At 52.2% G+C, this 70,730-nt stretch overlaps 1 protein-coding gene across 1 annotated transcript; it reads left to right on the plus strand.

The window, feature by feature from the left end:
* Nucleotides 1-6,923: 6,923 nt before the first annotated feature.
* Nucleotides 6,924-34,370, plus strand: LOC123356987 (ras-related protein Rab-17-like). The gene is made up of 6 exons (XM_045000240.1): nucleotides 6,924-7,309; nucleotides 17,086-17,248; nucleotides 20,808-20,959; nucleotides 22,281-22,406; nucleotides 30,686-30,779; nucleotides 34,226-34,370. The coding sequence occupies exons 1-6, from the start codon at nucleotides 7,298-7,300 to the stop codon at nucleotides 34,345-34,347; spliced, it is 669 nt and encodes a 222-aa protein (XP_044856175.1). The 5' UTR covers nucleotides 6,924-7,297; the 3' UTR covers nucleotides 34,348-34,370.
* Nucleotides 34,371-70,730: the final 36,360 nt, after the last annotated feature.

The following is a 70,730-nucleotide window of genomic DNA, read 5'->3' on the forward strand; positions in this document are numbered from 1 at the left end:
CTGGAGCACCCGTGTGGCTGGTGGCGTTACAGCATTGCACTCGCCCGGATAGCTAGAGACCGGGCACATGCTGCTGTGCCGCCGCCGTCTCTGCGGCCACCCATGCAGCAACAAGAAGAGACCCCAGGTCCCAGGGGGCCCCCCCAACAACACCTTGGGGGGGGGGGGGGGGGGGGGGCCCCAGGCTCTGCAGATGCGCTGCCCCAGGAGCTCACAGCCCCACCGCCCAGAGCTATTGCGCCACACGGCCGCGGAGCCGAGCGAGCTGAGGCTGTGCGGGGGAGGGGGATTGGGGGGAAAAAAACAGTAGGGGAAGGGGGCCAGGGTGGCGAGAGGGCCTCTCCGGGCCAGAGGCTGTGGAGTGCAGAACTGGAGAGAATATCCCTACTTCTAATCCCCCCCCCCCCCCCCTACACCATGGGCGGATACAGGCACCCACGCGGTTTTTTGTTTGCAATGTTAATTTGGGACCGAAGCACGGTAGAAGTGTATAGACGATTCAGAAAACACGGGAAAGGATCCGATGCTGAGACAGGAGCTCCGTCCTCGAGTGCACCTTCAAAATGACTGCTTTGAGCCCAACAAAGGTTTAGTCGGGCCTTGGTCCTGCCCAGACAGAGGATGGGAGGGCTTGCACCTGCCATTTCTGCCCCTGCGTCTGTAGGGATCCTGCCGCAGCCGAGGAGGATATGTCCGCTGTTGCTGCGGTTGGGGCTTAAAGGGCTTTCATTGGGTTGCCGGGGTGTGCATACCCAAGGATTTCATTGTAGCCCTGGAATCCTTTAGGCTATGCAGCCTGGAGTCCAAACAGACCCACCCCATTGAAAGGCAGGTCCTGCATAGTTTGTTGAACCTTGGGAGGGAGCCCCGAGGCCTGCAGCCACAAGGACAAGGTGCACGCTGCCGAGTCCACAGCATCCAGTGAGGCCTATAAATTGGTTTGTGCCACTGCCTTGCCCTCCTCAACAATAGCCCCAAACTCCTCTTTGGACTCTGCTGGTATCAGTTCCTTAAAGGTCAGCATCGACTTTCAGGAGTTGAAGTTGTATCTACTCAGGATTGCCTGCTGATTGGCAATCCCGAGTTGCAAGCCCCTTGTGGTGTATACTTTGCAGCTGAATAAAATCCAGGCGCTTGGTGTCCTTGGACTTAGGCACTGGCTTGCTGTTCCCACCTCTCCTTCTCATTCACTACAGCCGCCACCAGGGAACAGGGCTGTGGGTGTGTGAAATAGGTATTTGTACCCATTAGGGGATGATTCTTCTCCACCCCTTTGGCAGTGGAGAGATGAAGGCCGGAGTCTGATAAATGGTCTTTGCATTGGCCTGGATAATTTTCATGAGTGGTAGAGCAACCCCAGATGGTCCCTCCAGTGCCAGGATATCCATCATAGGGCCCTCGACTCTACCACCCTACTCAGCCTGCAGGTTTCATATTTTCTGCCACCTGGTGTAGGAGTTTCCTGGTGGGCCATGGCTGGTCTATAGGGGGAGGCCCAGAGGTGGAGATGCCCACCACAGCCTCATCCGGAGAGGAAGACAAGGAGGCCAGAGGGGGAACTGGGTTTTCCTTCCCCACGGATGATTCCCAATTGTTACGTTTGCTGAGAAATTTCCCCAGCCAGGCTGGGTTCGCCTCCAGCTCCCCTGGTGAGACCAGTCCCCACATGGTCAGCGCTGCTAGTCCAGGCTGCTGCCTGCGGAGTGTGTGACTGGAGGCTGGCTAGGAGTTACAGTTTGGACATGAGGGTAGTTTGTATAACCGACACCTTGAGCCCCTGAGGTGAGGGGAAATCCTGGGACCAACGCAGCCTGACTCCTGCCTGAGGAGGATCCCTGACCGCAGACAGCAGCCTCTCTGCAGTGACTGAGGAGTCCAACGTCATCCTCAACCCTGAAGATCATCCGTGAGTGCACTGTCTTTAGTTAGTTTAGTCAGGGAATTTGTTTTGGGGACCCCCTACTCCCTGAACTGTGTCCTCAAGCCAGGGAGTGAGGGTTTGAGGATTTTATAATCTAACCGCTTATTAACATCTGTGGAGGGATTCACCACCTCCTCCCACTTGTGGGTCCTTTGGGCTGTACTGAACCCAGTCAGCCACACTGCTAAACCTCTGCAGAGAATTGTATAGGTCATCAAGGGCCCCAGCAAAGTACGCGTACCAACAGGACACTAGTTTTACATTTGTTACATCCAGACACGGGTATTTTAAGTGTGGGCACCGGTGACCCTAAAAATAGTGTTTCACCCTGTTATGTTGTATTATGTTGCCTGTTTAATATAATTGTTGTGTTGAATATATTTTTATGTGTTGTGTTATTTCTTGGAAGTCTCCAACTATCTGGCAAGTAAGTGGGGATTCCTCTGTAGTTAGAATTTTCCGCCCAAGCTGCCCTGGTGACCCTGCCAGGAAGGAGCGAGGGGGGTGGAGGCACCGCCAAATAATTTAATAACAAAAAAGAAAAAAAGATTCACCCTACTGAGTGGTGGTGGGATCCAAAAGTACACAGACCTGTCCATTAGAACCTGTAAGCGGATTGCCATTAAAGGAGGTAATCAGGTGGAGAGGGGCGCTACACTGGTAACTCCTCCGCACCCCTTGGGGTGGAACAGCTGGCTGCTGCCTCTGGAGCCTCACCTCGGATGCCACCGAAGGGGAGCCCCTGGACTGGGTGCCCTGGGCCTGGTGGTACGGCCAAGGGGTCCAAAATGGCCACTGGGCTGGCCCCTGCCACTGTGTGGGCCATGGTGTCACACCCATCTGGTCTGGCCCACGCCGGCTTGCATCGGGCCTACTCTAAGACTTTACATCCTGTCTTCAAGCCCAAAGATGTAGACCTAGACCGCGAGGGCCAGGGCAGTGCTGAGCACTGTTGGGTCAGGGAGTGGTGCCATGAGGCTGGGGAACGGTGACACAAGCAGGGTCTGCACGATGATCTGGAACGGTGCCAAGATGGACTGTGCTGGGACTGGGACCTGCTGCGCAACGGCGATCAAGGCTGCAAACGGAAGCATTGGCGGGACTCTGAGCGGTGCCGGGACTCTGAGCAGTATCTTGTTTCTGGTGGTGCCGAGGGGCGGAGCTTTGCAGGCTTTCCGCAGGACAGTGCCGCACGCTGTGGCATCGGGGGCTTGGCGCGAAGGGCCAGGGACCGTGGTGCCATCTTGTCTATCAGGTCTCATTGTGGCCTCAGATGTGTCTGGGGTGGAAGGCAGTTGTACCTCCTCCACCACCTGACATGGTGAGATCCAATTGCATCGGACTCAATGGCCCCCCTTGAGGGACTGAAGTCAACGGCACCGGCTCTGAAGTTTTCGGCACTGGGGGGCTCCTCCCTGGGACGCGCTCCGTTGGCTGATTCCGAGGGGTTGAGTCCTGAAGTCAGGAACCACTCCTCCCTGGTTTCCAGTGCCAGGGAATGGGACCGATGCAGAGTCATCTCCAACTGTTTCCACACCGGAGAATGGCGGTGCTGCGGGTTCTCGTCCAGAGTCCTCCCACGGTGCCATCTCCACTGCTGCCGGGGCACTACGCAGCCATGCTGGGTCCTGCTGCGCCAATGCTGGTTGCGATCTAAGTGCTGCCTCCATGAGGAGCTGTTTCAGTCTAAAGTCCTGCACCTTCTTTGTTCTCAGGCGAAACCCTTTGCAAATCCTGCACTTATCCACCTGATGTGTTTCCCCAGGACACTTTAAGCAAGCATCGTGGCGGGGGGGTCACCTATAGGCTTGTTGCAGGACCTTGCAGGGTTTGAACCCCTGGGACTTAGGCATGCCCTGAGTCCCCAGGGAGAGTGTGGTCGGGTTGGAGGGGAACCCCCCACTCCGACAGCCAACTATTAAAACTACACTAACTATTAACTAAACTAACTAAGGAAAACAAACACTGAAGTAGATAGAAGCTAGGGAAACGTGGAGAGCTTGCTGAGCAAGACACCACAGTTCCAACGACTGGCGGATAAGAAGGAACTTTTACCTGTGGGTGCTCCAGCCCCCGAGCACCCACAGAGTCGGCGCCTATGGTACTAGCCACATTCCTACTTACCCCACTGTGGCTTGAAGGGGCTGTGAGGAAGGGAAGAAACTCCCTAGTCCCTTTGCCAGTGGGCCCATGGGAGAAAAAAAGTCCTTCTTGACCCCCTACAGAGGCAATCAGCTAGACCTGCATCATCTGTCAGGCCAGGTTCCCGGTCCTTGTTTGTGTGAGTAGGATGGCTGCTGGAACGGAGCCGAAAGAGACTCCATATGGCCCCCACTCAGAGTTAAATTCTAGGAGCTGGGGAATGCTGGCCAGTCAGTTCCCCCAGTCGGCCAATGGGTGCCAGAGACCCCCAGGATGAGGCACTACCTATTATGACTTAGTGAGTATCTCCCTCCTTCACCACAGGGACTTCTAGAAGGGTGGAATAATGTTGCTGCTGCAGGGTGTCAAGGCTGCTAAACTGTTACAACCGCTCAGTGCTCCTCTCCTGGTTGCTCCAGTGTGATCAGCACTAGCAGAGAGCACAGCCTGCTAATTCAGCAGACCTTGATGTTACTCCTAGAGAAAGACCACAGGCATGGTTCAGTGACAAAGGCACTCGACCAGGTTTATTGCCCTCAAGGCACAATCCTAATGCCTTGCACAAGTACATTAACAGGAGTGCCTCTTGGCAAGGAGCAGCTCAGTTAGCAGCGGGAATCTCTGCTGTCCCCTCCGTCACACAAAGTGGAGTACCCCAACATTTACAGACCGAGACAAACAACCGGGCTAAACAACTTTCATACCATCTCGCATGTTTCATGACATGTTTGTTACCTCCCCTTGTTCCTGATATCTCAGACAAAACATGTCCTTTCACTGTTCTCTCAAATCACCTTATCTTGCACTATATTGTCTATACATCTGTACTAGCCTTCTGGAATGTACTTACGTAAATGTCTGGTGCCTAGTACTTCTTAGGAGTGCCTGTGTTTTAACAACACCGTCAGCGACTGCCAAGTTCACGTACCAGACAGTGAACTTGTGAGTCTCTGCTTTAATACACGGCCTGACTTTGGTTCACAGCCTCTGGTTCAGGCTTCAGGTCCTGCACCAGGCTCAGTGCTCCAGGCTCCCCCTCTCTTGCTACTAAAGGACTGTTCCCCTTTCACTGCTGGCCCCATCAAGTTCCCTCACCAGCTGATGCGGGGAGGGGGGGGAGTGGAAGAGAGGGGATGTGGCATCTTTAAGTCCTGAAACTGATGGTCGGAACGGAAAGCCCGCGTGCTCTGAAAATGGCACAGTGCACCCACCAAGCGGTTTCCACTTGGAAGTGCAATGCTTTCATTACCTCCAGCCTGCAGTGGCACCTCTTCTATGCAGAGGGGTCAGAGTCAGCTCTCAGGGCCCATCTACAGATCTACAGATTCACACCAAAACAATAATAATTCGAGCCAGTTCAGTTATTTTGGTACTAAACTGTGTGTAGACACACTCGTTTCAGAAAAGAAGAGAAAAAGAAAAAAAGGAAAAAAAGAGGGTTAAATCGCTTTTGCTAAGTTGGTAAAAATTTGACTTTAGTCACTTTGATTCAGAAATAAGAGTGGCCATGGAAGGGTTTGTGCCAAAATAACCCACTCCGTTATAGGAAACAGATTTAGTTATATTGGTGCAAGTTGGTATACAGACCAGCTCTGAATGACATTGGTGTAATTCCTTAGCACCCACAATGGCATTACTCTGCATTTCTTTGGCTATAACAGAGATCCAACGAATCAGGCCCCCAAAATCACAAGATTGGCTTTAAAATGTCGAGATTTTAATTTGTTTTTCTCCTGCTTTTAAGGCTCATGTTTTCAAATTTTTCTCCATACCCACAAGGGCTAGAAACTTGCTTAAAAACAAAACCAATCAGATTATCACGTTATTACATGATTCCGAGAGGTGAGGCTTGAAGGCAAAGACACCGAATGTCATCATGAGACTTGTGCTAAAATTGCAAGTGTTGTCCACACTGACAGATGCTTGTTTACACCAGCTGCAATCCTTGCTGTCTCTTCTCATTCTCTATGCAGGTTTATGCCATTACATTAATGGGCAGTGGTTTCCTCACTATTGCTATATTAGGCTTCCTGAGAGAGACAAGAGCCCTCTTTCTCTATGAACAAGCAGGCTCCAGTTGCCTGCAGTAACTAGTCATTCCTTTAATTAAAAAGGAAGCAAGAAAATCCAAGTCTTAGAGTCTGTCTCCACCTCCGTTCCACCCTCTCTGGTTCTTTGCAAGGAGAGTAGATTTGCTATTCACAACCATGTAGCAAGCAGAAAATACATCCCTGAAAATTGAAATTGCTCTGCGTACTGGCCAAAACATCTCCTGGCGCAAGGGCATGAACAGAGCATCAATGCACAGATGAGAAGTAACACCTAACCTTACCTGGCCCTCCCGGGACAGAGGTGCTGGAACAATTTCTATAGTGGGGGTACTGAGAGCCATTGAACCAAATTGTAAGCCCCGTATATGATGGAAACCACTTCAAGCTGCTCCCCCTGTGTCCCTAGTTCTAGCACCTATACCCGGGGTGGCGAGAATACAGGTGATCTCGGGCTCTGGAGTGAACCTAGGGGGCCTGTTCCATCATTTCTGAAGCTGAGAATGGAACCCTTCCCCCTCCCCCACCTTGCACTGAGCACAGCTCAGCAGGTCCAAGGATCAGGCCTGAAGATTTTTAGGAATATTAACAACTTCCTGAATTCCCAGTGCTGCTGCCTTCAAACTAGTGAGTCACTCTTTTGTATAAGCAGGATGTTACTTGGTCGCGAATCACAATGGAAACAAGAAATCAAGGGGCGGACACAACGCTTGCAGCACCCAGCAGAAAGACAGAAAGGAATAGGATTATGAAACTGTAGAAAGGAAGGGAACCCGGGCCAGCAGAATCACTCTCCTCAGCTTTTCACTGGAGTGCGCAGGGCCCCGCCCTTCGGAACAGAGGCCAGCTCCACTCAAATCACAACTCACCTTGATTACAGGTTTTTATGGCTCTGCAGTCTGAAAGGCAAATCAGCTAGCTGCTGAATCACTGGACCTTAAACTTTACCAAGCGCTGTTGTGTTTGTGTGTTGATCTTTAGGAGCAACCACCGTGCTGGTGAAAGTACCGGGCTCTCAGTGGGGAGTTTCAAGAGGTGTGCTTTTTACTTTCTAGTTTGCCTGGATTGGATTTAACTTGTTTGAGCACCTGCACAGCCCTGCTCTACCGCTGCTTCCCAACCAGCATTGTTTCCAACTTTCAATGGATTGAAGACGTCTCCTCCCACCCCACCTAGAAGCAAAGCAATGTTTAAAAAGGTGAGCTCTTCCCCTGTGAATACCCTGTAAGAGCAGAGGGTGGGGAGATGGGGACACCAAACCTGCAGCAGGCTGAGAAGGTGATGTACTTGCACATATTGAATTTTTAAAGCATTTCAAAGCGCCTTTGGGTATATTAGCAATCTGGGCACAGGGCACTGCAGGCCAAGGTGTGTGTAACCTGACTGAGATGGCAGTGCATCTTTGGTTAATTTCAGGGGAAAACTCTGTTGGATCATTCATTGCCTATCGTGAGTTGAGTGCTGAGCATTGCACAGAGGAGACCCAGGCTCTGTCTCAAGGAACCTAGGGTTGAAAGAGGCAAAGAACTTCACTGAGCACCAAAGCGCTGCTTGACCAGGAGCTGGGTGTACCGTGGAGAAAGGCAGCTTCCTTTCAGCTTCCCAGAGTTGAGGTCAGAGTTTGGGTGTCGGGGGGGGGGGGGAAACGAGGGGGGAGGGGCTTGCCCCTCCCAGCAGGGCTTGAAAGAATGATGGAGAAGGTTTGATCAGAATGCAGGGATCCATCACAGATGAGACTCAGACCTCAGGAGTCCCAAGATAATCCCGCAATAAAGTGAGACTATTTCTATAACTCATTTGGGTTAGACATTTTCTTTCAAGAATAAGGGCCCAGTCCTACTTCCAGCGGCTTTGGTGAGAATGGATCGGGCCTGCATTGGTACAATACCATCCAGAAATGTCCTCTTCCCATTTAGACCCTCATATCCCAAGCTGATCTTTAGGTAAAAGTAAGCTTTAGCAATGACCATTTGTGTATACTCCGCATCAGCTTCAGCACCCTGAAGATGACCCAAACAACCTCAGCTAAAATGTTCAAAAATAGGCACCTAAAATTACCCCCCCCCCACACACACACACACCTGTACTGAGGCATCTAAATCCAGGGGCCTGGATTTTCTACAGTGTGGAGCAACCATGGGATCAGCTGGGTGCTCAGTGCTTTCAAAAATCAGACAGGTGCCTAAAGACAGATTATGGGAGTTTAACTTTAGGCTCCTATTTTCAAAGGCTTGGCCATAGGTACAAACGGGCTTTTAAATGAAATGGCAGCTTAAAGAACCTGTGCCGAGACCGTGTCATCACGAGAGCCCATTTTTACTGGTGTTCTTTAAAAGACAAAAGAGCCAACTCTCCAAGTAGATAAAAATCAAATTCTCTTGTATCATCACCACCTCAGCAGTAAAAAAGTGAGTTCTTACCAGACAGAAAACTATCAAACTAAATTTCTAGGCTCTTCCCTTTCTCTGGAGGTGATAGATCGAATCACCTTCCTAACAGCCCCAGATTGCCTTATTTTAATATGACTAGTTTGGAATGTGAGGACCCGACCATACATTTCCCAGTTTATGGCTGCTAAAGAACCAGGCCTCAGACTGTCACAGTAAGAGAAGGCCACTACACAGACAGTGATTTTTTATTCTTTCTTTTATACCTCTATAACTAGCTAAGTGATAAGAATACACCTAAATTCTTAAAGTATAGGCCTTTGCAGACAGTCCTGAATATCTATATCCTAACAATTATTAACATACAGGATTGTGCAGGAGAGGAGGGGGTCATCAGCTAGCTTTCTTTTCTCCCTAGTCTCGGAGCCTGCTCAGCCTGGCTTCAGTCCGGCCATGGTCTTGGCTTGCTTTCTTATGGGATCCGTCCACGCGTCTCCTCTCAGCAATCACCAGGCAGACCCTTTCCTTCTGTTTGGGGGGCTTGCTGGTTCAGGGACAGTTCCCCCAGCACTGCCATTCTTCCCTCCCCCTCCCCCTAAATTAGGGAGCTAACCAGTTTCAGAGACTTTCTGTAAAGCCTGAGGCAGCTCTGTAGTTTCTCCTGGCATCTAACCCCTCTTTCCTTTTAGGTCTTTGTCTTTATTAGAAAACTTGCTGCATTAGTGCAGCTGGTATAGCGAAAATCATTCTGCAGGGGGCTAAATGGGTTCAAGTGCATCTGAATTTGGGTTTCCTGGGAGGTAACCAGATTGATTTTAGTCAGACCGGTGCAAGCTTTCTGCTGTGGACATGGCCTCAGTGTAGCTTAAGTAATGAGAGGTAGCTGGGGTAGCTTTGTTGAGTGTTTTTCTCTCAGATGCCCTGTCACACTGGCACAAGAGCATTGTCAGAGTTTCCCTGCTCGGCTGTCAGGTGGGCTGGTCTTTGGTTCTCAGGGCTCTTTAGAAGTGCTCCTGGCAGAGTGCGGGGGAGGGGAGGGGAGAGAGAGGGGGAGGGGAATACTTCTGCAATTCATGTACAACAAAGGATGAGAAATACATATAGAAAACCGGGAGGCAGGAGCCGTCTCTCATGCCTTGGATCGTGAACAATGGTATTTACATCCCCCATCTCTCACTTAGAAGGGAGCCTTGACAATATTCAGCACGTTACTTGGTGCTAGTAAGCTTAACCCCTACTATAATTTCCATAAGAAAATGGCCAGATTTTTTAGGGGGTGCATTATTCCCTGATCTTTAGTCAACTCTGAACTAGTGGACAGAACCCAGTGCTGGGACTCAGGACACCTGGGCCAGCTGGGCTGCTGGGTGAACCTAGGCAAATCACTTCCCCCGTGTGCCTCAGTTTCCCCATCTGTAAAGTGGGGATAATGATACTCCTTTGGTAAAGTGCTTGAAGATCTATTGATGAGAGCTCTATGTAAGAGCCAGGTGTTGTTATTAATTCTGCTCCACCCAAGCTTAAACCCCAGTCATTTAGCACAGAAAGAAACAGAATAGCAAGGTAGTGAGAACAAGGGATGATAATACGAGCCTGGTTCCGGCTAGACAAAGCTGTGTGCACAACCCATAGGTTTAATAAGCTCTTCCGTGCCAGTAAGCAAGGAGCCGCCTGCATCCACAATCGCGCTAGGTTCAGTCTGTCCCCTGCCTGACGCTGATCACTAATGGGGAAGTGACAGCCCAGAGACCATGTCCACGCTGGATCCTCCTCTTGGGGATGGGAACAGTGAGGGAATTCAGGAAGTGCAAAGTGCTCGCACTAGCAAAAGACCCAGCTCTGCCCAAATTGGGTGACCATGATTGGAAGAGGCAGAGTGCATAGTGCACCAGATTCATCCCTTCTGTGCTTGTTCCACACAGAGAGACCAGGCCACCAGACTCTGGGTAAATTCATGACTGTCTGGGTTTCCGTTTTGCACCCCCCGTTACCTTCTGGCTACATACCCCCTGCTGGCCACCTCGAACAGTGGCTCTAACTTAAATGATCTCATCTAACACTCCAAGAGATAGTGGGCAGCTCTAGAGAAGGACAGCCCTATAAACTCCTCCTGGGAGGCACTATCATCCTCCCCGCCCCATATGGTACCCAAGCCTGAGTGTAATACTAATAAGCAGGGTTGGAGGGGGGGGAAGGTAAATTTTCAGTGAAAATTTTCAAGAGAAAAAAACCCAGAATTTTCTCAGAAATATTTTTCTTCATTGAATCAGGAAAAAACAAAAACAAAACAAAAACAAACAAACCACTTATTTCCCCACCTGCCTCCATTCCTTTTCTTTTCTACAGACAGGGAATGGAAAGAGGAAAAAAAGGAAAGAAAAAGCCTGGAAGTCAGAAGTTTTTCCATTTAAAATAAATCCACTTTTCCTTTGTTTTGGCAAAACATTTCAAACAATATAGACATTTTCCGCAGCTGTATTGTATTGTTTGAAAAACCACTTTCCTTCCTGAAAGATTTTCCTTCCAGCTCTATTGACAAGTTAGTCCTGCCTCTGAGGTTTAGTGTAATATCTCACTAACAAAGGTTTTGCATTTATTATTTTATAATAAATAGGACAATGAGAAAAATAGCAATGGAGCCAGATTAAAAAACCAGACCCAGATCTGCTTCCGAGGCAGATACTTTTCATGCAGACTCTTGACTTAGTGCTTTAGCTGCAGTGGCACATTTTTCCTAACTGAAAGAAGAGATTTTGGGGTCAAAAATGGGCCCATAAGAATGGCTATCCACCTAGCCCAGTATCCTGTCTCTGACAGTGGCCACTGCCAGATGCATCAGATTGAATGAACAGAACAGGGCAGTTTCGGGTGATCCGTCCTCGTCATCCAGTCCAACAGCTTCTGGCAGTCAGAGGGAGGGACACCCAGAGCATGGGGCTGCATCCCTGACTATTTTGGATGATACCCATTGATGGACCTATCCTCCATCCATGAACTTATCTAATTCATAAACCAGTTATGCTTTTGGCCTTTGCATCATCCGATGGCAACAAGTTCCACAGGTTGATTGTCTGTTGTGAGAGAGTTATGCAAGGCACATTACTGCATAGTTGAACCGTCTGTGCTGCTAGATGTGTTGCTGCTTGAGGTAGGTGTGAGTGGGAGCGGTTTTGATTTCAGTTATACACATTGGGGCGAGATCCCCAGCTGCCAAAAATAATTGTAGCTCCACCGAGGTGACTAGGGCTACGTCAGTTTACACCAGCTGAGGATCTAACACTGGTGTTCTTAACCAGGTAGGCTGGGAGAAGTGGCTTTGATTCGAAGGCATTTAGACAAAAACCCAGATGCTGACACAACTATAACAAACCTATAACTGCAGTTATAATCACTAGCTCTGATCCTGCGAAGACTTAAGAATATGGTTATATGAGAGACGCTGTGCATGTTCTTGCATGATTGTGCACTTGGACGATGCAGGCAGGAGTGATTCTGCATGAAGATAATTTCACACGCAATTACATTTCCCCCTCCCTCCCCAATTGGATTTTGTGTATTTTTAAACACATCTAGGGACTGCTCAGTGCTTTGAAAACAAACCACTAATTAAGTGTTAATCATCAAAAATATATACAAGCATTGCCTCAGTTATTTTGGCTTGCATGATGTACTCCCCCAGTACCTGATTTTGGTTTATCTATCTTCAGGGCCTCTGGTTTTCAGGGTTTATTTTTAGAAATTTGAGGTCTATGTACATGTCCTCAAAGCAGGGTTTTTCCAGGGCATTCTTTGATACTGTCATGGGAAGATTTTTTCCAGGTACTTCCCAAAATTTTTGTCTGAATAGGCAGGGCCGGCGCTTCCATTTAGGCGACCTAGGCAGTCGCCTAGGGCGCCAGGATTTGGGGGGGGCAGCATTTTGCCGGGAGGGCGGCCGGTGGCTCTGGTGGCAGGTCCACCAGAGCCGCGGGACGAGCGGACCCTCCGCAGGGACGCCTGCGGGAGGTCCACCGGAGCCACGGGACCGGCGGCGAAATGGGTAGAGCCGGCCCTGCGCCTAGGGCGCCAAAACCCTGGCGCCGCTCCTGTGAATAGGATCTACAATAGAACCTCAGAATTACAAACACCAGAGTTATGAACTGACCAGTCAACCACACCCCTCCTTTGCAACTGGAAGTATGCAATCAGGCAGCAGCAGAGAAATGAAAAAAGCCAATACACTACAGTACTGTGTTAAACGTAAGCTACTAAAAAAATAAAGAGAAAGCAGCATTTTTCTTCTGCATAATAAAGTTTCAAAGCTGTATTAAATCAATGTTCAGTTGCAAACTTTTGAAAGAACAAACATAATGTTTTGTTCAGACCTACAAACACCTCCGGAATGGAGGTTGTTTGTAACTATGAGGTTCTACTGTACTTTCATTTTTATCATGTGGATAAAAGATGACGTGCATATTAGGTTAACCTTTGTATCCTTGTTATTAAACTCCTGGGTTAGCATTTAGTGTGTTTGTTCCCTAGTGTGCTTTAATGAAGTATGGTTTCAAACAGCACCTATGTTAAAGCACACTAGGGAGCTTTTAGTGTGCACCAGCAGGGTCTACACAGATCAATTAAGGCACGCTTTAGAAATCATACTCCCAGAGCCTGCATTACTGCTCCATGTAGATAAGCCCTTAGATACAGCCAGAAGCAGGGCCATTTTGCCTACATAAACAAACCACACTGGGAAAGGGGTGAAGTCAAGAGAAACGGCGTGTTTTTGTGGTGTTTGTTGGATGAACACCGATTTCATTGGTGTTTGTTGGTTAAAACCTAAAATCAGAAGCCTTGACTTGTAGGGGATAGTGCCTTTTTACCCAGCTGAAGAGCCTTGCACACTCGAGGTGCTAGGGGAGTAAATACATAATTTTTCTGGAGTTACCAAAATACTTAGAGAACTGAAAGCCACGTCCCACCTTGTAGTCTCACTCATTTAATTAAAACATGGCTGTGTGGCTCTTGGTCAAGCTTTCCAAAGGGGCAGGGTGAAAACACAAGAGACCCACATTCATCTTACACAAACCTTTAGGACAATACCAAGCATAGGAAGTGCCAAGCCAGAGGGAATTGGAGAGAGTTCTCAGTGACGGATGATGTGCTTTGAAAAGACACGTTTGCCTTTTCAGCCTACTAAAGAAGTCACTACATGCAAAGTATTTGGTGACAAGGGTTAGAACTAGGGAGAACAGCAGGGATAGCAGGACCATTTGCTTTGCAAAAAGCAGGAGACCTTCTTGGCCTTTCCCTCCCGCCTTGGGGGAGCCCAGTTTCCTTTCCTTGTGTCCCTACCCCTGGCTGAGGGAGTGAAGACTTGCCAGACAGGGGGAAGAATTGCTCCCTGTACCTAGATGGAAAGTTGCTGGGGTTCCTAGCCAGAAGGTGGAGCAGCAGTGTCTCAGCCTGGAGTCTCCTACTGTCTCTCCTCCCCAGGGAAATGGGAAAGAAAACCCCACTCATGTCTGTGGTACCCATTAAGAGTCCGATGATTCCTGAGGGCCTAAGAAATTCCCCCAAGCCTGAGTTTAGAGCCTAAGGTTTAGCAGATCTGGGCTGGCTCCAGGTGAACAACCGGGGTTGCTCAAGATGACCTTGGACAGAGGGGGAATGGAAGAGAATGCTAACGGAGTAGACTGTGTGGTCCAGTTGATCAAGGGCTGGCCTGGGAGTCAGGAGACCTAGGAGGTTCTGTTGCTGGTTGGCTCTGGGCTGCTGCGTGACACAGAACCAGTCACTTCCCCTCCATTGCCCCAGCTGGGTAATAATAATGCCTTTGTAAAGGGATTTGAGGTCTGTGGAGTGAGTGCCGTGTAAGAGCTAAGCATGGCTTTCTGCAAGGTGCTCAGATAACATGGTGACGGGCACCCTTACAAAAACCTAAACAGATGGGGGAGAGGAGGCAGCTTAGATGGAGGAAGGGAGCAATAAATAAATCAGAGGGATAAACACGGAAAGAGTGAGGAAGTGGCCCTATGTGAGTAAAGGAGAAAGAAGAGTGTAGCCAATTAAGGGAAAAGGGATGAAAACAGAAACTGCTCTATGGAAAGTCTGGTGCCAAGGAGACACGAGGAGGTGGGTCTTTGGAGATGTGATCGGGTTAAAATAATTTAGATGGCAAGAAACTCATGGTTTAGTCCATAAACTGGATTAGATTTGGAAGAAACCTCCCCTCTGGGAAAGTTAGGTCCTGGTCACCCTCTTTGGAGCAACTAGCCATGACTACTGTTGGAGACAGGCTGCCATTCTAGAGGGACCAGTGATCCCCTGCTGCGTGGGTATGTTCCTATGGAGATATGCACTGGTGTCCTGTATCAGGTATAGGGGAGGGGATAATGGAGTCTCGTTCTACATGGCATTTTACGTTGTTAATGCAGTGCTGCCCTCTGAGGCGGTTGTGTTTTACATTTATGGCTGATAGAAAGGGGAGCAAATTCATTGGATTTGATGCATGTTTATGGATTTCTTAAGACAACTTACCACTGGTAAGTTCTATTAAACAGCTGCAATTCACAATGTTTTTGGATAAAGTTTCTGTTCAGCGTTGTCTTGCAATTTCCTGCACTATAGGAGAATTTCAGAAACACTCAGAGGAAGATGCTAACAGCTTTCCAATGTCCGGTCTCTTTTTATGCCAAAGACTCTCCCGTCTGGCATAGTCTGAATAATGATGGAGGGAGAGAGAAGGGGGAACCCCAGGAAATGCCCCTACGAAGTGGGGTGTCATGTTGGAGAGTTGCACATGGTCAGAAGATTCTAGCTGGCAAGAATTCTGGGGATGGTGTTTTGTTTCTTACATTTGCTCAACACGATGAAGTTTTGCTTCTTTTTACTCCATGGTGCAGAGTTTGGCTGGCTTGAGATTGTTTTCAGATTCACTTTTCCTCATTTCCCTTCTCTGCGTCCAGTCTCCATCTCCACAGGACGATGCAAGGAAAGCTGCCTCCCCCGCCTGACAGTTCTCTGTCAGCCCAGCACTTCATTTGGTGAACTCCTTTTCTTTTGATCTGCTTTAATCGCTCGGTCTAGGTCTAGGAAGATTAAATCTTTCATTTTGAGAGCCACACAGACTGCTTCTAAATGCATCTAAAACTTGATAATGGCTTATACACCCCGGGGCTCGGTCACTGAGCCCCACAGTAACCCATGGGAGGAGGGGTAGATGGGTGGAAGAGCAGGGCACACAATTCTGATGTTTGTGTGGGCAGGTTGTCAGCTCCAGGTAGAACCTAGCTCTGTGTCTAGGATCAGCCATCTTCAAAGTGAGCTCCTCCCTGTAACAATTACTCAGCTGTGATAAAGAGTCTTTTACCCAAGGATCTCAAATCACTCGACAAAGGCAGAGATAGATGCAGGAGAGAAGATACAGAGATTTGACTATCAAAGTTTACAAAAGGAGCCATTTAAAAAAATAATCACTGTCTCTGATAGGCGTTTGTTTTCATGGGTTGCTTGTCTTTAGGGGTTCATGGATCTGTCTCAGTCATTATTACAGCTGGAGCTGGGGGCCTGTGAAACCCTGGACACAGGTCCCCTTATTTTTTTAAGCTATTGCTAAGGCTGAATATAGCCTTGAAAATGTGGCCCATCTTCATAACACCAAGCACTAGAAACCAACTTCAAGACAAATTTGCTAGGGTTAAAAGTTCAGCCACTGATGGGTTTTTCCCCCCTAGCCTCCCACCATAGCCAGCCTCGCCTGGCCTTTGAGACTCCTGAGAACCACAGGTATAGGGCCAGTGAGGTTTCTTGGTAAGGAAAAAGTCTGACTGATTCATGGCTGTGCATCCGGACTGCCCCTTGTGAGCCTAGCGCTGGAAGCTTTGGGACCACCTGTATCAAGTTTGTTCCAAGAGCCCAAACCAGTGTATTGACAGAAGAGCTTTCTCAGGAGGTCAGGTATTGGGGGGGGGAGGGGGGGAGAAACAGGTTGGAGCGCTATGACCAGTATTTAGGATAGGGACTCTGGAGTTCACAGTGCTGCTACAAGAGGCCACCTGACATTGTGACTGTGGCCACAGCAGCTCAGGCTGTTGATGAGTCTATGGATTAGACTTGGTCTACACCTAAGTTAGGTCAGCACGTTGCCCTGTGATTGCCCACACTCCTGCATGACATTGCCATGGCAACCTAGCCCGCACGGTGGCTGCAGCTGTGTTGACAGAAGAATGCTTCCATCGCTGAAGCGCCTGTCTGTTGGGGAAGTGGTGTCCTACACTAAAGGAAAACCCCCATTTCTGTTGGTGTTGGTTGTATCTATACCACTGCGTTATACTGGCCAATACACCGACGGAGCTATGCCGGTACAGCCCCCCCGTACTGTACATGTACCCGTAGGGTTAGACTCCCATTAGGATTCTTTTAAGCATGTTAAGCTTGAATGATTGGAACAGGGGTGCAGTAAGGGTTAAACTGGAGCCACGTCTCCTGCTACACTGAGTGGGAAATCGAGGCCTGGGGCCTAACTCTTTAGAGTGTATGCAGCTAATCATCCGAGGGCCCTGGAGCGCACTGTCAATGCCTTTTGAACAGGGTTCTCTCTTCTTTGCAGAACATGGCCCCAAGAAGAACGCAGCAGGTGGGGGCGGGGCCGTCCACGGAGCAAGCCTACATCTACAAGGTGGTTCTGCTGGGGAGCACGGCCGTGGGAAAGTCAAGCATAGCCTTCCGCTATGTGAAAAATGACTTCAGGGAATCCGTGCCCACTGTGGGATGTGAGTGAGTGGCAGCAATGAACTAATCCTTTGGTGCAACATAAAGGGCCTGATCTGCGTCTCCCTTGTAGCAGGAGTGTCTCTGCTGAAGTCAGCGGAGCTACACTAGTGTGAAGTTTGGTTTTGCTTAAGCTGTCAGGCCCAGCAGAGAAGCAGCAGGACATCACTCAGCAGGCAGGGTTAGGGGCTCCAGCTGGCAGCCCTGGCGGCTAATGGAATGTGACCCAACAGACCCCCAATGTTACAGCCCGTGAGCGCGGGGTTAGTTTGGTTTCTCAGCTCAGGCACAGGATTGACAACTGCGAGATACAGAAAAGTCTGGTTAAGGTAGCACAAGCTGTGCAAGCTGATGTGCCCATTTTAAAAGCTGGGCCTTGTCTGATGCTGCTCTTCAGAGCTGGATCTTTAGGCACCAACCTAAGAAGCACATCTGAAAAAAGTCAGGCCTCAGCATCTCCTACTCCACCGACACCAGTGGCAAAGTGCCTTTGGAGTTCACTGGCAGGGAGGCTCAGGCCATATGCAGGACACATTTCTCTGCTGGGGTAGATTGGAGACAGGAAATCATGAACAGGGGACCAGCAACACAGCTGTGTTCATTGTGGAGTCAGAGTGACAGCTAGTGGTTCATTGCAGGTAGTGCAGCATTTAAATAGGTCACGTCAGCAGAGAGTTTTGGTCTACAGCTGCAGTTCTGAGTAACCCAAGAGAGCGTTTATCATTTACTATTATATGTTATAGATTTTTCCCTCAGCGTTCTCTCCATGCTCCCCCCCTGCCCTGGCTCTCCCAGCTGCCCTCACAGAACTACTACCAATCGCACTGCATTATCTCTGGATGGGTGCCAGTCCCAATCCCAGCGCTCACTGCGAAATTGCACCACTTTCTTACTCTCGCTGCAGAAACTGACACAGGCGCATCCTGCAATCCCAGGAACTGTGCTTCAGAGTCCGATCTAGTGGGTTTTGGTTGGAGCCACCCCTTGTATAATTCCTGGGTGCCAGACGTAACACTCTGTTCTGCCCTGTTTGTGACAGAGGACGTATGACAACGGAGCCTCCAATGGATGACATTTAAAAGGCTATTGTCCCAGACTCCCAGCAGCTCTGCCCATTAAATCGCTCCAGTCAGTCGTCAAAGCAGCCCATCTAGCCTCTCCAATGTGATCAGCAAACCTGCCTTTGACATTTTCCTGGTGTTTCAACAGAAACCCACTCACACTAGAACTAGGTGAAATTTCAGCTGAAGATTTTTTTCTGAAAAAAGCTGCAGATCCAGGGACACCACCACATTTTAGGAGTTCATGGTAACAGTGTTAATGTAGACAGGTTGGTCCCAGAATATTGACGAGACAAGGTAGGTGTTTTATTGGACCAATTTCTGTTGGTCGAGAGGACTAGGGTGACCAGATGTCCCGATTTTATAGGGACAGTCCCAATATTTGGGGCTTTATCTTATCTAGGTGCCTGTTACCCTCCATCCCCGTCTCAATTTTTCACACTTGCTGTCTGGTCACCCTAGAGGGGACAAGCTTTTGAGCTTTACAGAGCTCTTCAAGGTCTGGGTAGGAAGCGGAGTGTTTAGCTGTAACACTCCGGTTCCTTCCTCAGACCCGAAGAAGAGCTCTGTGTAGCATGAAAGTGTGTCCCTTCCCCCAACAGAGGTTGGTCCGAGATAAGATCTTATCTCACCCACCTTCTGAGTTCATGGTAGTTTCACTAAATTGTTTAAAAAAAGAAAAACAACCTGAAAAAAAATCAGAATGTTTCATTTTTTTGGTTTGAAATGACCTTCAAAAATTCCTTTAGTCTTATTTTTAAAAAATTATTTAGAATGGTCAAAGTTAAAATAAATGTTTCATTTGACCCAGAATAAAATTTCTCTCGATGTAAAGTCAAAATCTTTGAAACATTTCATGTGGTGTTGGACTTGCAGTGAATTTTTTTTTGACTTTTCAGATTGCCACCAACAAAACCAAACCACCATTATTCACCCAGTTCTGCTACACGCTCCCATCATCAGATGCAAAAAGATTCATCTCAGTAGGCAACATTGATGGAAAACATGGCTTTAGTTTTTATAGAAGATGTCAACACAGGGTCAGTTAAGTCTCTTTAGGAAGTTTTGCAAGCTTACAGACCCTGGTATGAACTAGGGAGGCCATTGATGTTCATGGGACTGATCCCCACCTGTTAGATGTTGACTTCAATGGAGGCAAGGCCAATTTACATAAGCAAGGATCTGGCTTGGTGTCTTTACATCAGAAACAGGCAGAAAGACACTTTTTTTCCTGTTTTGAAGAAGGGTCCTGACCTTTGCCAGGAGAGTGGGGATGGAGGGCCCAAGGGGTCTCCCACTCTGCCACACAAACCAGGCAGTCACAGTGCCTATACCAAGGACTGTGGTATCATTCGCCTACGTTACTTGGCACTCAGAGAAGGCTTCTGTCCCTCCCAGGGCTCTCTGGAGAGCTTTGGCTCTGTACTGCCCCCTCTACCTCAAGCCCATGTATTTGTCAGACAATCTGGCCCTTAACAGATGGCGTCTGCCTATCTACTTTGCACAGCCGCACATTTGAGCTGCTATAGCACTTTCAGACCAAGGATCTTCAAACATTTTGCAGACATTTGCTGGCTTTCACAGCACTCCAGGGAGGTGGATTTTAATTAAACCCATTTTCCATCTGGGCAAGCTGAGACAGAAAGGTGAAGGGCTAGGCTGGGACTTTGCTCTCCCATATTCCCCCAGGCAAATGTGTGGGCCAAGGCCTCTCCCCCCACCTTTCCGCCTCTGGGCCAGGTGTGCAGGAGCAAATGTGCACCTCTCACTTCCCTAGAGCAGGGAGGGAGGGCGAGCAGGCATGGCCTTGGTGTCACCCCCGCCCACTGGCCAGCAGAGCCCTGCCAGTTTGGGGGTGTGGCAGGTTTGCTGGCATGGGCTAAGAGCAAGAACAAGCAGTTGTAGCTCAGAAGCATCTGAGCACCTCCCTGGGGCTACTCCTGGGACAGCGCTGCTTATGTATAATCAGGGCTGTGCTTAGGGGCCCACGCAAGCCTTAAGTGACTTGCCCAAGGTCAGACAAATCAGTGTCGGGGAGATTGCAGTATTTCTGTTACAGCAGCACCCAACAGGGGCCAGGCACTGTACAGCTGGATTAGAACTCAAGACTCCTAATTCCCACCCTGCCATCACATTTCCTCCAGCTAGACAGCTGCAAAACCAAAGCTTGCTAATGCCACTAATATTGATGGATTGAGCAAGAACCATTGTTCTCGTTTCTCTTCCCCTCTCCATCTTCCAGCTACACCCTGATGAATTGCATTGGTGTAGTACCGGGCTGTTATTGGGTAATACCAGTTCACCAGCCTGTTTGTTACATTGCTTTTGGTGGTGGTGGGGCGGATGTTTTAATTCTCTCTCTCTCATCCTCCCCCCGGAGCCCCTTCCAACCGAATCTCAACACCCATCTTTCACACAGATCACCGAGATAAAGGTTAACATTAATTAAGGTGCATGCTATGGCTTTCTCATGGAGCTGTCCCATCTCTGTCGCTTCCAGGTTCTTTCTTCACCCAGCTGGTATGTTTAGAGACTGCCACGATCAAGCTTGAGATCTGGGACACTGCAGGACAAGAGAAGTACCATAGCATTTGCCATCTTTATTACAGGGGGGCGAATGCTGCCCTTCTTGTATATGACATAGCCAGAAAGGTAAGACCAGCGATGGCTTGTTCTCCTGCCTCTCTCCTCCAGAAGGGTTTGCCTTTAACTTTCTAAAATATCCAGACTGAATCTTGATAATGCAGCTACTCTGCTGGTAGGCTGCAATAGTTCTAGTGTAGGGTAGCTTCCCAGTACATCTCCAGACATTTCAACCAAGACTGCTTTTTCCTGCGCACATCACGTAAGGGCTACACATCATGGGCAGGTTTATCCTTCGTCTTCTGGTAAAGACATGCAAGGAACTGGTACAGACATTTCACTTACAGTGGACAATAAATGCTCACGCTTTCCCCCTAGAAGCCAAGATTTCTCTATCTACCCCTACCTCCCAGCCCAATCCAGCTCACCAGCCAAGTAGGTAATGAGGGAGCATCACTAAGTGCTCTTTGTTCCCCTACCCTCATGTAACCCACACACCTTCTGGATGTGGCGTCCTGTCCCATCTAGTGGCACCGAGACCACTTAGAGCAGGCATAGACAACCTATGACATGTGTGCCGAAGGCAGCACGCAAGCTCATTTTCAGAGGCACTCACACTGCCTGGGTCCTGTCCACCGGTCCGGGGGGCCCTGCATTTTAATTTAATTTTAAATGAAGCTTCTTAAACATTTTAAAAACCTAAGCTCTAGAGACCCCAGGTTCAATCCCACCTGCTGACAACCAGGGTCTATTGGTATTACACTCACTCCCAGCTCCCTAGACTTTAAGGATGATATAGTAACAAAGATTAAATGCATCTGTTAGTTGGCTTACACTAATGTCCGTTTCTGATGGACTATTCCAGGGAGACATGTTGCATGATCTCCCACTACGTTATGCGTGTCTTTTCCCTTTTACTGGTAATACGCAACACACAGGAACTGCAACACCGAGAGCCATATGCCTATATTACTGCCATGGTAGTTACAGAAGGAGGAGACCATAGGCTGCTGGAGAGTAACATCTCACAGTAACAGAATTTTATTGAAGAGGTAGACCAAGCTTTTAAGAATCCTTGCCCCATCACAAAAGAGCCCAATCACCTCAGCCCATCACCTGTAGGCTGGGTCTATGACCCACTGGAGATCCATGGTGGTTGGGTCATGTCTGATGGAAGAGAAGTCATCCTCTTTGGCTTTGAGGAAGGAAGTACATTTAGAGCTGGTTCCATGCTGAGTAGTGCACCTAGCAGCACTACCTGTGACAAGCCCATAACCCATTTGTTTCTACAATTTTTAGCCCTCACCTGCCAATCTCCTTTGGGCCATGTGACAGCTCCTGAGTATCTGTTGGTTTATTGTCTGTCTCTCTCTCTCTCACACGTTTCCAGGCAACTTTTTCAAGAGCAAAGCTATGGTTGAGGGAATTAGAGAAGGAATTTCTTCCCGATGAGCTCGTGATTGTTTTAGTCGGCAATAAGACAGATCTTGCTGCTCAGCGGGAAGTCACCTTTGAGGTAAGTGGCATCACTGCAGTAAGATCTCAGCACTTAGCAGATTCTCTCTTCCAAAAACACCACGGCAGCATGTTCCCTGAGTGCTGCACTTCAGGCTTTCACACCGAACAGTTTATAAGTAAATGTTTAGGTGAACACAGTCCTACTAGCAGCAAGCAATATAGCAAGGCCCCACTGGGTGCCAGGGATGTTAGAGGTCATAAATCCCATTTTGCCCTCTGTTTCAGCTACTAACTTTCTTGGATCTTAGAGACTTTCCTGAGCTACGATGAGTTTGTTCAGAGGGTTCAGAGTGTGCATAGGTAGGTTTCAGTGTCAGAGAGGATGTTCCCAGATGTTGCTTCAAAATTTGCCATCACTGAGTTGATGCAGAAAAAACAATACATAGATGCTTTGAATTTCATTAAAAAAATTCTGAAGCCTCACTAGAAGCTGATGCTGCATCACTGACCACCAAGTTCAATGAATGAGAACTGCATGGGACAAAAAAAGCTCGAGGGTTTAACTCTCGGATCCGTGTCTCCAGTGAGTTTGAACAGGTTCCAGTCAGAGACCGGCTGCAATGCCTTGAGCTGTGCAACAGAGAAAACAAGCGTGGCCTAAACAGTTCAGCTGCAACCGTGTGACTGGAACAGAAGGAGTGTGAGCTGGGGAAATAGGAAGCTTTAGGCTTCGCAGCAGAATCTGCTGGAATCCAATGGTGGCTCTATCACCGAACATGCTGCACTTCAGAAAGGTGGGGAACTAAAGTCAGTGTAAACTAAGAGCTTGTCTGCACGAGCGGGGGGCAAGGTCTAGGGTGCACTTGTGTGTTGTGCACTAACTGGCCCATAAGGACCTGCTGGCACGCACGGAGAGTTCCCTAGTGTGCGTCACTGCAGCACGCACAGGCCTGTTAGTGCACAACACACTGGAATGTGTCCCACTCCAGTGCAGACTAATGCACCATGCAGATGAGTTCTGACCCTTAAGGCTCCTTGTACATCATTAGTCTGACAGTGAGAGTGCTGGAGCTAACGACGGGAGTAGGAGGCCCTAAGGCAGTTTGCAGCATCCAGCTTGGAGATTTGTCCCAGAGCCACCCTTGCAAATAGCTGGAGATTTCTGCATGCTCCTCTTCCTACTTCTCAGCCACTAGTCAGGAAAACCACAACTTGCCCTGCTACACTAGTGTTTGTGTCTGTCATAAGTAGTTAGTTAAGGGTTAAGTTCTACCTGTAAAGGGTTAACACAGACCTGGTGAAACACCTGACCAAAGGACCAATCAGGGAAGAGAATTTGAAAATCCCAGAGAGCGGGAACTTGGGTCTCTGTGTTTTTGTTCTGTGTTCTTAGCCGTCTGGAACTACACCAGCCCAGACGCTTAATCAAGTCTGCGCATCTTTCTGAACTAATTTCTTCTATTCAAGCTAGTGAGTATTAGAAGTACTGGGTAATTTCATATAAGAATCCTGTGTCTGCAATTCTGTGTGTTTGTATTGATTATTCGTAATTTTGCCTGTATTGTTTGTACTGAGGAAAAGGGAGAAATTTCTCCAGGGATTAATAAGACTAGACCCTATGAATGTCTATCTTGGATTCATAGAGATTGTGTATTTTTTTTCTTTTTTTTATTCTTTTAATAAACTCTTTTAAGTTCAGGACTTGGTTAAGTTCCTTACCTGTGGATTCAGGGGAAGGAAGCTAGGGCGTCACTCTGTAGAGACAAGGGTTGTCTCCAAGCAGAGAAAGCAGGGAAGGGAAAGGGAAGTGAAAGAAATCTTTCTCCCTCTGTGATTTGATCTGTGCTTCCCCAGGAAAGTCTCTGGAAGGAGGAGGGGGGAACAGAGGGGTGTCTCGATTCACCGAATCAATCGAGTGGTGGCAGCGAGAAGGAAACCTACCCTAAGGGTTAGGGTGGGGGGAGAATACCTGTGGGTCCCCATCTTTGAACTCACAAGCTCAAAGTGGGGGTGAGACCCTAGGACATGGTGGCACAGCGGTGTGTCGAACCCATTGCTAGAGGCTTTCTACCACAGTAGAAGCATTTTCAATACAGTGCCTGGGAGGAGGTGTGTGCATTCCTTAGGTGGGGGGAAGTGCCCCTCACAGGTTTGCTGGGGAGATAACGATTCTCAAGCCAGAGGTTTTTAACAGTTCAGAGCTAGAAACATTTTTAGCCCTGGCTGGAAGGAGGCGTGTCCTTCCTTTGTGTGATCAGGATTCCTTGGGTGGGGGAAGGTGCTCCTCGGAGCTCATCCCGTCCAACAGGGAAAACAGGTTTGGTGAGGAGAGAAAGATCCTGAAGCCAGTTTTTTTTCCTGTGACTTTTGAAATGCAGAAGGCAGGAAGGGTTTGGTGAGGAGAGAAAGATCCTGAAGCCAGTTTTTTTCCTGTGACTTCTGAAATGCAGAAGGCAGGAAGCCACTGATCCCTGCGAGAATTTCACTAGACTTTTCTCGCAGAGACACAGAGTTTTTTAGATTTTCCCTGTTGCTCAGTACAGAACAATAGAGAGAGGCAACACACAATTTGCTATACACTGGATTAATTACCCTTTCTTTACTCAAGTTATCATAAACAGGGAGGGGTGTGGCCAGCACCCCAAGGCACAGACATGACGGAAACAAGTGACCAACTAGAGCTTGCTCGATTGCAATTACAAATCCTGGAAGCCAAAGAGAGAGAACACAAGATGGCGATGGCAGCCATGGAGGCAGACCAGAGAGCCAGAGAGGCAGACCACATCAGACAAATGGAATTAAGAGAGAAAGATCTGGAAATCCAGATGCAGGCTCTGGAAGTAGAAAAGGCTAAGCAGAATAATCCACCACCCCATCCACCTACTGATCAAACTTCTCGGAAAAAATTTCCCGCCTACAAGGCAGGGGATGATGTTGAGGCCTTTTTAGAAAACTTTGAGAGGGCCTGTATTGGATACCATCTTCCTAAAGAACAATACATGATGGAGCTGAGGTCACAGCTCAGCGGACAATTATCCCTGGTGGCAGCTGAAATGCCTAGAGACCAGATGGACGACTTTCCACTGTTCCTAACCAAGGCCAGACTCAGAATGGGCATCACCCCTGATCACGCCCGTCAGCGTTTCAGAGCCCAGAAATGGAAACCAGAGATGTCATTTCCAGAGCACGCTGCTTACCTGGAAAAACACTATTTGTCCTGGATATCAGGATCCAAGGTTGAGGAGCTAGACGACCTACACCTCCTGATATTGATGGAGCAGTTCCTAGATGGTGTTCCTGAGAACATTAGACGCTACATCCAAGATGGTAAACCAAAAACTCTCACTGAGGCAGGAGAGATTGGAGCCAGATGGATGGCATCGGTAGACAACACGAAAGCTACTGCCAAAGGGAGCGAATCACACAAGGTACCCACTGAGACTAAACCTTACCATCGAGGGCCAATCAAGCCCACACCTACAACCCAAGCACAGTCACACCCTACCTCTTCTTCTACCTCACCAGTTTCCAGTAAACCAACACAACCCCGTGACCCATCAAGTGGGCGATGTTTTGGATGCAATGAACTGGGGCATATCAAAGCCAAATGCCCAAAGAACCTGAACCGGGTCCAACTCCTTGCACCTGCACACCAAGGAAACCCGGAATTAGATATCTCTCAAATACCCGTATGCTTTAGGGAAACTTTGAGAGTGGACGGAAAGGAAGTTATCGCATGGAGAGACACTGCAGCACATATGTCAGCTATCCACCGAACCTTCGTGGACCCCAAATTCATCAACCCGAAAACCACAGTGACAGTTCGCCCCTTCATGTCAAAACCTGTGACATTACCTTCAGCGCATTTACCTGTCCAGTACAAGGGCTGGTCAGGGATGTGGACTTTTGCTGTCTATGACAATTATTCTGTCCCCATGATTCTGGGCAACCACTTGGCCCATCACGTTGAGCCGCCAGAAACAGAGGGAGTGGTTACATGCAGCCAAGCCAGACGAGCTGCTGCACCCATCCCTGTTCCTGAGCCATCCACCAAGACCCCGTCTGTGTTACCAGAGACCCAGACAGAGGTGGTGGAACCGGATCCCATGCCAACACCTACAGCAGCCATACTACATCCAGTCCCAGAACCGGAACTGGAAGAGCAACCAGCGGCAGTACCAGCGCCAGCACCGACGCCAGCGCTTACAACTCCACCGCCGGAGGGCGACAACGGGCCAAAACTGGCAGAAGCAGCAGACAACCCTACCCTAGAGGCTCAGCCGGAGCCTGAAATAACACCTCGTGGACCAGCGGAGAGCGGTTCACAGTCAACAGAAACAATCTCATCACCTACATCACTTCCAGAGGAACTGGTGTCTCCCGCCTCAAGGGAACAGTTCCAGACTGAGCAGGAAGCCGATGACAGCCTCAAGAAAGCATGGGCGGCGGCACGCAGCAACCCACCGCCTCTCAGCTCCACTAACCGATCCCGGTTCGTTGTGGACCAAGGACTTTTATACAAGGAATGTCTTTCTGGTGGACACCAGGAGGGCTTTCATCCTCAAAAACGGTTGCTAGTTCCGACGAAGTACCGGGAAAAGCTCTTAAGCTTAGCCCATGATCATCCCAGTGGCCATGCTGGGGTGAACCGAAGCAAAGACAGGTTGGGAAGGTCCTTCGACTGGGAGGGGATGGGCAAGGACGTTGCCAAGTATGTCCGGTCTTGTGAGGTATGCCAAAAGGTAGGAAAACCTCAAGACCAGGTCAAGGCCCCTCTCCAGCCACTTCCCATAATTGAGGTCCCATTTCAGCGAGTAGCTGTGGATATTATGGGTCCTTTCCCAAAAAAGACCCCTAGAGGAAAGCAGTACATACTGACTTTTGTGGACTTTGCTACCAGATGGCCGGAAGCAGTAGCTCTAGGCAACACCAGGGCTCAAACTGTGTGCCAGGCCTTAACTGACATTTTTACCAGGGTGGGTTGGCCCTTCGAGATTCTAACAGATTCGGGAACAAATTTCCTATCAGGGACCATGAAAGACCTGTGGGAAACTCATGGGGTGCATCATTTGGTTGCCACCCCGTACCACCACCAAACTAATGGCCTAGTGGAAAGGTTTAATGGAACATTGGGGGCCATGATCCGCAAATTCGTCAATGAACACTCCAATAATTGGGATCTAGTGTTACAGCAGTTGCTGTTTGCCTACAGGGCTGTTCCACATCCCAGTTTAGGATTCTCACCATTCGAGCTGGTGTATGGCCATGAGGTTAAGGAGCCATTACAGCTGGTAAAGCAGCAATGGGAGGGGTTTACACCTCCTCCAGGGACTAACATTCTGGACTTTGTAAGCAACCTTCAAAACACCCTCCGAGACTCTTGGGCCCTTGCTCGAGAGAACTTAAGAGATGCTCAAGCGGAGCAAAAGGTCTGGTATGATCGACATGCCAAGGAGCGGTCCTTCAAGGTAGGAGACCAGGTCATGGTCTTGAAGGCTTCCATAAGATGGAAGCGTCCTGGGAAGGACCATACATGGTCCAGGAGCGCCTGGGAGCTGTTAACTACCTCATAACATTCCCTGATTCCTCTTTAAAGCCTAAAGTGTTTCATGTTAACTCTTTAAAGCCCTTTTATCCCAGAGAATTACAGGTCTGTCACTTTACAGTTCAGGAAGGAGATGACACCGAGTGGCCTGAAGGTGTCTACTACGAAGGTAAAAGAAATGGTGGTGTGGAAGAGGTGACCCTCTCCACAACCCTGCAACGTCTGCAGCGGCAACAGATCAAGGAGCTGTGCACTCACTTCGCGCCCTTGTTCTCAGCCAACCCAGGACGGACTGAGCAAACCTGCCACTCCATTGACACAGGTAATGCTCACCCGATTAGGACCCCACCCTACCGGGTGTCACCTCATGCCAAAGTTGCTATTAAACAGGAGATTGACAACATGTTGGAGATGGGTATCATCCGCCCTTCTACCAGTGCATGGGCATCTCCAGTGGTTCTGGTTCCCAAACCAGATGGGGAAATACGCTTTTGTGTGGACTACCGTAAGCTAAATGCTGTAACTCGTCCAGACAACTATCCAATGCCACGCACTGATGAGCTATTGGAAAAGTTGGGACGTGCCCAGTTCATCTCTACCATTGACTTAACCAAGGGGTACTGGCAAGTACCACTGGATGAACCTGCCAAGGAAAAGTCTGCCTTTATCACCCATGCAGGGGTGTATGAGTTTACTGTGCTTCCGTTCGGACTGCGGAATGCACCTGCCACCTTCCAAAGGCTGGTGGATGGTCTACTAGCAGGATTGGGAGACTGTGCAGTTGCATACCTCGATGATGTGGCCATTTTTTCTGATTCATGGCCCGAACACCTAGAACATTTGAAAATGGTTTTAGAGCGCATCAGGCAGGCAGGACTAACTGTTAAGGTCAAAAAGTGTCAAATAGGCCAAAACAGAGTGACTTACCTAGGACACCAGGTGGGTCAAGGAACCATCAACCCCCTACAGGCCAAGGTGGAGGCTATCCAACAGTGGCCTGTCCCAAGGTCAAAGAAACAGGTCCAATCCTTCTTAGGTTTGGCCGGATATTACAGGCGGTTTGTACCACACTACAGCCAAATCACTGCTCCACTAACTGATCTGACCAGAAAAACCCAGCCAAATGCAGTTAAGTGGACTGATGAGTGTCAGGAAGCCTTTATCCAGCTTAAGGCAATGCTCATGTCTGACCCTGTATTACGGGCCCCGGACTTTGACAAACCCTTCCTAGTTACCACCGATGCATCTGACCGTGGGGTAGGAGCGGTTCTCATGCAGAAAGGACCGGATCACAACTTCCATCCTGTCGTGTTTCTCAGCAAGAAGCTGTCTGAGAGGGAAAGCCACTGGTCCGTCAGTGAAAAAGAGTGTTACGCCATTGTGTATGCCTTGGAAAAGCTACGCCCATACGTTTGGGGACGGCAGTTCCAGCTACAAACCGATCATGCTGCACTAAAGTGGCTTCATACTAACAAGGGAAACAACAAAAAACTTATCAGATGGAGTTTAGCTCTCCAAGACTTTGATTTTGAAATTCAACACATTTCAGGAGCTTCCAACAAAGTTGCTGATGCACTCTCTCGTGACAGTTTCCCAGAATCTAGTGGCTAAAAAGTGTTCTTTACATGTTATATGCTTAGTAGTATATGTAATAGTGCATGTGTTTATTACTCTGTTGGTTTTACAGTTTAGGAGGAAATCACCGCCAGTGCTCCCACTGTTGGTGATTTGGGGGGTGTGTCATAAGTAGTTAGTTAAGGGTTAAGTTCTACCTGTAAAGGGTTAACACAGACCTGGTGAAACACCTGACCAAAGGACCAATCAGGGAAGAGAATTTGAAAATCCCAGAGAGCGGGAACTTGGGTCTCTGTGTTTTTGTTCTGTGTTCTTAGCCGTCTGGAACTACACCAGCCCAGACGCTTAATCAAGTCTGCGCATCTTTCTGAACTAATTTCTTCTATTCAAGCTAGTGAGTATTAGAAGTACTGGGTAATTTCATATAAGAATCCTGTGTCTGCAATTCTGTGTGTTTGTATTGATTATTCGTAATTTTGCCTGTATTGTTTGTACTGAGGAAAAGGGAGAAATTTCTCCAGGGATTAATAAGACTAGACCCTATGAATGTCTATCTTGGATTCATAGAGATTGTGTATTTTTTTTCTTTTTTTTATTCTTTTAATAAACTCTTTTAGGTTCAGGACTTGGTTAAGTTCCTTACCTGTGGATTCAGGGGAAGGAAGCTAGGCGTCACTCTGTAGAGACAAGGGTTGTCTCCAAGCAGAGAAAGCAGGGAAGGGAGAGGGAAGTGAAAGAAATCTTTCTCCCTCTGTGATTTGATCTGTGCTTCCCCAGGAAAGTCTCTGGAAGGAGGGGGGGGAACAGAGGGGTGTCTCGATTCACCGAATCAATCGAGTGGTGGCAGCGAGAAGGAAACCTACCCTAAGGGTTAGGGTGGGGGGAGAATACCTGCGGGTCCCCATCTTTGAACTCACAAGCTCAAAGTGGGGGTGAGACCCTAGGACAGTGTCCATTCCGAGATTGCTTCTCCAGGTTGGCACCATGCAGCCCTGTCCACACTGGGCAGGGCCCTATCACACCTGCGGTGTCTAATCATACAGGGAGGAGCTGTGCCTCCCTGCCAGGCCTAAGGACAAGATCCAATACCTTGTAAATGCAGCCCTTATTTCCACCACTTTCCAGGACATTTACCAAGCTGGATGTGATTACCGTGCAGAACACACCTACGTCTACTTTGAAATAACCCTGTTTTTGTACCTTCCCCACCCAACTAGGAGGCGGAGGAGTTTGCAAAGAGCAAAAGCTTAATTTACATGGAAACGTCGGCAAAATCCAACCACCAAGTGACCGAGGTGTTTATGGCCATAGGTAAGTTCCAAGTCAGAAGCCGCTGGACAGGTAAGAGCACTAGAGAGATGCTGAGATCTGTGCCAGCTCTTTGCCTTGTGAGCTATAGCAATGCACCGTGTGTCTCCTCCCAGTTGCTCAGGGGCAATTAGGGTTGAGTCACTTGACCTGAAGAGGTCCAGAAACTGGAAAGTCTTTACTGTGACTGCAGCAGTGCATTCCCTCTAGGCCTAGACAAGTGGTGACTGGGTACACTCTGGCCTGTCAAGCCTCACAGCTGCCAAGAGCGAGCGAGAGATCCAGAGCAGTGGCTTCCCCATTCCATACACAGACAGGCTGCCCCCCTGTGGCCTCCCCCCTAACTTCTGAGACAAGCAAACTTCTGGAGTGGTTCTGCCTTTGCCGCTGGGGTGAGGGTGGAACCTGCTGAGCACTGAATGGGGAGGAGGTTCACCCACCCTTTGGAACACCAGTCACTGGCCCTAGCAATGGGAAAGTGGGAATTTCTCCCCACTCCCCAGATTCCTCACTGTCACTCCCAGAGGATCTCTTCTCTCCGAGATCCATTCCCCTTGGCCCCAGTTATGATCCCCAGACAAACCAAGTCATGTTTCCTTCATCCCTCAGGCCAGAGATCAGAGGACTCACCCAGGCTGGAAAACAAGATCCCTGCATCCTTCTTCCTTAGGGTGTAGAATAAAGCCCTCGAATCAGCTAGGACAGTGGCTCTCAACCTTTCCAGATTACTGTCCCCCTTTCAGGAGCCTGATTTGTCTTGCCTACCCCAAGTTTCACCTCGCTTAAAAACTACTTGCTTGCAAAATCAAATATACAGCTGTGTCGCAGCACACGACTACTAAAAAATTGCTTACTTTCTCTTTTACCATCATTAAATTAGAATATAAATATTGTACTTACATTTAAGTGTATAGTACACAGAGCAGCATAAACAAGCCATTGTATGTGTAAAATTTCAGTTTGTACTGACTTAGCTACTGCTTTTTAATGTAGCCTGTTGTAAACCTAGGCAAATATCTAGATGAGTTGATGTTCCCCCGGAAGAGCTCTGCATATCCCTGGTTGAGAACCACAGGGCTAGGCAACAGAGCCAGAGGCTCAGCTAGACTGAGTCAGGCTCGCTCCATTGGACTGGCCCAGTGAGTCTTTGAGGTTTCTTCTTTCTTTAGAGGACAGACACATCCAGCGCCCTCCCAAGAACCAGTTATGCCCAGAGACAATCCCGAGTGGTCAGTCCTCCCTTCACACTAATGCTGACTACTGCCAAGCCACCAACGACGCTGGTTTCATGGGAGGCTAACCAGAGCCGGCAGTTTGTATACTCTTCTGGGGAGCCGTTTCTTCCCCGCGTGCAGGCCTGGAACCTGGGGCTCTGTCCCACCCATCCCACTTAGCCTCCTGGGCCTCTGATACGTAGCTTACCCCACAGATGTTAGCCAGCTGACCCTGTATTGCCATATGGGGATTCAAACGTGGGGTATGCCGCCAGCTTGACACTGCACTAGTGCACAAATGGCAAACCACTGCCATTACCTTGGCAGTCCGTGAGATGGCACTAGAGTCTTCTCATGTTTGTTCCTATTAATGAAACCGCTTGGAGAAAACTCTAGCACTGGGGTCGGCAACCTTTCAGAAGTGCTGTGCCAAGTCTTCAGTTATTCACTAATTTAAGGTTTTACATGCCAGTCATACATTTTAACGTTTTTAGAAGGTCTTTTTCTATAAGTCTATAATATAGAACTAAACTATTGTTGTATGTAAAGTAAGTAAGGTTTTAAAATGTTTAAGAAGCTTCATTTAAAATTAATTTAAAATGAAGAGCCTCCTGGACCAGCTGGGACCCGGGCAGTGTGAGTGCCACTGAAAATCAGCTTGTGTGCCGCCTTTGGCATATGTGCTATAGGTTGACTACCCCTGTTCTAGAATAATAGGATACAGCTGTAGCAACAGATTCCACCTGCAGCATATCATGAACCAATAATAAGCATTTACTACCCCACAGATATTCTTGGTCCTTAAGAATGCTAGCAGTTTTATAGTGGCAATTCATGAGCCATCTTATGGCTGTTTCAAGTTAGGGTCTCCTACTTCTAGTTCCTTTTTAAAAGAATTTCACTAAAGCTTATAGAGATGTGATTTGCACATCACCACCATTCTATTTGATAATGGGATTTCCTACAGACAACTTGGTGCAATACAACATTTGCTGTCCTGCGATGTTTCTAGGGGGATGTCCATGATGCAGGTGCAGTGGAATCTGTAGATGTTCTAGGATGGGGAATGAAGAGGTGTATGGGAGAGTCCTGAGGGAGGGACCATTTTCCAGAAAGAATGAAGGAGCATGAGGAAAATTGTGAATGGAAGTTTGTTAAATAGTAAGTGCAGGAATCCTAGGCCAAGAAACATATGGATCTCAAGGTAAAAAAATAGGAAGTTAATAAAGTTAAAATGTAAACTTAACTTAAATCAACATTAAAAATAAGAACATAAGAACAGCCATACCGAGTCAGACCAAAGGTCCATCTAGCCCAGTATCCTGTCTTCTGACAGTGGCCACTGCCAGGCGTCCCAGAGGGAATGAACAGAATCATCAAGTGATCCATCCCCTGTTGCTCATATTTAGATATTTTAAATCTTAATAAATTTAGAGGGACAGATCCCCAGGCGTAGCCAAATAGCACATGAAGGAAGGAGAAAGTGGCTCCTAAGGCTCCTTTTCCTCTCTCTCTTGCTTGTTGTGGGTCAGTCCTTGGCATAAATTGAAACAGCCCTGGGGCTACTGTACGTTTCACCACCAGGAACCATTCTGCTGGTTGGGGACTGGGGTGCTCTGGTCAGGGGCGGCTCTAGGTTTTTGGCCGCCCCAAGCAGTCATGCCTGGGAGGCGCCCCCGAGCCGCGGGAGCAGCGGACCTCCCGCGGGCATGACTGCAGAGGGTCCGCTGGTCGCGCGGCTCAGCTGGACCTCCCGCAGCTGCGGGCGGTTTGCAGGTCCGGCGGCTCCGGTTGAGCTGCCGCAGTCATGCCTGCGGGAGGTCCAGCCGAGCCGCGGGACCAGCGAACCGTCCGCAGTCATGCCTGCGGGAGGTCCACTGGAGCCGCCGGCCGAGCGTCCCCTCCGCAGTCATGCCTGCGGCAGGTCCGCTGCTCCCGGGGCTCCGGTGGACCTCCCGCAGGCATGACTGCGGCAGGTCCGCCGGCCCAGCCTGCCGCCCCCCCGGGAAAGGGCCGCCCCAGGCAGGTGCTTGCCCCGCTGGGCTCTGGAGCCGGCCCTGGCTCTGGTCACACCCCAGCCCACTGCTGATGGGAGAGGGACACCCCTAGCTGCTCCGTTAGCGGATGGAAAGTTGCCCTAACAAAGTCAGAGCAGTGTCCAAGTATGTTGCACAAAATGTTACAATAGCTCAGCAGAAAAGGACCGAGAATTTCTTATTCTGAGTTTCTTCACAGCTCACGAGTTACTGAAACAGGAACAACAGAAGGAACCAGCCCTTCAGCCTCAGCCCTGGAAGAAGTCACGTGTGGACCTGCGAGAGCCAAGCAATCACACTAAAAAGTGTTGCATGAACTAAAGGAAATGGCAGACTGACCTAAGGTTACCATCAAGTGTGTTTTTATTTTGCGGGGGGGAGGGAGGGAGGGAGGGAGGGATATATTGTGTGCAGGCAGCATGGTTCTAGGGGGCAGCTGGTGTGTCAGACTGTGATTATTGCTTTTATTTTTTATTATTGTCAATGTTCGATTGAAGAACTGTACGAAAGGAGATATTGCCGAATGCAAGGAACCTGAAAAGCACTGCAAGTCTCCTCTTGCTTGTTTGTTCAGTGTTATCGTTATACAAGAATACAGTGCAAAGTAGCTTCACAAATAAAAACAGCAAAAAGGAGGAGTAGTCTCTCTCTCCCACCCCCCTTCACCTTTGCAAATTCTATAAAACTTTTACAGAGGCTGTTAACATTAAGGTCACCCAATCATTAAATGCAAGACATGGAATAGCCAGAATATGCAGCTCAAGTTTAATATCACTGTAAGAACTCATGATTTTGTCACGAGTCTTGTGATTTTTGGGGGGTTTCTTAAAGCCCCAGCTGCTGGAGTCAAATGATCACTTGGGAAACTTTAAACAACCAACAACTCAAAAACTAACACTTTCTGGCCCTCATGGTTGTGGAGAAAACCGAGAACATGAAACAAGCACATCCTGAAGTTCCAGAAACCAGATTGTAAATAAGGAGACCCTGAACATTATTTAAAAGTCTCATGAATTTTTGGTGGGAGATGGGGGCTGATTTCTCATTTGAGTACCTGGGATTGGCAATACTCCAGTAATATAGATTTAATCAAGAAATAAACCAGGGCCTGATTCTCCTCAACCTTACACAGTTACAACACTAAAGCGAGTGGCGTTAACTTACATTGGTGTAAATAAGAGAATCAGACCTTCTGACTTAGGCCAGGTCCACACTAGAAACCCCAGCTGGCACAGTCGTCCTGAATCTACACACAAAGAGTTTGCCAGGATGCTACCCCAGCCCAGCAAACTTTTTCTGTTGCAGACTACGCAAAAAATCAAATTTTGTCTTGCGCTTTTCAGGTAACCAGTTTACTAACATATCTAACCTTGTTAATTTCAGCACACTTAGTTGTGAACTGATCACCGATGCCTCAATGCTAAGGGCATGTCAAGATTCAAAGATCATCTACTTGTGAATTCAGCAAAGAGTCCTGTGGCTCCTTATAGACTAACAGACGTATTGGAGCATAAGTTTTCGTGGGTGAATACCCACTTCGTCGGATGTATGATGTATTCATCCACAAAGCTCATGCTCCAATACGTCTGTTAGTCTATAAGGTGCCACAGGACTCTTTGTCGCTTTTACAGATCCAGAGTAACACGGCTACCCCTCTGATACTTTTGAATTGTCCCTCTGAAGAGAAGCAGTAGTTTTAATGGTGTGTGGTGGGAGGGAGTTGATTCTCTTATGTCAGAGGAGCACAAAAGAGCTGAAGGGAATTTGCTCAGGTTTACTGAATTTGTTACCTAAGTTCCAGTGGAGACCAAGCATGGAAAGCTTGATCTGAAAAGTCACAGGATCATGAGCTTGTGAAAACGGACTTTAACGGAAGCCATTTTATCACCTGAGCTACAGTATTTACACTGCAGCCAACGTTGCAAGATAAAGCCCGTGTGAGATGTACTGTCGAAGGAGCACTGCACATGCAGCAAGAAAACACCCCTGGAATGGATCACAGCTGAGCGTCTACAGAACATTTGCTGTAACCAGTGCTCAAGACTCAGTGAAATGGTTCAATGACACCACATTTGCAGGGGCTCATTTCACTGCAGCTGTAGCAGCCACCAGCCAGTCTCTGCTATTTCAGGGGGTGAAGTCATCCTCTTGTACACATGTGCTTACAGCACGTCACATGATCTCACCACTAAACGCGTGCTGTTGCTTATATACATCGTCCCACCCCAGACAGACTCAACCCGGGGGAACCGTTACAGAGTTCCATGGCTGAAGTATGCCACATTGACTCAGCTGGGGCTGAACCTAGTAACTTTGCTTGCATGGTGGTGGGTGCACTGCAATTGGTTACTGACAAACGGCCACACTCCCACACCGAGGTGCTGCATCTTGCAGCTGGTTTTGAGCTTCATTGCTTTGCAAAGGTGTCAATTGTATACAAGCTTCTCCTCTATACAGAGAGTATGGAGGACTTCCCAGCTTGTTTCCCTATGTCAGGGTATAGGGAATTCAGAGGCCATCACTGGCCTCTGTTGAGATACAGCAAGGGGGGCCACCTTGCTATTAGCATCAGACATGAACTCAAGTACTACAGACAAGTGCACTTAGCGCCACATGGAGAAAGGGGAACCTCCCGTGTCATCTGTGTTGAGGTCAGGGCATCTCCTAGCAGTGTGCAGGCTTGGTCCTGAATGTGTCACAACCAGGCATGTCAGGTGCTCTCATCCCCCTGGTGTATTTCCCCAAGGAGCCAGGGTGTATCTGTTTTGATGGGGTGCTAAGCATGCTTCTCTCTTCACCGCCTGCTTGTGTGGCAATATTAGCTCCCCCTTGCAGTGGGTTTTGTTGTGAAGACACATTTAGAGGCATGGGGGAGTTCACACCTCTCAGAGTGGTTGTTTCTGGCCATCTGCTGGCTCAAGGCCTTCTGCCAGCATGGCTGGATCGGGGGTGTGACTCCTGTGTAACACACCTGTGCCTGCACCAAGCCAGGAGTGCCAATACACAGCAGAACTGCACTTTTACTGGGACAGCTTGTTTCCCCTGTGGTGGTGGGGAGAGTCTGGAATAATCCATGGGGGCAAAGCCTTTCAAGGGTGGGCCAGACCCCAGGCAGACATCGCCACATTGGTTAGTCTCAGTTCACATTTTCCATCCACTCCCCTGCGGCCAGGAGGGTCAGAAGTGGGACCCCAGGAGCTGAAGCCTTAGGCCTGGGTCTATAGATTGTCTATGCACTGATCTGGCTCTGGGAAGTGAATCAGCCCTGCCTCCAGCATAGCTCTGTCAGGCAGAATCCATCACCCACATCCCAGGCAGCTCAAAACCAAAAGGGAATGGAGAGGCTTATCTGAAAGGGTCCTCAGGAGACAGGCCACCCTCTAGCAGGAGCAGATCACTGGCTGGGCTCTAGGTCACTCAGAGAATCCAGGAGTTTGTCTAAGAGGCTTTCCTCTTAGGAACTCCTAGGCTGCTGCCTCTTCCTGCTTAAATACCTGCCCTGCTAAGCCCAGCTGGAAGCTGGCTGCCTCTAATTGGCAGGCTGAACTGGGCCTCTGGGGCCTGGCTCCCTTTGCAGAACATTAACCCTTTTCCTCTCTGATTGAGCATGGGACACATTCACCCCAGCACTGACACACTCCAGAAGCCTTCTCAGACCCTGGGCTGTCGTTCCATTTGCTTCCTGCCCAACAGCCTCACTGTGTGCAAGGCTGTGTGTCACTTTTGGAGGTCGAGATTTTCCCCCACCCACTTCAGTGGAGTGACTCCTGAGTTACCCTGGGTTGAGAAAGGAGACTCAGGGCCCCTAATTATGTAGTAGTTGCTGCTTTCCCCGGCAGCGGCTGTTCATGCTGCAGGAGCTCAGGGCTGGGCTTTCTCCCTGGGCTTCTGTTTCCCCGCAGGCTGCACGGTGGGGCTCTCCAGGGTCATTAGAAGCAGAGGCCTGTGGACAGCTATCAGCACCCAAGTTGCTCCCCCAGAGGACAGAGCAGCCTCCTGCCTCCTTCTGTGCTGCCTGCCCAGCAGCCCCCTTCCTCGCCCGCTCGAGCCCTCTCTGCCCCAGAGCCGCCTGAGAGTGCAGCCAGGGGAAGCACCGGCTGGGGGGGCAGCTCGTGTTCCTTCCCGCCCGGGGAACGTTCTGTGCCTGCTGAGAGCCCCTTCCCCCACTCGCCAGGGGTCCCGCACGCTGTCTCCTGCCACAGCCCCGCAAGCCAGGCTCTGCAAAGGGGCTGCCTGCAGCCCAAGCTGGTGCCTGCTGCCGCGGGAGCCGCCACTTCAGGGCTGGGCAACAAGCTGCCACTACCCCCCCGTCCGCAGTAACCAGGCTTTTAGTGTCCGGTCACTACGTCTGACCGAACACGCCAGGTTCCCTTTTCAGTTGGACTTTCCAGTCAAAAACCAGACACCTGGCAACCCTAATTTCTGATTCTGTGCTAGCGGCTGCGTATTGCTCCCACTGCCAAATGTGGTGCGCGACTTGTATCCCCCTTTTCCAGAGGCGCTTGTAGCCCCACTGAAGCCAATGGCGCTAGGCCGAGTTTCACCCGCAGCGGATCTGGCCTACTTCGCAGTGTTTCTCAAGTACCGTAGCGCAGCCTGGCACTCAGGGCTGACTGCCGGTGGGCCGCGGACAGCAGGATAGCAGCGGGGAGCTCAGCCCAGCCAGCTCAGTGCGGGGCAGCAGATGCGCAGTGTTTAAAAGGAGAGCAGGGACATTGTACATGGCAGATTGGTGGAAGGGGGAAGTCAGGCCTACATGGATTCAGCACAGGGTGACCAGATGTCCTGATTTTATAGGGACAGTCCCAATATTTGCAGTCACTGGAGCTCTCGGGCCCAGCCCAAAGCCCACTGAGAGTCTTTCCATGGATGTCAGCAGGCCCTTAGCGGGCATCCTAAGAAGGGTTTCACGTGCCTTAGTGACAGGCTGGAAGTCAGGTGCTTTAGGACTTGTCTGCACTTCAAATGCTACAGCAGCACAGTTCTTGCACCGCTGTAGCACTTTGGTGTAGACAGGAGAGATTCTCCCATTGGTGTAGTTAATCCACCTCCCTGAGAGGTGGTAGCTAGGTTGATGGTTCCAGCAACCTAGCACTGTTTACACGGGAATTTAGGTCAGTTTAGCTACCTGCGGAAGGGTGTGCATTTTTGACACCCCTGAGCAACGTGAGCTGGGTTAAGCTAATTTTCTAGTTTAGAGTAGCCCTTAGTTGCCACCTCCTTATTTCTCTGAATCGCGAGCCATTAATTCCTATGAGCTGCAGGAGCAGCCCTTTGGGAGAGCAGGATGAGTCCCGTGACAGAGCCGCATAAGCCCTGACTCTCAAACCTGTAAAAGCCAAGCCGTCAGTGGATGGCGGCCCTAGGCTGGATTTGCGTTTACTCCTGTCATAAATAAACAGATCAGGGTTAAGGTGTCTTTTACCTGTAAAGGTTTAACATGCAGTACCTGATGACCAGCTGACCAGAGGACCAATCAGAGACAAGATTTTTTCAAATCTCTGTGGAGGGAAGCCTTTGTCTGTGTTCTTTGTTAGAGAGCTCTCTTTGGATCTAAGAGAGGTCAGTCATGTCTCCAAGTTCTCCTGGAGTAGTTTCTACTATTCAATAGTGAGTATTAATTAGAAAGGCGAATTAGTCTTATAATTTGATTTCTACATTTGCAATTGTGTGTTTGCTAAAGGAAATTCTTTATTCCTGTTTGCTGTTACTTTGCTTTCACTGAGAAAGAAAGGGGGAGGGGGGATTCTCTCCAGAGATTGATAAGTTTAGACCCTGTATATTGTTCCAATTTGGTTACAGAGACAGTGACTTTTCTTTTTATTCTTTAATAAATTCTTTTCTATTAAGGACTTGGTTGATCTTTCTTTGGGTGGATTCTCAGGGAAATGGGAGGAGGAGGTATCCCTCTGTAGTTAAATCCCGGTGTCTCTCCTAGGAAAAGGGAGGGGGGAGGAAGCAGGGGGGAATGGTTTATTTCTCCTGGGTGTAAGAACTCCATGGATTTGGGGCTCTTGGAATCCCCTAGGATTTTGGGGAAGGACTGTGTCTCAATCCACATTTCCTGATTGAGTGGTGGCAGCTTTTACTAGATCTAAACTAGGATTTTAGTTTAGAGGGAAACCAGTGCAGGTCCCCACATTGGAACCCAACAGCTCCAAGTGGGGGTGAGACCTATGACACGGGCAGATCCCCGCCGAGTGAGCGGCAAGTAGAGCTTGCCACTACCAGGGCCCTGGCTTGGGGCTCAGAGGAGAGGGTGGGCCCGAGTCCCATTACCCCACCCCCACCCTGAACCATGAAGGATTATGTGGACTCAGAGTCTGGCCATTACGCCACACTACTCCGCCTGCAAGGGGGGATTACATGAACGTTGGCCACTAGGCTGTTCTACCCTGCTGCAAAGGGGGATTATATGGACTTTGGCCGCTAGGCCGTGCCAACCCACCAATAAGAGGGGTTATATAGACTCCGCCCACCAGGTCGCGCTACTGCGCCTACTGGAGGAAAGAAGAGCTTTCGACCGAGTGACAGTAACCCGTAGAGAGGCAAACACAGCGACTAGAGAGAGGTGAGTTCCCAGCACCCTTCTGGTACCTGCCACAAAGGGGCGCTGCGGTGCAGGCTTTTATATCTGAGCTCCAGTTGGAGCATGCCCAGCAGAACTTCCGGGGCGGGGCTTCCTCTGCCAGGAAGGAAGGGTTAATCTCTGCTATACCAGTGCGGGGCCACTCTGCCCCGTCACATACCCTCCCCGTTAAGACAGCCGCCTGGGCTTGCTGACCCTTGGTCGTCTCCTCCCCTTCTCCCCCCACCCCCCTCTTGGGAAAAGAAATCTACATTTGCATGAGCCTTTCCCAGCCGGTATAACACTCGGAAGGAATAGGGTTGGAGGGACATGTGGCTCAGGTACAAAATGGGGTGTTTTTCTTCCCCTACCTCTTGCGACATTACGGCCCCCAACCCTGCCTCCATGGTGTCCGTCTGGAGGATAAAGGCCTTGTGAAGTCGGGTTGGATCAGTACTGGATCTCATAGCCGTTCTCGCAGGGCGCACTGTATAGCCCGTATAGCCGTATAGCCCACCGTATAGCCCAGGTAGGTCACTTCTTTCTGGCCCAGGTGACATTTGGCTGCGTTTGCGGTGAGCCCTGCTTTGCCCAGCGCCCGCAGCACCTTCGTGAGATGCTGGAGCTGTTCCTTCCAGTGGGCACTGTAGACGATGATGTCAGTCAGTATCGCCCGCAGCAAGCCGACCCATGCGAAGATCTGCAAGGTTCCATTGGCGATAACTGGAGCTGTGGTGGCCCGTAGTGGTACCGCCTCTGGATACTGTGTTGCATAGTCAACCACGACCAGGATATACTTGTGGCCAGAGCCACTCTTCTCCAAAGGCCCCACTAAGTCCAAGCCTATCCGTTCAAAGGGTGTCCCTCCTCCTCACCCCACGAAGGGGCCGTGCCCCCCCCAGTCACACTTGACCCATCCACCCCCCTTCCCTGTCCCGTGACTGCCCCCCACCGCCTCACCCAACCCCTGCTCCTTCCTGACAGCTGCCTTGGGACCTTTACCCCCATTCAATCCCACTGTTCCCTTCCCCACCCACAACCCACCGAACTCCCCTGCCCTCTTCCAACACCCCCTCCCTGCTGCCTGCCCCCTTACCGCACTGCCTGGGGCCAGGGCCGAGTCCACTCGGCGGACTGGGACTGGCGCCACGGAGTCCGACTCCCCAGGCCGGGCCGGGTCCGCTCGACCGGGACTGGCGCTGCGGAGCCCGACTCCCTGGGCCGGGCCGGGTCCGCTTGGCTGGGACTGGTGCCGCGGGGCCCGACTCCCTGGGCTGGACCAGGTCCGCTTGGCGGGGACAGGCACCATGGGGTCCGACTCCCCGGGCCGGGCCGGGTCTGCTCGGCTGGGACCGGGACCGGCGCTGTGGGGCTCGAGCCGGGCCGGAGGCACTGGGGCCAGAGCCAGGGGTGCTTAGCCGGGACCGGGCTAGGGCGCTCGGTCGGGGCCAGGCCATGGATGGGGGAGCCGCTCAGCTGGAGCCAGACAGGGCCGCGCTGTGCCTCCCTGGAGCCCTCCTCGCACCCCCCAGGCCCAGCTGACATGCCTGCTGCTTGTTTCAGGCTTCCCACGAACATCTGATTCGCGGGAAGCTGGGGAGGGGGAGGGGGAGAGGGAGGAGAAGGAGGGCAGAGCATTCAGGGGAGGAGGGGGAGATGAGCTGGGGCGGGGGCGGGGTGGACAGCTGCCTGAGCTTTTGTTAAATGGAAAAGCTTTTTTAGAACCGGTTGTCCTAGAACAACCAGTTCTAAAAGGGTTTCTACATTTAACAACCGGTTCCTGCGAACCGGTGTGAACCAGCTCCAGCTCACCACTGCCCCATCTGCCCAAAGAAGTCAATGGCTCATACCTCCACGAGGGAGCGGGGTCTTCCCTCTCAGCCTCTGTGAGAACTAGCACTGCTTGGTTTCCTAGGACAAGGGGACCTGTCCCCACTGCTCCCTGAGGTGGCCCAGCTTCTGCCTGCCCCCATCTGGGAGGCTGTCACACACCCCAGGGCCTAGCAGACAGGTGGGGAGGAGGCTCCTATTCATGTAACCCTCTGAGAGCCCATAGAAGGGCCAAAGGAAGAATAAAGGGCAAGAAGTGAAGCAGGCCCTGAGCCTCCGTCCCATCCTCACCTCCTCAAAAGTGGAGCTTCCTGAGCTTCATTTGGGCAGATAGGAAATGTAGCTCTGGCACAAAGGTGCTTCTGCGCCATCTGGGGCAGGGAGAGCTCTGCTTGGAAGCCCAGGGAATGGGAGGGGGTGAGAGCAAGGAAAGAGGGGAGGGGTAGGGGAGTGAGGGGAAGAGCTCATGCCCCAGATGAAGGAAGTTTGGGGTCAGAGGGAAGGACCGTGCTCCACAGAGAGGGGAGTGAGTTCTGTCAGTGACAGGGGCCTCCATTTCCCCTTCCACTAGCCCCCCATTTCCAGGGAGACAGAGCAGTACCTGCAGCAGGGAGCGGGAGTTGCTGAACATGGGAGGGGAACCTTTAAGGGCATCAGATGAGGCTCAGCCCTTGCACCACCTCAGGCACCTGGTGCAACTGCCGGATGCTGCGGAGCTGACCCATCACCTTGGCGGTGACGTCCTCCAGCTGCAGGGGAAGGAGAACATGTCAGAGACTGAGACACTGCCCAGGACTCAGGGAGGATTAAGGGTACCTGGAACCAGCACCATTTCCACCCAGCAGCTGCTCATGTCTGAGTGGTGGATTCACCCTCCTGATCCCTAGGATGGAGGCTTCTTGTCCTCTCTAGTGACCTCCAGTGCCAACCCCCCTCCTTGTAGGGTTAGCTCCTGCCGCCTCCCCCTCAGTGCCCCTGACAACTGTTCCACCTCCAACCCACCTGGGGACACCGCTCAAGTTGGTAGAACCCTCTCCTCCACGCCTGCCTCCATCCCCACCCAGGTAGGGCAGGAGGGATTCTGACAGCAGTGAAGTGGCCTGCGGGGAGGTTGAGACCTTTCCCCAAGTCACCCCAGTGACAAATGGTGAAGCCACAGGATGGCAGCCCTGGTGAACGGGGCAAGGCAGCAGCCCCTGCTGACTGAATCCTCCCATTCTCTCGAGAGTGGGTCCAGCCCTGCCAGCAGCAGGACAAGCTTCCCCCACCCATGTGCCTCAGAACTGCCTGGCTGGTCGCCATCACCCATCAGTCCTTGGCCTCCCAGGCTGCCAGTGATGGGAGCAACTCTGGGTGGTGTCTCGGGTGACATGGACACTAGGCCACGGGGAAATGGGTGCAGCTCTGTGGGGCAGGAAAGGTTCACAGAGGGCACTTAGGGGACTCTCCTGCCCTTCCCAGGAGTGAGAGCACAGCATCACGTCCTAAGAACACAAGTCCATGAAGTCCACAAGTCCCCACTAGGCTCCTTGCTCCCAGGCCAGCAAATGGTGATAGGATGGGAATGAGGCCTGGGCACCGCCCCAATCTCCTGAGTCGAATGCAGCAGCTTACCGTGTCCCCCAGCAGTTGCTGGGCTTCCCCCAGGATGGCGTATGTGAGGAGAAGCCCAGCCTGGCTAATGCACAGCAGGGGGTTGTGGATCGCTGGCATTGCTGTCTCCAGGAAGTATTTCCTCTGCCCCGCAGAGAAGAATTTTCCAAAGACCTAAAACCAACAGAACAGGAGGCTGTAGCAGATTGCCCAGAGCCAGCTTCCAAGCCCTGGAGATAGAATGGCCTCAGCGTCTGGTGCCCCAAAGGGAGGGTAAGAGAGCTGCTGTAGCCAAGGCTGTTCATTCCCCAGGAGGCTTTCAGGGTCCCATGGCTCAGGGAAGCCCCTTTATGAAAAGGTGGCCGATGCTTAGGGACCAAAGCCTCCAGTGCCTCTTTCTGGAGGGCAATTGATCGCAGGGACCATGATGGGCTGGAAATAGATCTCTAATGTGGGTGAGCAGGGCCCACTTTTCTGTGCAGCGCACAGAGATGATAGGGGACCCTGTACTGCTTCCAGCAGAGAGATCTCCTGCACCTCAGTGGCTAGAGGAGTGTGGTTGGGGGGGGTGGGTTGGAGCTGATAGACCAAAGGTCTATTCCCCCCAAATTAGTGATTTCTCTAGTAGCTGGGTATGGCCTCGGCAGCTCCTTGGTTTCCTGCCAAAGGGAATCCAATCTGCAACCTGACCAGGATAAGGAGACTCATGTCCCTGTCCCCATCACAGACACTCCTAGGAATTTTTTCTTCTGCTGCAGCAATTCAGCTTGTGGGAGGCAGGACAAGTTCACGTGGTGTCTATAGAGCAGCATTCTGTAGATGCACTTGTAGATCCAGGAGCCATTCCAAGGCCTCCTATGTGATGTTGTGGAAATCACCCATTTCACCTTTGACTCCAATCTGGGGGCACTGGGTTATGGTGTGTTCCAAGGTTTGGATGTTCTCACCACAGTTGTGAGACAGGGGGCCGGAAGGTCTTTGATTTTCTACTTGTGCAGCAAGTAGTCGCAACTTGGGTCAGTGACAATGTGCTTCCTTGGCACAGTGGCTGAGGTCCAGATACTCTGCCATTCCCTGGCTGGGTCTGGAGACATGAGGAGGGCGCATGAGGAGAAGCACTGGTGAGACTCCCAAACACATATCCTGGCCTCTCTCATTCACGTCCCAATTAAGCAAGGATTGATGACACCTGAATCTTTGATCCATGAGCTTAGCAGGTCTCTGCAGAGGGCCTTGTAGGCAGAAGAGTAGGAAACAGCCAAGTTGCTATGGATGGAACCTGCGCTGCTGGGCAACACACGGCATATGGAAGAAAATGAAAGAAAGAAAAAAAGAAAGGAAGAAAGAAAGGGGTAGAATCCAACCCTGCAGCTTGTTCCATCTCTGCCTACCCCACCCCTAAATCTGGAGCTCCAGCAAATCAAGGGAGCAGGGACAAGGACCACTCTGGAAGAGGAGGAGGATGTTCCTGGATGTTGATGGCGTCCGTCTCCGTGCCCAGGGTGAAGACCGAGCCAAGGGCAGCTTACAAGAGGCGGGACTCTAGGTCAGGCTCAAGGGCTGGTTTCATGGTGCTGGCAAGAGAGAGGAGCTGTGCAGTGCGGGGGTGGGACTGTCGCCAACACTGACACGAAACCACAGGGCTATAGGCACAGGCTGGCAAGAATGGAAACTGAGGCACTGAGCTAGGGAATGACAAGGCCGAGGCGTCACAGACAGACAGTGGCAGGGCAGGAATAGCGCCTGTTCCATGGAGCCTGCTGCCCCTCCTGTATCTGAGCCCGGGAGTGAGCCCCTCCCCAAGGCCCCTGCAATGTTACTGGAGTGAAAAGAAGAGCCCAGCCAGGATGGAGTGAACCTTCCCACCCCACCAGCTCTGCCAGAGGAGCCACTCCTGGGAGGTGAGCGACCTGGGAGTGGGAGGGACAGTGACTCCCAGCCTTGGGCCTGAGCAGCACTGGGGTTAGGGGAGCCAGCGGTGGGTGGAGGGGGAAGAGGGGGCTGTCTCAGTACCTGAGGTTGCCCACAGCAGCCAGGCAGCTGGCGAGGATGGCGCTGGGTGGAGAGTCTTTAGGAAGCTCCTCAATGAGCTCCTGTGAGACGCGAAGGAGACAAAGGAGCATGAGGGATTCGGGCCCTGCTGACACCTCCCAGTGAGGAGATGACACAGCCAGTGCCCCACATGGCCAGCAGGATCCCCCACTACCTCCTGCTCCTCCTATTTCTTTCTGCCCAGCAAACTGATCCCCTTCCAGGATTCCTGCCCAGCTCAGTCCCAATCCCCTTCTTCCCTCCTCCCTGTCAAACCTGCCCCCATTCAGCACCATCCCCACGACCGAGCTGGGACCATGTGATTCCTTGTCCCCCAGTCACAGCTGCTCTCCAGCCCCACAATCCCCCACTGCCCAATCTCACAATTCTCCCTTCTCTTCTCCCCGCCTTCAGCTCCACCAATCCCTGCCCTCTGCTGCCCCCGCCCACACCACCCAGCCCCCACCCATTAGCCCGGCCATACCCCGGCCAATCCCATGTCTCTCTCCTCCCTCCAGCTGCCGGATGACGGGTCTCACTCACCACAATCATCTCCACCACAGCCACCTTGCAGCAGTACGGCTCCAGCGTGTCTTGCCCTCTGTCCTGTGCAGCAAGACACGCGGGGTAGATGGCCTGCAGGAACCTGAGCTGCTGCCCCTCATCCTGTTCCCCCCAGGAGTGGGGGATAGCGAGAGAGAACCTGTTAGCTAGGGACCTTCCTGCCCCACCCATACCAGCTCCAGGGCTCAGGCCTCAATGGGGGATTGCGGGGCGCTGCCTAGTGTTCAAATCCCCCACGACTCCTACATAAGCAGGATCAGGAACTGGGACAGTGCCTGTGGGGGGAGGAGACCTAGGCTGTTGTGGGACAAACACCCCCATCTTGGGGGTCCCACATCAGGGCCCCATTAGGGGTGGTGGATCATCAGGGAAAAGACCATTGGCAGGGGGTAGGGATGCTGGGAAGGGACAGGACAATCTTGGTTCCAGCCCAGGTGGGGAACATTTGTACCTTTTCTCTGTGCTGGAGCTGCTCTCTGATGACCTTGAGAGCAGCTTCCTCTGTGGACATCTCCAGCCATTCCTCCGCCGCTGACTCCGTGGGGGTCCCTGCACCCGGGAGAGAAGGGAACAGGAAGATGACTGCTGCCCCTTGGGGGAATGACAGGGGCGTGGTGGGGAGCGCAGGATTAAGGACCCCCCTTCCCACCTCAGGCACCCAGGGCAGATCGGGACCCACACCTCCCTCTCAGGGCTGCCTTCAGCCCCCAACAGCTTCAGAAGCCCATAGAAGAGACCCCTCCACCCTCCACGACTCCGTGGGAGGTGCCGACTCCCCCAGCCCCGGGCATCAAGGGACAAAGTGGCAGCAGCTCTTGATGCCCCCACCCCCAGTTCCCCTTGCTGCAGCGGCAGCTGTGTGACTGCTGCTGGTGTAGTGGGGTTCACGTGGCTCAGGCCAGACACCTGGGCTGGGGACTCCCCCCCATATCACTGGGAGAGTGTCTGGGCCCAGGGTGTTCACATCCTCGTCCTCACCCCTCCCTGAGCCCAGCCTGGCTCCTCACCTGGAACAAAGCAGCAGCGTCCATCGGCGTCACTGCTGCTGGAGCCCCAGGCACTGCTGCTGTCCCGTGCTGAGCTGCTGGTGCTGGTGCTGGGATCTTCCACCTCCTGGTCTGAGGGGGCTGAAAGATCCTCAGTGCCTGGGCAGGGCGATGCCCCCTGCTGGGAATGAGGGCTGGGCTCCTGGGATCGCTGCTGCCCACATAACAGGCCCCAGAGCCTCCCTGCCCAGCGCCCCTCCTGGGCTGGATCCTGTCTCCGAAACTGCATCCTGAGCCAGCTCCATCTGGGCTTGGTCGGGGCCTCTCCCAGGTCGGCGCCTGCGCCGGGAGCTGGTTTTGTTCTCCAGAAGGCTGGGAACTTCCACCTTCTGGCCTGGATGGGAGCTGCTTCCCCGCCAGCGGGGACGGAGAGGTGGCTCTGCCCCTTGGGAAGATGGCCGCTCCTTCCCGAAGGCTCTGGGGCCACCTGCAGAGCCTTCCTCCTGAACCTGAGCAGGAGCCTGGCCATCCTGGAATCGAGCGGGGAGCAGGTGTGAGCAGGGCCGGCTCCAGGCACCAGCCGAGCAAGCTCGTGCTTGGTGCAGCATTTGTTGCTTCGGCCGCCCCTGCAGGTTTTTTTCTTTTTTCTTTTTGGTTCGCTGCTCTGGCCGGCCCGCAGGTTTGAGCGCTGTGGCAGGGGACTGTGGTGGGTGGGGGGGAACTGTGGTGGTGGGTTTGAGTGCTAAGGCAGGGCACAGGGGGGCTGTGGTGGTTCTGTGGAGGATGAGTTTGCTTGCTATGGCAGGGCACGGGGGTCTGTGGTGGGGCTGTGGGGTATGGGTTTGAGAGCTGTGGCAGGGCACAGGGGGCTGGGGTGGGGCTGTGGGGGATGGGTTGGAGGGCTGTGGCAGGGAATGGAGGGGCTGTGGGGGATGGGTTTGAGCACTGTGGCAGGGAACGAGGTGGCTGTTATGGGGCTGTGGGGGATGGGTTTGAGGGCTCTGGCAGTGAATGGGGATCTGTGGGGGATGGGTTTGAGTGCTGTGGCAGGGAACGAGGCGGCTGTGATGGGGCTGTGTGGGTTGGCTTTGAGCGCTGTGTCAGGGATCGAGGTGGCTGAAATGGGGCTGCGGGGGATGGGTTTGAGGGCTGTGTCAGGGAATGGGGGGCTGTGCGGGATGGGTTTGAGGGCTGTGGCAAGGAATGGGGGGGCTGTGGGGGATGGGTTTGAGGGCTGTGGCAGGGAACGAGGCGGCTGTGATGGGGCTGTGGGGGTGGGTTTGAGGGCTGTGGCAAGGAATGGGGGGCTGTGGGGGATGGGTTTGGGGGCTGTGGCAGGGTCAGAGGCTGTGGTGGAGCACTCTGGGTCAGCGCATTCAGCTGTTAACCGAAAGGGTGGTGATTTGAGCCCACCCAGGGGGATGGGTTGGAGGGCTGTGGCAGGGAATGGGGATCTGTGGGGGATGGGTTGGAGGGCTGTGTCAGGGATCGAGGTGGCTGAGATGGGGCTGTGGGGGATGGGTTTGAGGGCTGTGTCAGGGAATGGGGGGCTGTGGGGGATGGGTTTGAGGGCTGTGGCAGGGAATGGGGGGGCTGTGGGGGATGGGTTTGAGGGCTGTGTCAGGGAACGAGGCGGCTGTGATGGGGCTGTGGGGGGTGGGTTTCAGGGCTGTGGCAGGGAATGGGGGGCTGTGGGAGATGGGTTTGGGGGCTGTGGCGGGGTCAGGGGCTGTGGTGGAGCACTCTGGGTCAGCGCATTCAGCTGTTAACCGAAAGGATGGTGATTTGAGCCCACCCAGGGACAGTACTGACCCTATACTACCTACTTGGACCCTCAAAGGAACCCTTTTGCTGGTTCAGAGCTGTCCCTGCTGGCCTCAGTGTGTTCAGCTGGTGGCCCGAAGAGGGCGCTGGCTGCCACACAAAAATCCATCTCCCAGCAGCCATGCCGGGGGCTTGGGCTTAATCCTCAAGGCTGAACACGCTCCTGTCAACTCCAGAACTCCACCAGGGCGAGCGGCGGTAGCGAAGTCGACAGGGGGGCCGCGGCCATCGATCCCGCGCCGTGAGGATGGGAGGTAAGTCGAAATAAGAGACTTCGACTTCAGCCAAGCTATTCCCCTAGCTGAAGTTGTGTATCTTACATCGATCCCACCCTCTAGTGTCGGCCAGGCCTAAGACTGCCTCCCTCCCACTTCCCTGTTGGCTGCTGTGATAAATGGGGGCGGAGGGGCGTAGTTCCCTTTTGTGGACACCCAGCCAGCCAGTTAGCTATAAAGTCCCTCTTGGTGGCTGTTCTCTGCTTGTTTTACCTGTAAAGGGTTAAAAAAGCCTCCCTGCATAGATAAAAGAAAGGGAGTGGGCCTCTGATCAAAAGAGCCAATGGGAGGGCTTTTTAAAAATTGGAAAAAAAAACCTGCCACTCTGATCTGGGAGCATTTTCCACCCCTTTTGCATGGGTGCAGGTCAGGTAATGAATTGGGCCCTCTGGTTTTTCTCTCGGACTGACCCACCTTGCCCCATCCCAAGATAAGGTGCAGGGCCAATCATGGAAGAACAGTGTCAGGGGAGGCAAAGGGCCTGATTCTGATCTCATGTTTGGTGTAAAACAGGAATAACTTGACGGATACCAATGTTGGGACATTAGTGTAAATGAGACCAGTATCTATCTCTGTGGTTGCCTGGTAAATTTCATTCCCCATTCAGGGTAATTGCTTCCTCCTCCTATTTGCCTAAGTACTTTGCTCATTAAAATAGGACAAAAGGAAAGGGGAAAGAAATGGTGACTGACAGAATAAGAAGCTTAAGCCTGGAAAGCAGGAAGGTCACATCAAGCCTGGGACGATAAGAGCCAAGGTCAGCGAAGAGCAGGGCGCTTGGTGCCAAGGTCACTCAGAGACAGAAAATGAGAGTGTGACTCACTGGGACTGTTCTTACTGTGGTCTGTGAATGCTGCGTGGGGGGTGTTGGCCTGGGAGAAAGGTCTGCACTGGGAGATGGGAGACTGGCCTTGAGGGAAGATGCCTGAGCATGTAATGTGAGAACCCAGGAAGGGGTTAGAGGCCAGGTGACACCTCTGCCTGGGAAGCTGAACAAAGGCCTGTGGGAGGAGACACTGGGGAGTGAGGGGGTTTTCAGGAGCTGGCTGGGGAATGGAGGGAAGCACAGACAGGGGTCTGAGCCCCCCAAGGGGGCAGTGGTGCTCCTGGGACCCCAAGATGGAGCTAATTGGGGAGGATCCTGTTGTCTGTGCCTGCAAAACCTGTCTTGGACTGTGTTCCTGTCGTTTAAATAAACCTGCTTTACCGGCTGGCTGAGAGTCATGATGAATCGCAGGAAGCCGGGGTTGCAGGGCCTTGACTCCCCCACACTCCGTGACAGAGATTGACACTCATCTCTTGCTGTTCTGCTTATATATTACTATCTCTCCTTTCAGTTTCCCCTTTTCTCCACCCCCCCACCCCCACACACTGTCTCATTAAGAAACAGCACATCTGCATGGGTCAACTTTCCTCTCATTCAGACTGATGCAACTCCACTGAGTTAATGCAGAGCTTCAACAGTGTAAGTGAGGAAAATCATGCCCCAAATCTCCTGCTAGCAAGAAAAGGCAACCCCTCAGCTGGTGACATAGCTCCATCAGATCTGCCCCCTAATAGCTTTTCTGGAGGACTGGGAAAGGCCGTTAAATGTGGACTAGCAGATCCACAGTCATTTTTGTTAAGGCTGTCATGGCAGCCACCCAGGAGGGATGGAAAAGAAGAGAAGCTTCTGTCTCAGATGCTGCAGGCAGGACACAAGGACAGCTAGTGCTCTCAGCCCCTGGATCCTGACTCATGCAATGGACTTGGGAGAACATCTCACTGTAGCTTACTCATTCCCAGAGAGATGCTGCTTCAGCCTGTGGTGCTGAGTACAGCGTATAACAGAGCTGAGTCATTTTTAAGGCCGGCCAGACTTGCAACAGACTAGAGAGAAAGAAAAAAAGATAGGCTAGTATAGAGAAGTGGGGTGAAATGATGTACCAAGACAGAGACAGCAGGAATCTAAAATGTCAGTGTGACAAAGTGGGGATTTCCCCTTGTTATGGTGTATGTGTGTCTTACTGTTGAGCCTATGTGAATATGACTGTTTTGCATGAATACTGTGTGTGCCTCAGTTTCCCTGCATGCTGCACTAATACCTCGGTGGTGGGGGCTAACAAGTTCTATTCTACCCGCTGCATTCCTGTCAACTAATAAACCTTCTGTTTTACTAGCTGGCTGAGAGTCACTGCTGACTGCTGAGTTGGGGCGCAGGGTCCCGTCTGGGTGGACTCACTGCAGGAAGCGCACAGTGTGGAAGGGGATGCTGAATGCACCGAGGTCAGATCCAGGAAGATTGAAGCTGTGTAAGCATCTTGCCCTGGAGACAATGCGCTCACAGAGCGGAGGGTCCCCCAGAGTCCTGACTGGCCTTGTATGGAGAAGTTCCAGAGCATAACCTGAGGACTCCATGATTTGGGGTCTCTGTGACAGTCAGCTCAGATAATATGGTGATGCGCACCTTCTGAGAACAAAAATAAAGTATCCCAGAGGTTATTTAGGGTGCAATTATAAGTAGGTGAGGGACATTTCCCTACTTTAAGGTGTGCGTGATTGGGGGGACCACAGCTCCCCCCTCCCCACATTTGAGCCTGTAAAGTGGGCAATCCCAGGCCCAAAATTAGCAACTGAGCCCTACCTCATCCCCTCACTGGCTGTGGGGCTAACCCCTGATTAGCAGAGGTAAGAGCTCTGCTCCCCAGTTGACATGCCAAGGTAGTAGCACTAGGCTCTGCCAGCCAGGGGAGCCAGAGGAAGGGGGACAACATCCCCCTCTTGTCATCACAGCTAGCCAGAGGCAAGGAAGGCCACATGAGAGGATGATCCTAAAATGGTCATCAAGGGGTTATCCAGAATATTATGGCCTGGTGACATGCTTCACCCCATCCTGTTTAGTCAGTGGGGATTTTATCCCTGCCCCCTGTTGTAACTTGTGATGCGGTTGAAGGACGCAGCAAGCTCCCAGCCTGCGGGGCGGGGAATAGGCTGGTTTCTGTTGCACAGAGCAGTCCTTTTATAGAAGGGCACCAGCCAGCTCCCTGTCCTGTGTGCGTTGGGGGAGAAGTTACTGGTGGGAGGATGGGGACAGACACCCCTGTTAGGCTGGACCCAAAGGTGAGACAGAACATGCCTGGGACAGTGTGCTCTGGTAAGGAACATCCAGACTAAGCAGGATGGGGAGGGGACACAAGCACTAAAGGAGACATAGTGCTGGGGCGGTAGACAGAGATTTATCCCTCTCCCACCAGCCATGGTGGGCCCTGTGGCACCATGGAGTGGCAGTGTCTCCTGTCTTCATTTCCTGTCAGCCACTGCCAGGCCCAGCTAGACTTCCCATTTCCGGTGCAAGTCCAGAAGCAGACGTTGCCATGAGGTGGTGCCGTGAAGGGTGGTGCTGTTGTCAGGCGAAAGCAGGAGGAGTAGGTGGGATCCGTGCTACCATGGGGAGGTGCCACCCTTGCTGTGAAAGGGCCCCGGCATTATGGGAGATGTCATCTCCCTGCCATGCCATGCTCTGCACCGGACCCAGCCTGTGGAGCTGAAGTAGGGAACGCCATACCCAAACACGTCAGGCACCCCCCATTCTCAATTCCCCTTGTCCCTGCCGCCACCCCACCCCATCAGTTAGAGAACGGGGGGGAAACTTTACTTCTGCTCACTGTTCCTGGTTGGACTCTAATCGAGCGAGTACCAGAGCATCTTAACTTCCATTCACTGTTCCGGTTGGACTCTAACAGAATCTTAACTTCCAAATTGGGAAAGAGAGTGTTTTTCCACTGGCGATTTACCAGCAAGCGTATGTGATGGAGACTTTACAGAGTAGGCAGCTACTTCACTGCCTCTCCCTGTTTGCTTTTCTTTTTCAATAGCTTTATCCCTAAGGCAAAGCTCACAAATGCTCCATAAGGACAAACATTGCTTGTTTCATTGTAAATATATAAATATGTGGCTGAAAATCCTCATTATTCAGAATAATGTGGAAACTAACACTTTAAAGTGAAGACCCTAGGTTTGATTGTTAATTATTCATGCCCCCAGTAATAAAACTTCCACGGATGCTCCAAATTATTAATAAATTGTTTATAAAATTCATTTCAAGTTGAACTTGTTTTTAAGCAATAATCAAGCTTTCTAATGTTTATACAATCACACAATTTTTGGACAACCTTTTTAATGCAAAGACCTGTTTTAAGCCCCACTTGGACACCAGTTAAATATGGGATAATTACTGTTTGAAATGTATAAAGTATTTTTGGTCTTTAGACAAGATTAACCATTTGTATGGAGGAATATGACTGAATCTGGTCACATCTGGGCAGGTGTGCATCCCAACAGGCTTGGTCTCAAAAGCCTGCAAGAGAGGAGATGTGGGAGGAGTGCAAGAGACTCCTACTGTTGTACTGGGTGCTAGAGTGCTGCGGAAATGGGTGTAACCAACCTATTGATCCATAGGTGTTAAATCCATTTCTGTTCATTCAACACTGGGGTGATGCAGAGCAGATGGGAGCGGGAGGCAGGGAGTGCAAGATCTCACGCATCAGTAGAGCTTTGGGAAGTGAAGACTCTTTCTTGGGTTATTTCCTGTGCTTGCAGAAGACTCCTACAGGCCAGTGGAGCGGAGCAGGGCAAGAGTCTCAGCCCCAGGAAGAGGATCTGGAAGAAATGGACCTGAGCAATCTAGACAGACGTCTCACGGAATGTTACTCTAACAGGCGTTAGGATTAGCTGCTGCTGGTTTGGTAGAGATCGGGTGTGATAAAATTACCAAATGAGAAATAGGTGTGGTGTTATAAATGCATTTCACTTGTACGCCATGTTATATTACTACATTGACTGGTTTCAGCTACTGCTAGGACTAATAACAGGCTATTTATATGTACACGCATGCATATACACAGGAGAAAACTTCTTCACCTTAGCCTCTAATAAGGCTATATCGAGAAGCAATGGGCTTAAACTGCAGCAAGGGAGGTTTAGGTTGGACATCAGAAATACCTTCTTAACTGTCCGGGTGGTTAAACAGTAGAATAAACTGCCTAGGGAGGTTGTGGAATCTCCAGCGCTGGAAATATTTAAGAGTAGTTTAAATAAATGTCTATCAGGGATGGTGAAGACAGTATTTGGGCCTGCCACGAGGGCAGGGGACTGGACTGGACTGGATGACCTCTGGAAGTCCCTACCAGCCCTAGAATCTATGCAACTATGACTAAATACTCTGCAAGTGTAGTTCTAACATGCAGTGTTTTCCCTAGTTTCTTGTGGTCCTTTGACATGACACTGCTGCTAGTTCCTGTCGCCTCTCTTTCTCCTGCATCCCAATCTGCTCAGAGCTGTCCACGTTTCTGTGGCACAGCCTCTTCTTCCCAGAGGCCCAGGAGATCCACGATCTCCAGTTTACTCCAAGCTGGAGTGCATGTGGCCAGCATCTTCGGCTAGGCAGTTGCACACAGAAGTGGAGAAATGCTAGGGAGACAGTCGAGAAAAATAGTTGTGGCACTTTAACGAGGCAGGGGGCATTCTGGTCTCTGTGTTCCCTGGACAATGGAGTTTGCATTTTGACTAGAGCTGTCAGTGTCAGGCACTGGGGGACAGCTGCTGGAGGATTGTTAGGGCTGACAAAGGTAATGCAGCAGCTACACTTGTGCTGCATTGACCAGGGTACATTGACCATGGGTCAACGCCGCTTGGGGCGGTGGTGTTACTGTGCTGCTGTAATGGCGTGCGTGCATCAGTGAGAGAGACACTTATGTGTCATCTAGGTCGACAGAAAACACCTTCATCAGCCTAACTTTTTAGTGTACACCAGACCTAAGTGCTTATTTTCGATGGTAGTACAACGGCGTCTCACCAAAAAAATTCTACATCTGATTTCCTGGCAATTATTTGCAGTGCTACATAACTAATAGATTTTTTCTCTCTTAATAATCTCAACAATCTGATTACTTTATTTGACAATACATCAAAATACAGTTCTGCTTGAAGAAACAGGTCATCCTACAGCTGCGTCAATATATGCAGAAGTTGAATTCATGTTTACATTTGAGTGCTTGCCCCATGCAGGCAGAAACAGTGCGCACAAACGCAGCTATTTTGCTTTTCAACAAACTGTAAAACTTGTAAAGAGAAAAAAGCAATGCAGACACCGAAAATGACTTCTTTCAATTGAGTTTAAATAGTTTTCTAAATAGGTGATAAAGATGTCAAACACACATGCAATTCTACATCACGATAGGTTGCAAAGTTTAGCCTCCAATCTTGAGGGACATACATTAAATCCTTTCATGTTCTTCTCCCCTTTCTCTCCAGGAGCACTCTCCTTCCCGTTGCACCTCCAGAGTACTGGTAGAAACTGTTTGGAACTGTTGGAAGCAAAACTTTCCTTCCCCTTAATTGTTCAGCTCTTCAGCGTTGTGACAATATGGTCAAGGGTGAGGAGACAATACTTACCTGTCGCCTATGGTGAAGTCTTACTAATGTGGGACAGCCCGAGAAGAGGGTCTTTGCGACATTTATTGTGGAGATGCACGAAATAGATGTGGTTCTGAAGAGAGACAACTAAGAGGGTTTTGTCACCAAAATAGACTATGGCTGAGAACGTAGCCGGGAAGAGTTCAGAGAGCGCCTGAGGACAAGAAGTCCATGTGTGGCAGTGACTATTTCAATGAGTCGCTATAGTAGTGTTTATAGCCTGCTCTGTTACTTCGGACAGAATTAGAATGGATCACATCTTTTGTAAAGTCTTTTCTATGTTCTGGACCCCGCGGACCAACCGAGGGAGCGGGATCCACGCTCCTCCGGCCGGCGCGCGACCGTCCGTACGCGCCCGCTCCCCGGGCAGCTCATTTCGCAGGGGCTCTCTGTGTGGAGTTGGGAGAGCCAGGGAGGACTTTAGGTGAGGGACAGGTATTCGGCCTGTAACCTGAGCTAGGCACGGGTGAGGAAAGGTCAACACCTCTGCCCGGGGAGCTAGACAACGGAGAGAGCCGAGTGGCGAGTGGGAGTCAGTTTCGGTTTGGGGCTGGGTGGTGGGAGTTCAGGGAATCCTACACTGGGATCCAAGCGCCCTGAACCCCAGAAGGGCCAGATTGAGAGGTCCTGGCTCTGAACACTAGCTCTGCTGTAGCCTGTGCTCCTGTTGTTCAATAAACCTTCTGTTTTACAGGCTGGCTGAGAGTCCCTGTGAGTCCCAGGAAGAGGGGGTGCAGGGCCGGACTCCCCCACACTCCGTGACAGTCTCCAACACCTTCAGATGGAGGGGCCCAGGCCATCAGTTGCTAGGAGTGTCAGGCATCTAGGTGCACTGGTCTCTTGCTTTGCTAGATACTTAAGAACTGCATAGGGGACACTGAGGCACCAACACAGCATTCACAGACCCCCAGTAAGAACAGTCCCCCTTCGTCACATCTCTCCCCCCTTCGAGACCGAACTGAGTGGGGTCACGTCAGCCAGTGACCTGGGGAAGTTCAAACCCACCTACATTCCCATGGATGCCCCAGGATCCCCCCAGTTATGGGGGAAGAGTTACCCCAGGCCATTCCAGTTTCCTGCCCTCCTTTAGGTCGGGGGGACTCAAGGGCACTCGCAGTTGGCAGGTGGAAAGGCTTATGCAGCCACGGCTTTTCGTCACTCCAATACCCCTGGGGTTCAAGCTGGGCTGGGGTCTTCTCCCCGCGTTCCAGTCTGGGGGGGCTGTGATTTGCGCTCTCTTGGTTCACAGCATTCACAGACCCAAGTAAGGACAGTCCTACTTCGTCACATCTCTCCGCCCCTTCGACGGACTCCCCCACACTCCGTGACAACTGGTGGTAGCGGTGGGATCTACTGCACCCCGTGGATGGCGCTTCCTGCAGTAAGTGACTGGGGAGCAGTAAAACGAAGGGGCGATTTCAGGAGGCAATTAACCCCTGGGAGCGTGTGACCAGAGCAAAGGACTTTGCAGTAACAGGGTCCCCCGGGGGGATTGCAGGAGGAGTCCCGGGGTGGCCGACTCTGCAGCACGACCCTGGAAGAGAAGGGGGGGTGACCTGAAGAAGGGCTGGTGCACGAGGGGTCTCCCTGGAACCGGTGGGAAGCTGAGAGCACAGGCCGGCGAGTTAAGGAGGCAAACACTGAAGGAGCGGGAGAACCAGCGTAAAGACGAGGGGAACCAGCACCAGCATGAGCTGGAACTGGCCCGGCTGAGGAGCAGCGAGGCCCCGGCTACGGTGAGTGAGGGGGGACCCAAGCCTACAAAAAGCTTTGCTAAGGGCTTCCTGGTCCAGCGAGCTGCACAGGGTTGACCCTGCAGACAGGATCCCGTTTCTCAGCCCCTTAGGGGACTCCACAGCCGTGGACGTGCACAGCCGAATGAGAGGGGCGGTGTCACGGAGTGTGGGGGAGTCCGGCCCTTCACCCCTCTTCCTGGGACTCACAGTGACTCTCAGCCAGCCAGTAAAACAGAGGGTTTATTGGACAACAGGAACACAGGATACAGCGGGGCTCGTGTTCAGAGCCAGGACCCCTCAATCTGGCCTTTCTGGGGGTTCAGGGTGTTTGGATTCCAGCATAAGATCCCCCTGAAATCCCACCCCCCACCCCGAAACCGAAAACTGACCCAACCCTCTCCACTCAGCTCCTTTTCCTTTGTCTAGCTCCCCGGGCAGCGGTGTTGACCTCCCCTCCCCCCTGCCTAGCTCATGTTACAGGCTGAATACTTGTCCCTCACCTAAAATCCTCTCTGGCTCTCCCATCTCCCACACAGACACCCACTCCATCACAGGCGGAGGCAGGGGACTATGAACTGTTCAAACAGGCCCTGCTGCGCGAGTTTGGGCTGACTCCCGAGATGTACTGGGAGAGGTTCCGGAGTCAGTATAAAACCCCGGAGGTCTCATATCTGCAACTAGCCGTCCGCAGGGCCCAGATGAAGGGAGACGTGATTAAACTGCTGGTACTGGAGCAACTGTATGAGGGGTGCCCATCCGAACTGAGGCTGTGGTTGAGGGACCAAAAGCCAGAGAACCCACGACATGCAGGGCGGCTGGCTGATGACTTTGTGAAGAGCCGGTCGCGGGTGGCAGGGAGGAGTCCCAAAGGAACAGGCTCGCCACGATGCAGCGAGAGAGTCATCCTGGGACCTCCCAAAGGGGGAATAGGGAGAACCCCCCTCCCAAGGGGAACGCCCAGCGTCAGGGACAACCATCCGACTCGAGGGGACCAACGGGACATGAGCTGCTATCAATCTGGCCAGAGGGGGCCACATCTGGTCCCAGTGCCCCAGGCTCAAAGACAGACTGAGCAGACCGACCCCACACCGGGTTAACTTGGTAGAGACCGAGTCGGATGAGGGGCAGCGTTCGCAGGAAAGCGGGGGCTGGCCACACGCCACCTGCAAAGGAGGGACGAGCGCCCCAGGTCAGCTCCTCTGAGGGGCTGGATGCTCCAGGCTCCGAGTTTTGGGTTTACAGTGTGGTGCACGGGGCTACCCCTCTGGAAAGAGTACCTTGTTTCCCTGGAGGTAGATGGGAGGAAGGTCACTGGGTACTGGGACACGGGCACAGAGGTGATGCTGGCCCGGCCCGGGGTGGTGGCCCCAGATCGGATGGTGCCCAACACCTACCTGACCGTGAGGGGTGTGAGCGGCACCCCATTCAAGGTGCCTGTGGTGAGGGTACACCTGAAGTGGGGGGCCAAGGAGGGCCCCAAGGATGTGGGGGTACACCCCCATTGGCCCACGGAGGTGTTAATGGGGGACGACCTCGAGGGCTGGCCAAGCAACGCCCGGGGTGCCCTGGTTCGTGACCCATAGTCAGAGTCGACGCAGGACACTGCGCTCTGACAACGGGGAAGGTACTCTGCCCGAGGCGCAGGACCCTAACCTGGTGGGGAGGGAACGCCCAGAGACACGGCCCAGAGAGGTTGAGAGAGCAGGTCCCCATCCCTGTCCCAGCTGCTGAGTTCCAGGCCGAGTTGCAGAAAGATCCCTCCTTGCGGAAGCCAGGGGACCTGGCCGACCTCAGTGCGGGACAGACCATGAGGAGAGGTTGCAAGGAGAGGTTCCGGTGGCAGAAGGGGTTCCTGTACCGAGAATGGGCTCCCCCCGGGGAAGTGGAGTCATGGGGGATCAGGAGGCAGCTGGTGGTTCCCCAGAAGTTTTGCCAGAAGCTACTGTACCTGGCCCATGACATCCCCCTCGCCGGGCACCAGGGAATCCGGCGTACCAGGCAGAGGCTGCTACAGAACTTTTACTAGCCTGGGTTCTTTACCCACGTTCGACAGTATTGCCAATCCTGTGACCCCTGCCAGCGGGTGGGGAAGGCCCGGGACAAGGGGAAAGCAGCTCTGAGGCCTTTGCCCATCATAGAAGAACCTTTCCAGAAGGTGGCCATGGACCTCTCAGCAAGGCAACCCGGTCAGGGAAGAAATACCTCCTGGTGGTGGTAGATTTCGCCACTCGCTACCCCGAGGCGGTGGCCTTGTCCTCTATTGAAGCAGATACCGTGCCAGAGGCGCTGCTGACCATTTTCAGCCGGGTGGGGTTCCCCAAGGAAGTCTTAACGGACCAGGGCTCCAACTTCATGTCGACCCTGCTCCAGTCCCTGTGGGAGAAATGTGGGGTCTGGCACAACTGGGCCTCAGCGTATCACCCCCAGTCCAATGGGCTGGTGGAAAGGTTCAACGGGACGCTAAAGATGATGCTAAAAACATTTATGAACAAGCACCCACAGGACTGGGACAAGTACCTACCTCACCTGCTGTTTGCATACATGGAGGTACCCCAGGAATCTACCGGGTTTTCGCCTTTCAAACTGCTATATGGAAGGCGGGTAAGGAGGCCCCTGGACCTGATGCGAGACGAATGGGAGGGGAAGGCCGCCCCTGACGGGAAAGACTTGCCGAATTCATGGGCCTGCCCATGGAGAATCTGGTCCGAGCCCAGAGGAAGCAGAAGGTCTGGTACGACCGCACGGCGTGGGCCCGCGCCTTTGCCACTGGGGATCAAGTGATGGTTCTCATCCCCGTGAGGAAAAACAAACTCCAGGCTGCCTGGGAAGGGCCCTTCAAGGTTGTCAAGCAACTAAATGAGGTAAACTATGTGGTGGAGCTGTCTAACCGGGCTCATCACCGCCGGGTGTACCATGTGAATCTGATGAAGGCATACGATGACAGGGGAAATATGGTGTTGGCCGTGTGTGGACATTGGGAGGAGCAGGGAGAGGACCTTTAGTGGATCTGTTCCCGGGGACAAAAGCTGGTTCCCCCCTGGAGGCGATTCCCCTCTCTGATCAGCTGACCCTGGCCCAGCAGGCTGAGATCAGAGGTGTGCTGCATCTGTACCGACAGCTGTTTTCTAACCAGCCTGGATGCACTAATTTGACTGTCCACCGGGTGGAGTCACACCCCCCTATAAGATGCCCCCCTTTTCAGGTCACCGGAAAAACTGCCCAGGACCTAGAAAGAGAGGTCAGGGACATGCTGGCCTTGGGCCTTGCCAGTGGTGCTGGTTCCCAAGAAGGACGGGTCGATCCGGTTCTCTGTGGACTATCGAAAGCTCAATGCCATCACTGTATTGGATGCCTACCCCATGCCCAGGAGAGCTCGGTACCTCACCACCATGGATCTTACTAAGGGCTACTGGCAAGTGCCACTGGACGCAGATGCCAGGCTGAAATCGGCCTTTATCACCCCTCTGGGGCTCTACGAGTTTCTGACCCTGCCCTTCGGCCTCAAGGGAGCGCCGGCCACCTTCCAGCACCTGGTGGATCAGCTACTGAGGGGGATGGAAAGTTTTGCCGTGGCATATATTGACGACATCTGCGTCTTCAGCCAGACCTGGGAGGAACACGTGTCCCAGGTTAAACAGGTGCTGGACTGACTCTGAGAGGCTGGGGATGGCAGAAGTATCTTACCTGGGCCATCGGGTGGGGAGCGACTGCCTAGAGCCGGAACCAGCCAAGGTGGAGGTGATCAGAGACTGGCCCGCTCCCCAAACCAAGAAGCAGGTCCAAGCCTTTATCGGGATGGCGGGGTACTATCGAAGGTTCGTGCCCCACTTTAGCGCCATAGCCATCCCCATCACTGAGCTGTGCAAGAAGGGGAAGCCAGACAAGGTGGTCTGGACCGAGGAGTGCCAGCAGGCTCTCCGGGCACTGAAGGAGGCTCTGGTTAGTGGCCCAATACTGGCAAACCCAGATTTTGACATGCCCTTTATGGTGTTCACTGATGCCTCAGACACGAGACTGGGGGAGGTGTTGATGCAGGAGGAGGAAAAGGGGGAGAGACACCCCTTCGTGTACCTGAGCAAGAAGTTGCTACCCCGGGAGCAGAACTACGCGGCCATCGAGAAGGAATGCCTGGCCATGGTGTGGGCCCTTAAGAAACTGGAGCCATATCTCTTTGGGCGCCACTTCACCGTGTACACCTACCACTCTCCCCTGACCTGGCCGCACCAGATGAAAGGAGTCAACGCCAAGCTCCTGAGGTGGAGCCTGCTCCTGCAGGACTATGACATGGACGTGGTCCATGTGAAGGGAAGTGCCAACCTGATAGCGGACGCGCTGTCCCGGAGAGGGGGCCCTGAACTTCCCCGGGTCACTGGGCAGAGTGACCCCGCTCAGTTCAGTCTCGAAGGGGGGAGAGATGTTGTCATAAACAGATAGTTAAGGGTTAAGGTCTCTTTTCCCTGGAAAGGGTTAACATGTAGTACCTGGTGACCACCTGACCAGAGGACCAATCAGAGATAAGATTTTTTCAAATCTCTGTGGAGGGAAGCCTTTGTCTGTGTGAGAACTGTTCTTGAATCTAACAGAGGACAGTCATGTCTCCAAGTTCTCCTGGAGTAGTTTCTACTAATTAATAGTGAGTATTAATTAGAAAGGCGAATTAGTCTTATGATTTGATTTCTATATTTGCAATTGTGTGTTTGCTAAAGGAAATGCTTTATTCCTGTTTGCTGATATTGCTTTTACTGAGAAAAGGGGGAGAGGGGATTCTCTCCAGAGATTGATAAGGTTATACCCTATGAGTGTCCAGCTTGGGCTCATAGAGATTCTGTATTTTTCTTTTTATTCTTTAATAAATTCTTTTCTTTTCTTTGGACTTGGTTAATTCCTTCCCTTGGGGAAATTCAGGGGAAGGGGAGGGGGAAGTGGGCTGCTTCCCTGTGTGTAGAGATTCAAGGCATTTGAATCCAGGCACCTCTGTCTCCGGAGCAGGGGAGAGAGGGAAGAGGGGGGAGGTTCCTCCTCTGTGAATTGATCTGTGTTCCCAAGGGGGGAAACAGGGGTGTCCCGGCCCACGGAATTGACCGGGTGGTGGCAGCCGAAGGGGAGACCTACCCTAAGATTTTAGGGTGGGGGAATACATGCGGGTCCTCACTTTGAAACCGCCCAGTTTCAAGTGAGGGTAGACTCTGACATGGTGGCAGTGGTGTTTCGGACCCAGAGAGAGAGGCAAGGCTTTTCTACCAGAGGCACTCTGAGGCAGTTTCAGGGTTAGAAGTATTTTCAGTTTTTTGCAGGGCTTTCTGTTACAAAGCCCTCCTGTGGAGCGGTACTTGCGTCCATTGTGATACGAGGTACCACTCAGGATTCCTGAGGTGGGGGGAAGTGCTCGCCAAAGTTCATTCCCATCCAACAGGAAAAACAGGTTTGTGGGGGAGACAGAAACCCTCCAGCCAGGTTTTTTTTTTCTCCCTGTGTCTTTTGAAAGGATCACAAGACAGGAGAACACAAATCCCTGAGGAATAGACCAGATTTTTCTCAGGGGTATTGTTAGCAGCAGCCTTTCAGCTGGGCTGCTGAGTACAGCAACTCAGAGCAGAGGCAGTTTACAGTTTCAGCCAGGTTGGCTGGAGGCAATTTAGTTTTCCAGCAGGCTTTGTTGGAAGCATATTTTCGTTCTTGTTGCTTGGACAGGCAGCTTGAGGAAAAGGCAAGTTTCAAGCAGTTTTCAGGGTTAGGAGGAGTTTTTTTCTCTACTGGCTATGCTGAGGAAAAACTCTTCCCTAGAGGTGTGTCCTTCCTTTGTGATATCAGGTATCACTCAGGATTCCTAAGGTGGGGGGAAGTGCTCGACAAAGTACATTCCCATCCAACAGGGAAAACAGGTTTGGGGGGGGGAGACAGAAACCCTCCAGCCAGATTTTTTTTCCCTGTGTCTTTTCAAATCCTCTGGAGCCAGGGAATACAAATCTCTGATAGGATTTACTACACTTTTCTGCAGGTACTAAGTAGCACCAGCCGGTCAGCTGGGCTTATTAGGAAGATTGTTTTTTTGGAAACAGATTTTCAGCTGGGTTTAGCTGAGGCATAAGGTTTCTAACAGGCTGTGTTAGAAAAGGATTTTTTTCCTTCTTCTTTTCTTTTTTCTCCTTTTTTTCTTTCTGTCTGCTTAAAAACAGCTAGGAAAGAGGTGCAAGTTTTTCTAGGAGGCTTGTTAGAAAGGACCCCCACTGTGAGGTACTTAGCAAGTTGCTAGAAACAGGACAAACCAGTTTTTTTGGTCTTCTCAGTATATCAGCAAACAGCAACTACACATTTGCAAATGAAAAGGTTTTGTTTCTTTTCTATTCAGTCTCTCGGGAATAGAAAGCGTTAGGAATTGGGGAAACCAATTCCCTGACTGCAAAGGGGTGTGACCAGCACCAAAAAGCAACACCAGCAAGCCACACATAAAATTCACTGACTGCAGAGGGGTGTGGCCAGCACCAGAAGGCACTGTTCCCCATCCCAAAAAATTTCCCACCTACATGGCAGGTGAGAACACTAAGGCCTTCTTCAAAAAGGTTAAAAGGACCTGCCATGGGTACAGCATCCCTGAAGACCAGTACAAGGACTGGTCAGGAAAGTGGACTTTTGCTGTCTATAACAATTATTCCATCCCCATGCTACTGGGGGAAGACTTGGCCAACCATGTGCAGCTGGCCAAGAGGGGGGGAGTGGTCACCCGCGGCCAGGCCAAACAAGCAGGCACTCCCATCCCTGTTCCTGAGCCATCCACCAGGACCCTGTCTGTGTTACCAAAGACCCAGACAGAGGTGGTGGAACCGGATCTCATGCCAACAACTACAGCAGCCATAGTACATCCAGTCCCAGGACCGGAACTGGAAAAGCAACCAGCGGCAGAACCAGCGCCAGCACTGATGCCAGCGCTTGCAACTCCACCGCCAGGGGGCGCCAACGGGCCTAAACTGGCAGAAGCAGCAGACAACTCTACCCAAGAGGCTCAGCCAGAGCCTGAAATATCACCTTGTGCACCAGCGGAGAGTGGTCCACAGTCAATGGAAACAACCTCATCACCTACTTCGCTCCCAGAGGAACTGGGGTCTCCCGCCTCAAGGGAACAGTTCCAGACAGAGCAGGAAGCCGATGACAGCCTTAAGAAAGCTTGGGCGGCGGCACGAAGCAACCCACCGCCTCTCAGCTCTTCTACCCAATTCCAGTTTGTTGTAAAACAAGGACTTTTATATAAGAACATTCTTTCTGGTGGACACCAGGAAGGCCAGCATCCTCAAAGACAGTTGGTAGTTCCAACTAAGTACTGGGACAAGCTCTTAAGCTTGGGCCCTGACATCCCAGTGGGCATTCTGGGGTCAACAAACCAAATACAGGTTGGGGAAGTCCTTCCACTGGGAGGATGGGCAATAACGTTGCCAAGTATGTCCGCTCAAATGCATACAAAGTGTTCTTCAGTGTCAAATATCTTGTTGTTTACATACTTAGTAGTATATGTAATAGTGCATGGGTTTTGTTTATCTGTTTATTTTACAGTTCTAGGAGGAAATCACCACCAGTAGTTCCCACTGCTGGCGATTTGGGGGGCGTGTCATAAACAGATAGTTAAGGGTTAAGGTCTCTTTTCCCTGGAAAGGGTTAACATGTAGTACCTGGTGACCACCTGACCAGAGGACCAATCAGAGATAAGATTTTTTCAAATCTCTGTGGAGGGAAGCCTTTGTCTGTGTGAGAACTGTTCTTGAATCTAACAGAGGACAGTCATGTCTCCAAGTTCTCCTGGAGTAGTTTCTACTAATTAATAGTGAGTATTAATTAGAAAGGCGAATTAGTCTTATGATTTGATTTCTATATTTGCAATTGTGTGTTTGCTAAAGGAAATGCTTTATTCCTGTTTGCTGATATTGCTTTTACTGAGAAAAGGGGGAGAGGGGATTCTCTCCAGAGATTGATAAGGTTATACCCTATGAGTGTCCAGCTTGGGCTCATAGAGATTCTGTATTTTTCTTTTTATTCTTTAATAAATTCTTTTCTTTTCTTTGGACTTGGTTAATTCCTTCCCTTGGGGAAATTCAGGGGAAGGGGAGGGGGAAGTGGGCTGCTTCCCTGTGTGTAGAGATTCAAGGCATTTGAATCCAGGCACCTCTGTCTCCGGAGCAGGGGAGAGAGGGAAGAGGGGGGAGGTTCCTCCTCTGTGAATTGATCTGTGTTCCCAAGGGGGGAAACAGGGGTGTCCCGGCCCACGGAATTGACCGGGTGGTGGCAGCCGAAGGGGAGACCTACCCTAAGATTTTAGGGTGGGGGAATACATGCGGGTCCTCACTTTGAAACCGCCCAGTTTCAAGTGAGGGTAGACTCTGACAGATGTGCTGGAGTAGGGGCTGTCTGTGTGGGGGTTGGGAGAGACGGGGAGGACTTTAGGTGAGGGACAGGTATTCGGCCTGTAACCTGAGCTCGGCACGGGTGAGGAGAGGTCAACACCTCTGCCCGGGGAGCTAGACAAAGGAGAGAGCCGAGTGGCGAGGGGGAGTCAGTTTCGGTTTGGGGCTGGGTGGTGGGAGTTCAGGGAATCCTACACTGGGATCCAAGCACCCTGAACCCCAGAAGGGCCAGATTGAGAGGTCCTGGCTCTGAACACTAGCTCTGCTGTAGCCTGTGCTCCTGTTGTTCAATAAACCTTCTGTTTTACAGGCTGGCTGAGAGTCCCTGTGAGTCCCAGGAAGAAGGGTGCAGGGCCGGACTCCCCCACACTCCGTGACAGTCTCCAACACCTTCAGTTGGCACCTTTGCAGAGGAGGGGCCCAGGCCATCAGTTGCTAGGAGACAGAGTGTCAGGCATTTAGGTGCACTGGTCTCTTGCTTTGCTAGATACTTAAGAACTGCATAGGGGACACTGAGGCACCAACACAGCATTCACAGACCCCCAGTAAGAACAGTCCCCCTTCGTCACATCTCTCCCCCCTTCGAGACCGAACTGAGTGGGGTCACTTCAGCCAGTGACCTGGGGAAGTTCGAACCCACCTACATTCCCATGGATGCCCCAGGATCCCCCCAGTTATGGGGGAAGAGTTACCCCAGGCCATTCCAGTTTCCTGCCCCCCTTTAGGTCGGGGGGACTCAAGGGCACTTGCAGTTGGCTGGTGGAAAGGCTTATGCAGCCCAGGGCTTTTCGTCACTCCAATACCCCTGGGGTTCAAGCTGGGCTGGGGTCTTCTCCCCGCGTTCCAGTCTGGGGGGCTGTGATTTGGGCTCTCTTGGTTCAGAGCCCGCCTTTTGACCCTTGCCCCCCTCTGGAAAGGCTCCTCTGTGCTGGGCAAGGGTCCTAGATGGGTAAAGACCCCAGGCCAGTAAAAGTTCCGTAGCAGCCTCTGCTGGGTACGCCAGGTTCCCTGGTGCCCTGAGAGGAGGATGTCATGGGCCCAGCACAGCAGTTGGCGGCGATACTTCCAAGGTACCACCAGCTGCCTCCTGATCCCTCCTGACTCCATTTTTCCTGGGTGAGCCCATTCTCGGTACAGGAACCCCTTCTCCCACAGGAACCTTTTCCGGCAACCTCTCCACGTGGTTGGCCAGGTCCCTTATTTTCCGCAAGGAGGGATCTTTCTGCACCTCGGCCTGGAACTCAGCAGCTGGGACAGGGATGGGGATTTGCTCTCTCACACCGGCTGGGTCTGAGGCCGCAGCCTCTCTGAGCCGTGTCTCTGGGTGTTCCCTCCCCACCAGGTTGGGGCCTGCGCCTCGGGCAGAGTACCGTCCCCATTGTCAGAACGCAGTGCCCTGCGCCGACTCTGATTCCGGGTCACGACCAGGGCACCCCGGGTGTTACTTGGCCAGTCCTCGAGGTCCCCCCCCATTAACGCAAATGTGGGTGTATCCCCACGTCCTTGGAGCCCTTCTTCAGGTCACTCCCTCTCGGCCAGGGTCGTGCTGCAGAGTCCTCCGCCCTGGGACTGCTCCTGCAATCCCCCCGGGTCCCTGTTACTGCAAAGTCCTTTGCGCTGGTCACACGCTCCCGGGGTTAATTGCCTCCTGAAATCGCCCCTTGGTTTTACTGCTCCCTAGTCACTTACTGCAGGAAGCGCCGTCCACGGGGTGCAGTACATTCCGCCCCTGCCACCAGCTGTCACGGAGTGTGGGGGAGTCAGCGTCCTGCACCCCCAGCTTCCTGCGATTCACCAGGGCAGACCGAGCAGACCCAACCCGCAGAGGTTTGACTGGGTAAAGACCCAGTCGGATGAGGGGCAACATTCCCAGGAAAGGGGGGCTGGCAGCGTTCCACCTGGGAAGGAGGGAGGAGGGCCCCAGGTCAGTTCCTCTTGGGGGGCTGGATGCTCCAGGCTCCGAAGTTTGGGTTTACAGGATGGGCACGGGGCTGCCCCTCCGGATAGAATGCCTTGTTCCTCTGGACGTAGATGTGAGGAAGGTCACTGTGTAGTGGGACACGGGCGCAGCCAGTAAAGCAGGTGGTTTATTCAGATGCCAGGAACACAGTGCAACACAGGTCTTGCAGGCACAGAGAACCAGATCCCCGCTGTTAGGCCCATCTTGGGGCCCCAGGAGCCCCACAGCCCCATTGTGAGATCAGAGCCCTGACTGTCCTACCCTTCCTCCCCGAGCCAGCTCCAGTCTCCCCAACTCCCTCCAGTCCCTCCTCTCTGCTCAGCCCCTTTCCCCGGCCAGGAGGTCACCTGATCTCTTTGTCTCCACCACCTTCAGTTGGCACCTTTGCAGAGGAGGGGCCCAGGCCAGCAGTTGCTAGGAGACAGAGTGTCGGGCATTTAGGTGCACTGGCCTCTTGCTTTGCTAGATACTTAAGAACTGCATGGGGGACACTGAGGCACCAACACAGCATTCACAGACCCGAGTAGGAACAGTCCACCTTTGTCACAAGGGTTGCGGAGCCCTAGCAGGGGTGATGCCGGGAGAGCAGGACCGCGGGGTTGGGGGGGGCTCTGTCCGGGGTAGCGGGGCTCTCTCCGGGGTGTCCGGGCACCGGGGCGCCGGAGTTGTGGGGCTCCTGCCGGGAGAGCGGGACCACAGGGTGACGGGATCTGGCTGGGGTGTCGGGGCCCTGGGGCTCCAGCGAGGAGAGTGGGCCTGCGGAGTTGCGTGGTTCTGGCGGGGGAGCGGGACCGCGGGCTTGCGGGGTTCTGGCCGTGGGAGCGGATCCGCGGGACTTGCCGCGCTCAGCTGGGACAGCCGGATCGCTGGGATGCGGATCCGCTGGGAGCGGGACCAAGGAGTTGCGGGGCTGCTGCCAGGAGAGCGGGGCTCCATGGTTGCGGGTTCCTGCCAGAAGAGCGGGGGTGCGGGGTTGCCGGGGGATCGCGGTTTTGTTGGGCTCCGGTCCGGCGAGTGGGGCTGCAGGGTTGTGGGGCTCTGAGTGGAGAGAGTGGTTGCTGCACTTGGTCTGGGGAGTGGGACCGCGGGCTTGCAGGGCTCCTGCCGGGAGAGCAGGACCCAGTGTTGCGGGGCTCGGTCTGCGTTAGCCGGGCTCTGTCCGGGTTGGCGGGGCTCTGTCCAGCGTGTTGGTGCCCCGGGGCTCCGGCGGCGAGAGCAGGTCTGGGGAGTTGCGGACTCCAGCCGGGTGAGCGGGACTACGGGGTGGCAGGGCTCTGGCCGGGAGAGCGGGGCTGCGGGGTTGCCGTGCTCCGGTCGGGGAAATGGAGCCGCGGGACTTGCCGCGCTCGGCCGGGACAGCGGGATCGCGGGGATGCGGAGGTCCGGCCGGAGATGCGGGACCAAGGGGTTGCGGAGATCCGGCCGGGAGAACGGGTCTGCTGGGTTGCGGGGCTCCAGCCTGGGTAGCGGGACGCGGTGTTGCGGGGCTCTGGTCGGGAGAGCGGGGCTGCGGACTTACGGGGCTCCTGCCGGGAGAGCGGGGCTGCGGAGTACCGGGGTTCCGGCCAGAGAGGGGGGCTGCGGGGTTGTGAGCCTCTGACCAGGAGCTCTGGGGTTGCGAGGTTCTGGCGGGGACGCGGAGCTCCGGCCGGTGGGAGCGGGACGAAGGGGTGGCCGTGCTCCGGTCGGGGAAACGGAGCTGCAGGACTTGCCGCGCTTGGCCGGGACAACGGGATCGCGGGGATGCGGAGGTCCGGCCGGGGATGCGGAACCAAGGGGTTGGGGGCTCCGGCCGGTAGCACAGGTCTGCTAGGTTGCGGGGCTCCTGCCGGGAGAGCGGGGCTGCCGGGTTACGGGGTTCCGGCCAGAGTGCGGGGTTGCGAGCCTCTGACCGAGAGAACGGGGCTGCAGGGTTGCCGGGCTCCGGTCCGGCGACTGGGGGTGGAGGGTTGCGGGGCTCCGGGACAAGAGAGTGGGGCTGCGGGGTTTCTGTACTTGGGCGGGGGAGCGGGACTGCGGGTTGCTGGGCTCTTGGCGGGGTAGCAGGAGTCTCCGGGCTCCTGCCGGGGGAGCGGGGCTCCATGGTTGCGGGCTCCTGCCAGAAGAGCGGGGGTGTGGGGTTGCCCGCGGGATCGCGATTTTACGGGGCTCCGGTCCAGCGAGTGGGGCTGCAGGGTTGCGGGGCTGTGAGTGAAGAGAGTGGGGCTGCGGGGTTGCTGCGCTTGGGCGGGAGAGTGGGACCGCGGGCTTGCAGGGCTCCTGCCGGGAGAGCAGGACCGCGGTGTTGCGGGGCTCTGTCTGGGAGCTCTGAGGTTGCGAGGTTCTGGCCGGGGGAGAGGGCCGCGGGGATGCGGCGCTCCGGCCGGGGGGAGCGGGACCAAGGGGTTGCGGGGCTCTGGACGTGGTGTCTGGGCCCCGGGACTCCGGCGGAGAGATTGGGCCTGCGGGGTTGCGGGTCTCCGGCCGGTGTAGCGGTGCCGCGGGACTTGCCACG

Source organism: Mauremys mutica, unplaced genomic scaffold (assembly GCF_020497125.1).
Source record: "Mauremys mutica isolate MM-2020 ecotype Southern unplaced genomic scaffold, ASM2049712v1 000167F_np12_subseq_1:193241_obj, whole genome shotgun sequence".
NCBI classification, from domain to species: domain Eukaryota; kingdom Metazoa; phylum Chordata; order Testudines; family Geoemydidae; genus Mauremys; species Mauremys mutica.

Bases quoted from the DNA above. Each gene is read 5' to 3' on its own strand.
- LOC123356987 (XM_045000240.1), top strand. The intron at 17,249-20,807 runs GTGAGTGAGTGG...TGTCGCTTCCAG, and splicing joins ATCCGTGCCCACTGTGGGAT to GTTCTTTCTTCACCCAGCTG. The intron at 22,407-30,685 runs GTAAGTGGCATC...CCACCCAACTAG, and splicing joins AGCGGGAAGTCACCTTTGAG to GAGGCGGAGGAGTTTGCAAA.